We start from the raw sequence: 72,089 nt of genomic DNA, 5'->3' as shown, positions 1-72,089 counted from the left end.
TGAAGAACTAACTAGTGCCACACAGAGCTTGCTAACGGGTCTCCTATCTAACTTCACTTATGCAGGTAAACAAGTTGAGTGGAATGTCACATGCGCCGAAATGCAGTATTACTTGAATGAGCAGCTGAGAGCTGTGCGAGACCAATTTGCTCACCAATGATACCTTACGGTTTTGATCACATTTTCTGGAGTGCTGTCTGAACTTTGGCCATGGCAACATCTGTGGAGGTTCTCGAGCTGGCAGTACCAGCTCTTGTAGTTTTACTTTCTTTTGGGGCTGTCAGAGTAATGTGGGATCCCATTTATTGAATACAGGATGGCTCGTGGAATATGTGTAACTGGGCCTGGGTAATTTACAGAGATGTGAGGGAGAAAAGGCTGCTAAAGGACTGTGCAGGTTTATAGTAACTACTTCTGAAGTGCCCAGGATGCATTGGCAGGAAATGGAACTGAATGGACTCAAAGGCCAATGCTATCACCACAGGTCCAATCAAGGAAAAGGCTCAGACCTGGTCAGGTAATGACTGCTGAAAGATGGGACTGCTGGGATGGAGAAGTGGAAGGACTAATGCTAAAGGGAGAGAGTCTATTCATGGCTAATGTCAGATAATAATAATAATAATAATAATAATAATAATAATAATAATAATAATAGTATAACTTGTAGAATATCTGCCCTCTCTACTAGAAAATATGCTGTCTTTAATTACCCAAGCCTTTACCTAAACACATGGCTAGAGTGAATATATGATTGCCATAGTAGCAACTCTGATCATGTTCTTATATTGTTGGTGTTGCTGCCGAAAGGGCACTAAAAGAACGCTACTCATGCACACAGACCATATGTTTCCTACTGTTATTGTAAGATAGCTTTGATTTGCCAATTAATAACAGAGACAAAGGATAACAAATTAGTAGGGAATTCTTTGTAATGATGCCAACTAATTATGCACAGTTAAAACTGTGTTAAACTCATTTGCTTTTAGTAAGCTCTATATAGACAACTAAAGGAAATGCATTCCCCAATTAAAGAACCTCATTAGTCATTGTTTTCATCTAGTTTACCAAAAATATGAGAAGAAGAAAAAATGTGGAGTGTGCTTGGTAATCACAAAAAAAGAGGGACTGTTAATTTAACATTGTTTTTTCAAGATAAAAATAAATAAATATGATATCATAGAATGTCCTGAACAGGACTATTCCACAACCATAGTTATTGCTGTATGAATTACAAGGGCTGCTAAAACCTATGATTGGTTTGCATAGAAATGCTATACACCATATGGTTATTTATGTGGTGACTTCTCATGCAGTAGAAGAAGAGGATCGTAGCCAAACGGTAAGTTCAGATCTTTATTTCAAACATTTTTACCAGCGGTCTCAAGTGCCTCCTCCCTCTAACCATCTGTTTCACTCTCTCAGTCTACATTATCCTCATCACACACATTGCACATTCCATTGGCACTGAAGACACTACACACCCCCCTCCACCAAACCTCAACAACCAACAGAGTGCTCCCAAACATTTCCCTAAAATTAAGAATGAAAACTAAGGAATCTGAAAAAGTCACTTTAAACACTGTTTAAGTTTGAACCCATAATCTAATCCCTGGACCCTACAGGAGGAATCCTCACTCTTCTATCAACACCTCTTGGAAATCCGACTCTCCCACTTTGCTCAGTGTCAATGCCAATATCCAGACGCACACTCTGAATGTCTTCACATGCTACCTCCTCATCATCAATCAGCCAACCGGGATGAGTGCCCAACTTCCTCTGTACATCCCTCCTAGCTCCTTGCCAATTCCATTTGATCAATCTGTCCATATTCCAGATTGAACCATCCTCAATCCTTACCGCATTCACGAATACCTCACTTATCCTGACAGGATCTGAAAATGTTGAAGCACCCTTATGCGGCACAACTCCTCTTTTCAATCTTACCCACTCTCCGAGGTCAAACCACAACCTGACTTCACTTACAACATCACTCCCTTTGACATCCACCGCCGTTTTTATTCTGAGAAAAGGTTTGTTAATTTAAACCTTACACAGTACAGTACAGCCATAACTAATTAAAAAATGATCGTACATATGCATTCAAAACCTTTTGTAACATGCATCAAAATCATAATCCCTAAAAATCAGATCGGGAGATTTGCGTATCTAAACATTTTTAAAAGTTACTTAAACTTCATACTGTTTCCTTCCATTATAAGATGCCACAAAAGTGCTAAACCCTGTTCGAAATCATAATATAAGTATGGTTCAAAATGGAACTTTCTGATAAGCCCCGAACCTTTACAATATATCTCCAAATGCTTAAGAGTTTCTTGAATTTTGGTATTTTTATAAATCCTAAAAATATTTTCTTCGGTTCTTTGTTCAAGCCTAGTATTTTCACATTTCAAGGTAGGTAGGTAGGTACGTAGGTAGGAAGTTACATTTAAAATTCATGTATACAGAGCGTATTTTGCTCCACAGAAATGTTTAAATATAATTTGATAAAAAGTTCCTGTTCATTTATCTTTGAATATTCAAGCTGCAAACTATATTGGCCCAATTGCTCAATGGTCACCCTCCAGTCTGAGTTGTATAATTTCCTTTTCGTTTTCTTTGGATTAGCAATAATCTCCTCCGTGTCTGAACCAATCATAAACAATATTTTCAACATTTCCTGTTCAAAAAGATGTATCGGCACCATCGATTTCTCTTCTTAATTGTATTTAGGTCGTCATACAGTGATGTGCTAGGTGGATCACCCATCTTTGCATACACACTATGTTTCTATAAAACCACTACCTCAAGACAGATTAAACCTAATTCATGTGTTATGACACAATTTGGTAATGTTAGAGGCAACCCTAGCATGTTTTTCCACAATGACGCTTGTAAGGTATTTAAAACATCACCAAGATCAAGTAAAATATTCTCACAGTCGTATGTTATTGCGGGAACTATTTTTGCTTGGTAAAATGTCAAAGCGGTTTAAGGAAAATTCTACTCAGACCGCAGCCAACTCTCCTTAATTGGGCCGACAAGGGATGCATTCTACCTTTCAGTTGAACTGTAATGGTCTGTTTTGACATATGTTTCGAAATAGTGAATCCCAGGTATCTTATTTATTGGATGTTTTCCAATTTGGAGTAACCCATTGTCCATTACAATAACTTTTTATTTTTTATTTGTGTAAATTATGATTTGGGATTGTTTACCATTCACTAAAAGGTTATTATATATTGCATAGTTTGTGAACAGCGTTACCTTCCGCTGCAGACCCATCAGTTTCATATCAAAGAATAGTCGGTTGTCTGCAAATGCCAACCAATAATTTTCTAGAGGTCCAAACATTACTGTGTTAACATTTACGTTATCCCATAATTAATTATTATCTGAGATGTGCAGACTGCCCTAAACAGAGCCAGAACGCATCCCTGCCCAAGAACAACAACATTCTGAATTGGTCTGGAAAATACACCATCTCTAGTCTGCTTTATTTTTATGTACGTTTTATGATCAAGTAAATGCAACAAATTAACTAGAGTTGCTGGAACTCCCCACGTCAACAGTTTAGACCTGAGTTTGTAGCAAATTACCTGATCAAAAGCGTTTGTCATATCCATCGTAGCAATTTAAACTGGATCAGTCCCAATTCTTTTCAAGCTGTTCCTTAAATAAGTCATAATAGTCCCATTTAGTGTAGTTCCTACATGTTTCCTGAATCCAGTTCAATATTTTGTCAAAATATTAATGCATCAATCCAAGCTTGCAATTCCTGTACTAAAAGGTAAGTAATAATCTTGCGTAGTGCATCAAGGATTGCCACTGGTCTATAATTAGCCAAGCCTATACGATCCCACTTCTTAATAATTGGAATGTATGAAAGGTGCCAACTCATGGGAAAAACATTATGCATAAATGTGGCTGTATAAGTTTAACAGTACTCTGGACCAGAGGTATGGGTATTTTTTAAATATTATAATTGCCAAAATGATCTGGGCCAGCGGATCTACATGGCTTACCTTTTCAAATAGCCTCTCCTATCATTTCCTGTGACAAAGGAATATGCTTGAATATTACAGTTTGAGTCGTTATTCCATCTAAACCAGGGTCATCTGTCAATTTTGCATAGACACAGATTCTGCAAGTATGCATAATTCCTCAGCTAATCTGTTTTTGGTAGTTGAGTTGGTGATTTATCAACATGTAGAAGTGTTTGTGTTTTGTAGAGCATTTGATGTCTTCTTATATTAAATACACGGTTTTCCTGTTAATTACATTTCTGTAATATTCACTTATCTTTCTCATAGCCTCAAGTTATTCTTCTAAGTCAAGTTCTCGATTTCTAGAAAGGTTTCTGAACATTATTTTCTTATTCCTTTTGGCACATGCAATCTCATCATCATGTACATGAGTAATTTGCATAGGCGCCATACTTTGGCCTTTTCTGGAGATTCCTTGAAGACATTGTGAAACTGTTACCTTTCTGGGAGGATAGCTCAGGATAGCTCATCTTGGAAGTAGAACGACACAGGTTCAATCCCCAGGTCTGCACTTAGAAACATCTGGGTATTCAGTGCGTTATAAATAACCAATTACAATTACAATGCTTCCCACTTTAAACAGATCCCAATTGTCATCTATATAATTTGTTCTAAATAATTTACCTTCTCAGTAAACTTTATCATTGTTCGATGGTTCCATCTAACTGAAATATTGCCCCTGTGAGGAACTACTCAAGCCAAGTCGGGGAGAGACTCCTGTGTAATAATAAACAATGTTATGTTACACTTCAGAATTGAGTGTTCACTCGTTCCTATATTCTCAATAGTTAAGTACGAGCAGTATGACAGATGGTTAGTAGAAACATAAGCATGATCTGTCCATGATGAATAACTACCCTTTTTCCAAGTTGTAACCTTGGTGTCCTTGGTGAGATCACTGGGTAACAAGATCTGAAAATTCCATCCCTCCAAACATTCTCTCCAATGCTGTGCCCCTTGACACACCTGCTAGCGAGACAACCTCAGTCTTAGAATTTACAAAACATGTCCCCCACAGATCTACTGAACATTCTGAGTTGAAAGCACCAGACACAATCATTTTATTACCATGACATTTCCCTAGCCAATCATCCAAAACCTGTCATACTGCAGAATGAATGTCCTCCAGCAAATGCCTCATTGGATTCCAATATATATTCAGCAATAAGACTTCAAGCATAGTTACTACACACTTCGACCCACTGCTAAAATACTGTATTTCTTTGTTTCAATTATTTGTGCGTGCAGCTTGAGATTCAAATCAGTAGTGATTGCTATGCCCCCATACGGACGACCAATATTACCTCTACGTGCAGGTTTGATAAAGGTTTCATAACCATCTATGTATAGTTAGGGCATTGCCATTGTTTCTTGTAAAAACAATAGCTCCTGACTTGAAAAAAGTAAGTTAACATTTGCAGTTTTCAAAATATTTTAAAACCCACAGCTATTACATGATGGAAAGTTTAAAGTGCCTGTGCTAAAGTTTTGCAGATGGAACCTTCGAAATCATATTATTGGCAGTCACCTCTAATAGCCATGACGAGTTATATTGCACATCACTGGGGCTTGAATAATCACTTGTGTCTGAACACATTCTAATTAACTCCACAAAATCACTTAAAGTTCCTGTTGGTAACATTGATCGCTGTTTACCCTCCACACTTGAACCATTAGTGGACAAAAAGAGGACTATGGGGGTCATTACGACCTTGGAGGTAACCATTCCGCAACTTGCGGCATGGTTACCCCTTACCGGGTACCGGGTTCCTTAAATGAGGAATTACCAGGCCATTCCAACCTTGGAGGACCCGATAATTCCTCATTCGAGGAACCCTGACCCGGTACATCCCCATTCCAATTCGAGCCCCCATAGGGCTCAATGGGAATGGGGAGGGAGCTAACAACGGGCCCATTAATAACAGGTCCATTGTTAGCTCCCTGGTCTGCTAGCGGGACCCGCTAAGGGCACCTGGTTTTACCAGACACCCTTTGCGGGTCCCGCAAGCAGACTCGTAATCGGGTGGTAAAGGTTTGACGGCTCCGGCACCATTACCGGCACTGTTAACCCTGTACCGCCAACCTGGTAATGACCCTCTATATCTTCTTGACTTTTAAAAGTCCTTATGTCATACCCACAGAACTTAAGGTATCCACTTGATCGAAAACAATTAGAACCACTGAGAATAAAAGCGATCCACAAGCTTGTCCATTCCCTGGTTTCTTATCGTGTTCCAATCACTGTCCCCTGAGTGTAATAATCTAAGGGCCAGAAAGTCCATACAAATATTTAGTAGCCTTGCTTGATTCATCTGAAGGGTGCCGTTGACTGCGGCTACATTTTTTAATTCTATCACTCGCATATCAGAATTCTTATCCACACCCATTACGTTTTGGCCCTCTATTTGCTGTACAGATTTCGAAGAATCATGAAGGGCAGTGACCGATATCAAGGGTTCATCCCCTGATTTCTCTGAGTTTATAAACCTAGTTCGGTATCCAGTTACAGTGGACTCTGTATACTTTGTTGTTTTTGATGGAAGAACAGCATCGTCAACGCTGTTAAGTTGGATAGAATCCTCAATACAGTCCTCCTCCCTTTGTTGTACCAGTATAGTTGTTATTTTCTTCTGTTTGGCTCCCTTATTATTCTTCCTTTTTGTGCAACATTTTCTTTGTACTAGATTATATATTTGGAGATGTTGAGCAGTGTTATTTTCCAACAATGAAGGCAGGGAGCGATAGATTTATCCATACTTGAATTTTTTCTTCGGCTGTGTTAAATTCTTTTTCTTTCAGGACCGTTTCTCCTCATCATGTCCAATATTCATAGGTACAATAGCAGTGGCATTAGTTACCTTAAGATGTTCAAAAGAGCCCAGGAGTGATACTTAACCTAATATCAAGTGAAATCAATAAAGGAGACATTGCTGGCTCTGCGTGTATTTCCTCATTCGAAAGATCGAGAGCCTATATTTCCACTCAGGTTTCCTTCTGTTGAAACCTTAGTTGATTTATTTTGCCTTGATTACATTGATTTCCAATATATAACGATTGATGTCTGCTGTGCTGTACAACTCTGTTATACTATCATAGAGTCTCATAGTGACTCAAGTACATGAAGTAAAGCCGACATTGAAGAGACTCCAAAGTTGGAAGTATAGGAGAGTGTCTCCCTTGGAGGAAATGTTTTGGGGTAACAAAACCTACATGGCACGGTTGCCGTTGGACTTGAGTTTGTTCTTTTCCAGTAGCCGTAGGTACACACAGAGTGGCTAAATATTGTTGCCCTCTCTCCTTAGGATTCCCCCCCAGTTTTTTCCATGGGGGCTGTAAGCAATCTTTCGTCACATAATTCCTGGAATACGATTGGATCTACATGGGTCAGATTTATTTCCATCTTGTTTCATCTCCATAGTTACCATAATTTCCGAATGTACAACCAGAACAACATTGTTTTCTTTTGTTTGACAGAACTGTAATTTTGACCTGCTTTGTCTTGTTCACCTGTGGTATGCCATTTGTAACATTAATGAAGAGTGGGCTGCTGTAGGTAGTCTGTGGAGGAGGAGATTGGGCCACAGCTGCAAACTCACTAAGCCCCGTATTCATCATAGGCCCCGAGCTACACAAAATATAGTAAAAAGGCACCAGCAAGGATATTGAAACCTACCATACTAGAGGAGGATTGACCACGTTAGAATCTTGTGGTTTGAGATAACTGTTTGGAGCACATACGTCAAGCAGTGTGAATCCAAATGACACACTAAGTTGGTGCTTAAATTGTGCCACAGCCTACTCACTTTTCTTGTCGTAATCCGCAACCGCTTGTCTGCTCCTCTGTGAGTGAGGTATCCCTCCTTTGCATCTGCACCTTAACAACAGAACAACAAAACAGTCCTGAGTCCTCCACAGACTCCTGCAGATTCTACATTCCTCTGTCGCTCTCCACATAGCATGCTCCCCGCTGTTCAACAGCTTTTGAGAGGACCAGTGTTGCTAACAATGTTTCCCCTCACAGTATGACCTGCAGTAGAAATTGTCTGCTCCTGCAGAATCTGCGCACCTCTATCACACTCCAAGCTCCTTCAACTTTTTTACCCAAGACGGGATTCAACACTGTGTTGGGTTCTCTCCCTCTCGTAATCATGAAAGGTGACTTTTCAGTACCCTTCACCAATTTTCTTAGGCTCCACAGCCTGTCTGCCACAGCCACGTCTACTGTCTACTGTCAAATTGTTTGTGATGGCTTGTTCTATCATCTGGGCATACTGCATCATCTCCCCACTCTTGAATTGTACCCCATTGTCACTGATGATCCTCTTTGGACACCACTCTCTCCCAAAAATGTGTTCAAAGAATGTAATCATTTCACCATTTCACCAGTGTCCACCTTCCGCACAACCTTGCTTCCACACATTTGGAACAATAATTAACCATTAGAATGAGAAACCTTGACTCCACCTTTAACACATTGTATGGTCCTCTAATCTCTACACCGAGCTGTTCCCATGCTTCATTGCATTGCATTATAACCATCTCTGACTTCTTAACCTTACAACTCTTATCAGAATTTTCACTTTACCAACAATTACTCACAAACCTCTCTACTCTCAGGTCCATTCTGGGGCACCAATATTTATCTCTGAGGTTCTGTTAGTGGCCGTAGACCTAGGATGGCCCTGATGCACCCTCTCAATGAGTTAACCCCTAATATTCTGTTGCAGAATCAGCTTCTTTCACCTGACCAACAAACCACTTTCCACTGAGCGCTCATCTTGCACTCCCAAAATGTAAAGCTTCCTCTTTTGACTCACCCATCCTCTTTTAACTAATTTTATCATTTCTCTCTTGAAACGTCATCCAACAAGACAGCCACAACTCCCTCCTCACTGTAGTCTGTTGTTCCTAGTTTATTCAAAGTTAACCTCGATAAAAAATCAGCCACCCTATTATTCACTACAGGAACATACTTAACTTCAAGGTCATAATCTTAGAGTTTGATGCTTAACTTCTGCAACCTTGGAATTGCCCTACACAACCCATTAACTGACTGCAACTCTACCAACGGCTTGTGATCAGTACAGATTGTGATTTATTTCCCCACTCATAAGGAAAAGGTTTATGCCCAAAACACAGGTGAACAATTACCTCTCGGTTAATGAATACCTAGTCTCAATGCTCATCACAGCCCATGAAGCGTGGCATACCACCTTCTCATGCCCATCGACTACCTGTGACAGAACGGCTTCCAAACAAATTCCACTTGGATACACAGTAATCTTTGTATGCCTCTCAGCTTTCAATCCTCCATGGTCCAGATCACCACAAACGTCTCCTTTTATTAATTTCATGGTCCTCATGCACTCTGCATGCCAACGAAATTTACTATCTTTTTTTAACAACCTACATGGCTTCCATCAGAAATTCTTCACAAACTTACTGTTATGTTCAGCCAAACCCAAAAATGATCTCACGTCATCCATATGTGTGGCATCTGGCACATCCTTTATGGCTCTCATCACATCTAGCTTGGGCCTGTAACCCTTTCCACTCACCAAACGCCCCAAGTATTCAACCGGCTGTTCAATGAATTTACACATGCTCCTCTCAACTTTCAAACACTTCACTTTTAACCTGTTTAAAACTACCCTCTACCTAAAATAATGCTACACCACAACTCTCCCAAAAATTATATCATCGTGGGAGACTAATGTCCGATGTAAACACTTCAGAATCTGCGTCATGGCCCTCTGGAACACAGCCTTGGCCGATGACAAACTGAAGGACACGCTCGATAACGTGACATCCTGAAGGATGTTCAAAGTGCCATTAAATCCCTGCAGCCTTCGGTCAGTCGTATCTGGTTGTATGCACCGGAGAGTTCCAACGTCGAAAATGCACCATGTATACAATTTAACATTTTGGAAATTATCAGCTACAGCAAATTGTTCACTTGTATATGTTGTTCAACTTCTACAAGTCAACACAGATCCTCAACATTCCATTCTTCATCCAAGCAGCTACTATAGGGTTGATCCAGTAAGAGGACTAATTTCTCTCTATCACTTCTTCTTTCTCCAATCTGCCCAATTCTTCTTTGACCTTGTACATTAATGCAAATGGTAGTGGCCTAGATTTCTTCTGAACTACTGAGATGGCATCTGGTTTCAAAATAATCCTGTGAGAATAACATGTAAGTTAACATAAACCAGGTTGGAACACCTCCACAAACTCTGCAACCTCTCCAGGGCCACACTTATCATGATCCTCAGATGCGCCTTTCACAGACTAGGTCTGCATTGCATTGTTCCAAGCTTTTTTGTAGGTTTGACTGGTCTCTCCAAACCAGCACTTTCACACCATTCTTGGTGATGTAGATCATTACTTCTGCCAATCTTCCCTTAAACGTGCCAAGCACTGGATCCAACCAACAATGTCAATCCTCCATCCTTCAATGCTCCCAGGGTTCCTTATGCCAGTTTCATGTAGTCTTGCTTTGAGGCCCAGGCTTTTTAATTCATCCCATTTGCCTTTCATGATGATGGTGTAAGGAGAGCAGCTGTCTACCATAACCTTTATCTTCCAATTCAGCATTGGGCATTTCAAACTTTAACTGCATTTCTTTATTTTGGATTCCTGAACCATCACCACTCTTTCCTCCTGTGAGCCTGACTCTTATTGTACTATTGACACCCATGTCTTGCTCTTGCAAACTATTGTGAAGTGCCCCTCATCTTGCAAGAGGCACATACCTGTCCTATTGCCGGACAATTTCTGCAGTGTGTGTAGTGGCCTATTCTGTCCCACCTAAAACAAGTATCCTTGTCTCTCCCATCACTCATGTAAGCCACCTTCTTCAAATATTTCTTTTGATCCCTTGAATCACAGTCTCCGGATCTTTGTTGCTTCTCTTCATCTTGTTCTTCATCTTTATATACCTGTGACCTCAGTTCCTTCTTCTTATTTACAGCGCTAACACAAATCTGCCTGGCATCCTCCCCTTCTTTGATGCCATCCGACTGAACTTGTTGAGCTTCCTTCTTCATGAGTTTCATTTATTTTGAACATAGCTGTGTGTGCTTGATTATCATTGCTAGGATATGGCTTCCTGCAATGTGGATCCATTCTTGTAATACAGAAACTTTCATATAGATTATTATTTTGTCTCTAATCAGTTCTTCCTTAGTTATGCCAACTCCAAACCAACATGTCAAAGCCAAATTCATGAGAGATAACACATACTGTTCAATGCCACGCTTAGATAGATATTAACCTCGTAATAAAAACAGTTATAATAATTATAATGGATTCCTCCTCCTTCTGGACTCTTGTGTGAAAATGAAACCAGTTAATTCTGACTTAAGTCTTTGGAACATAGTATTTGTCCAACTGTCTGATGGTCTTCTCGTGTGCATCCAAATCAGCAGCCTCAATGTCAATCAGTGCAGGCAGTTTCCTGTATTTCCCTTGCCCCTCCAGTCCAAGGGCATGAAGAAGAAGGGATCTCCTCTTGTCTGCAGTCACTGAGTCCTGCTCTACAGTTTTCACATAATTTCTCCAGTAGTCCTTCCTCTCTGACCATGCGACGGGTGGTTTCTCGGGATTGAGAGGTGACACTACAGTTGGTGGAATGTAATGCCTTGCATAGTGAGGTGTCCTGGTCGATCACTGGCTCAGCAGTAAAAGATCACCTTAATTCTGTATAGGCCACAGGGAAAATGCTACGTGACAGTGCTACTGCAACAAAGAATGAGAGGCCAAAATAATATGTCAATACATCAATATCCAATAACCTCCAGTACAGGGTCAAAGAAGATTGCCCGTAACAATCGCTGTGTAAACATCCACTGGTTCGAAATGGCTGCACATACTCTAATGCCACAAGGTTCTTTACTCAGTGTTCACCGGCCCTTCCTAGTGCCTGCACATTCAGGCAAGCCAATGTTGCCTTTCCTCTAATCAGCAAAGGGCGTTGCTCAGCTGTGTGTGCAAGCCACCAAGGCTCTCCTCCAAACCTCCTGCCTACCAGTAATATAGGGCAATCACCAGGCAGCCCCACAACCACAATGAGAGACGGGTGCAATTCCTGGGCGAGTACAAGCTCATGCGGCAGGAGCTTCACTTTGGGGGAATGACACAGTGCCAGTAGTTTAGTTTAGTGTATTATTTATATCACACAGCTAACCCTGAGGTAACTGGATGCTGACCACTGGTGAGTCCCTCGTTGCAAATTGGGGAGTCTTCTGATGCCGTGGAAGAAACGGATCGTAGCCACAAGGCAAGTTCAGTTCTTTAATTCAAGCATTAACACCTCCGTCTCAAGGGCCTCCTACCTCTAAGCGTCCACTTCACTCTCTCCCTCAACAATCTACATTCTCCTCGCCACATCCATTCCACGTTCCATTGCCACTTAAGACATTACAATTTGTATGTGAAAAGAGACCCTGTTCAGAACAATCCACGGCCCATGCTATGATAGTGAAACATCAGAAGGAAACGAGGTTCATCCTCAATACAATCGTGGCAGGTTTGTCACACGTACAAGCAGGTAATGTGGCTCAGCAAACAAGTTCTCAATGTTAAATGATGCTCCTCTAGGAAACATACTGTTCAAACTAACCTAATGCATATCATCTTTATGAGGTTCCTTGTCTAAAGCCCCGGAAAAATCCACTGAATCTGTAAGTGGGGTGCCATTTTTCAGGGCAGTCGTAAACAAATAAACTGTGTCACCGGCTGCTTTTGAGAACCGAGCTTGGATGTTGTTTCGGCAGTGACGGTACAAAGGGGATTCTGGATGTGCACACTTGTGAAGCACTTGTGGAACACTTGCGTATGGGCGCGATATAAATAAACGATCATATCATATCATTATGGATGTACACATTCAGACGTCACATTTTTGCCCCACGTGAACATCCCGAAATCCTTCTGTAGGACTGGGGTTTGGAATACAAATAGTGCAATGTGCAATGAAGGGTGGTCTACTTAGAGAAGATGCCTAATGAACTGCGGCTGCACTGCAAACGTTTCAAATAATTTCCACTTTTTTTCTAATAACCCGATGCATTTAGCCTTTTAAGGCCCCTGATGCTAAATTTGACTCCCAGCATTTATGGTGAGCTGGAAACCCATACACTCGTCAGTGGCGTGTGCAATCATGAGAGACATGCTCTTCTTTTATTGGAGAAGTGCACTGCTCCTTAGAAATGTCAGTTTTGCAAATGAGAATTTCTCAGAATCTGGCACATGGAAAAAAAAATAACATCTGTTGCATTTTCATCAAATACCGGATTCTTTGAGAGGGTGTCCACACGTCACTCGCTGCACCGCATTTCAATGATCATATCCTGCAAGATCATTATAAATCTGTGCACGCGCAATGCATATACAGTAATTTGCATTGAAGCTAATCTAATTGTCAATGGGAAAAAGGTATGTGAGAATTCACAAAATGTATTTGAGCTTACTCAAATGAACAGGTGTCCATGTTGTTGCTCATAGTTTTAGCAAGGAGCAGCGCTGCATGCTATTGGATTACTTTACAAACAAGCATTGGCAATGCCAACAGTTTGGCAGGCTTCGGAAAGACATGTGCCAGACACTACCGTAGTGCTATCAACTTGCTTTTGATTGTAGCAGGTGCAAAATGATGCGAGTACATGGGGATATAATAGCAGTGCTTGGCAAAGCCTTATACGTATACAGTAGGCAAATCTGTTGACTTTGACAATGCTTGTTTTCTGACAGGACTTCAGCCACGGGCATGGAAGGTGCTTATAAATAGGATGGCTGAAGGCAGACCTGCTTAGGACATTTTTATTACACCAGTAGCAGGTTTACAATTTCAATGAAGTCATTAACTCTCTTTGAGAAAACACTAACAGGCACTTAGATTGGAACGCTTGGCAGTAATGCTTGGTTAAAGTGAACTCAGGGAGGAGGTGCATGAAGAGGTGTTTTGAACACAGAGGGGCACGAACTGGGTGGGAATGGCCACAAAAATTAGAATGGGCATGGGAAGTCAATGGGTGGGCTACTATCCAAAAACACTTACAAGCTTTGCATCTCTCGTAATATGCAAGTCCTCCCTATATATACTCTAATGCTATAGATTTGGCTTACACGTGGTGCTAACACGTCACCTAATAGCCCAAACTAACACACTTTTCTGTAGGGTATATAGCTGGAGTACCTCTATTTCATTTGTTGGCTAGTCCTTGCAGAGATATATATGTTTTTCTCATTAGACATATCTGATGCTTTTAATACCAGTGTTTGATTGCATTAAACAATCTGTTGTGCAAGAATCACCTGTTAGATTACTCTACTTTCAGTCTTTGTAAACAATCGACTATGCGGCTATACCTCTATCATATACAAAGCTTTTTTTTCAATCTGAAAATCGCTTTGTGAATCCGCCGGCCCTTCTCTTGCATTGCTGTTTCTGGTCAATAATCTATGATAGTCTATATTGGTCCTTGCATTAAATAGAGGTTATTTTTTGCTTTTTCGTTGACCCCTGTGTATGTCTACTGCTCGCGTATGTAATATAACATATGTATTTAACTGCTTTGAAAAGCGTTAGAATGTATGTTAAATAACAATAAAAAGAGGTGGCATAGTACAGCAATGAACGCCTTACTGTTTGTCACGTTGGCTTTTTTTATCAGGTAACCTAAAATACAATATCATAAACGAATTGATAATCAGATAGCCAATACAAAGGAGTTCACGTTTTCCAAATCCAGACATGGCGATCCAGACATGGCGACGCAGTCTGTGTAGACATTGGTCTGGCGTTGCTCCCTGAGTTCATGCAAAAGTGGTTCTGTTGCTCCAGGCCTTTAAATATTCCACTGCAAACCTACCACATCTCATTATAAGCACGCGCGTTGCCAATTTCTTTTTTTTTTTTTACAAAGCATGCATATAAGTGGCTCATTTATGAGCAAGGGCACATTGTCCATTATGTTCGCCACCTGAAAGTGTACATTATTAGATTGTTTCGTAGATAAATGCTTGAAATTAGCCCACCCCAACCTCCCAACTACCCTTAAACCAGGAAAATGGTTTTACAATTATCTTTTTTGCGACTAAAAGTGTGCATTGTACATAAAGCATTTTGATGTATTTTCAGCTAAGCAAATTGTTCTCTAAAGGCTTTATGTATTACAGTCATTAATCTTTCTATTTAAATGCAAATGTTCTCTTTTAACTCTTAGCTAAAGACCCTGTTGTATGTGAGTAATACAACATAACTTTAAGGTTTATTCGTGAGAAAGAGGATTTGTTTATTTTTGTTTCATTTGACATATCCTTAACAACCTGAGGTCCTTTTTAATCAAACATCTTTTGTCACACGTTTAAACAAATGCTATTCTAATAAAATGATGTCATGCAAACTGGTTAGCAGAACGCTACTGCGATACATTTTATTGGTGCGTTTAATTCTATTAGTGTCCCTTACATTCACAGCTGTAAATGGTCGTATGCATCCAGATGGAATTAGCATACACGTGACTTCCCGTTTGTCCATTTAACATTGCCCATATGAATGGTGTGTGCTGTTGTAGATTACTCCTCTAGAAATATTTCGCAGGTGCAAGGTTGGATCTGGAAAAGGTTTCAACGTTGGTGACTGAGATGGCTGCAAAGCAGTTCGAGGGACATGGCCACCTTGATATCAATACCATGAGATAACAAATGAAGCACACATTCCAGTCCCAAACAGACGCTGCCTGCCTGCAGGCTATCAGCTTTGCCTAGAACAAAGCAAGTTATGGAGTAATTAGCAAAATCATAGAATGAGAGCAAGGGGAGGTAATGTGTAACTTCTGGGCGAAATATGCTGCATCAGAAAAACGTTACTCGAGGTAGATAACACATACTCCTAATGAATCAAACATTGCATTCATCATATTGAAAGACAACAGCAATACAAGAACTAGCGAGGGGAACTGGTGAGAGCAGAGACGACGGACAAGCTCGGGATTGCCACAGAACACAACAGCCAATAAGGCGAAACATGTTAAATATATACGTTGGTCGCAGATTGGCAGATAGCTAGCACTGACACACCCAACTACAAATTGAATACAGTGCCGGATTAATCCTTGTGGAGACCCCTAGGCTGTCGTAATTGAGGGGGCCCCCCTCGCAAATTATCTCCTAATACTTTCTTTCAAGATCCAACAAATCTTATTTTGATCCGTTGTCGTGGGCCTCCTAAAAAAGTGAGGCCCATAGGCCAGTGCCTACTTTGCCTATTTGGTAATATGGGGCTGGTTGAATAAGATGATTTGCCTTCACAGAATGCATGCAATTAACTTTGGCAAATCTTCCTTCACCAACACATACAAGAGGGACGTGCAGACCCAATACACGCCTGTTTCTTCATCATCAATTATTACAAGAGGAGACGCAACGATAACGTCCCCCAAGGATCCAACAAGAAAAATGTGGCCTTGTCTTTCAAGAATGCGAAGGAGAAAGACACACACATCGGAATACTTTAGATCAGGTGAAACCCAGATGCCATTTTAGGGAAAGAAAAAGTTGGTTTAGACATCAACACAATAATTGTCGAAAGGAATGGCATGCATATAGGACTCACAAAGAGAACGCATATCGCCCCACCAATTCAATCAAGAAAGCACACTTAATAGTGAAAAGCTTGAGGTAGAAAGTATGCATTGGCACAGATTATTATTATTAGGACATTTATTGAGGGCGGACCTAGCTTCAAGAAGCAATGGAGCACTTTACAATCATACGGGGAACAACATGGTGAGAGGAGGAGAGCAACAAGGGAGTGGGGAGCTAACTGGGCGAGGGAGAAGGGGGGCAATTTGCCAGCAAAGGGTCTACATCAACCAGTCAAGGAAATAGAGGGGATCAGATCACTCAATCTCAGGGTGGGTAGGGAGTGGCAGGTGTGTGTGGAACAAGGTATTAGTGAGGAGCCATTCCTTGAGGAGAAGGGTGTTGAGCTCCTCAGGAACTGTTGCTTGGGGACTCCAGGTTGACAGCCTTGCATATGATGCAGCAGGATGTGAAGATGACATAGGCTTGAATTTGGAGCTAGCGCATTTCGGACAGGGTCAAGGTGATGTGGTCAAGTTACCGAGTGCGTTTCATGTGAGGACGTGCAAAACAAGATTTAAGTCTAATAGTGTGTCAACTGAAAGATACGTGGGAAATATGGCGAGCTATCCCTTTAGAATGTGTGAACGTAAGTGCACCTTAAACATCAATGCATAATATGGAGAAGACATATAAAACGTGCAACATATTGGGCACTAAATGAAGTTAGAAATGGTTAAAATGAGTCCAAATGTATGTTAGCTGCAACGTCACAGCATGTCTTTGAACATGTTGTTGTTGCTGCACAAACATGTTTTTGCTGATGCGCCTTCTGAACCCTATGGATAAAAGGCAAAGGGCCTCATTCCGAGTTTGGAGGTAAATTCCGTTCATTACCGGAATGGTGCAAATAGCGTGTCCGAACTGGCAATAGACTGCTAAAAGCACCCTATTATGAGTTCGCGGGCACAAGCTTTGCGCCATGCCGGTAATGAACCTAGCGCCATGCTGCAAAAATGGCTGAAAAACCCTCTACCAACATGAATCGCACCGTAGCGAACACTACCGCCTTAGAGTAACGCGGCATTAGCGGTGACTGTAAATAGCGGTCACCGTTATTTACAGTCACTGTTAAATTGCGGAACCGGAAACAGCGTCATCGCACAGGAACTGGAAGCACGACGGCTATCTTTAAAAACACAATCCATTGCCATCCTCACCAGACAGGACCCCTGGCAAACTTTCAACACAGTGGAAACATTCCATCATCAAGGAGGAATGCCCAAAGCACCAAAAAAGGGAACTGCCCGCCTCAGGAAGGAGCGCTTCAGCCCTGATGAGCTCCAAATGATGGTGGATACCCTCCACAGGCATGCCAACACCGTTTTCGGCAGTGAGATGCGGAGGGTGGCGGTAATAAAAAAAAAATGAGATCTGGGCTATGGTAGCGCAGAAGGTGAGAGCCGTGGGCAACATCCCCCGCACCACTAAGGACTGCAGAAAAAGGTGGGACGACCTGCGGCTGAGGGTGCGGAGCATCCTCTCAGCTAATAGAAGCCAGGCCCTGGAGATAGGAGGAGGGCCAGGTTCGTCCATGAAATTACATGCTGTGGGAGGAGACATGTGCGGCCTTGATAGGCCCCGAAGCCATCAAAGGGGTTGGCTATATAGAGTTCGGGACAACGTCATCCGTTGATGGAGGTGAGTGTCCAAAGTCAATACTGCCAACGCAAATGTAATGAAAGTCACTGCTAAGGGCTGGGCAAGGTGTCACAGCATGGTCGGCCACCCCCCCCTTTAAATCATGCCGAAACAAGTGAGACCGAGGCTAGTGCCAGGTGCGAGGCCGTAACCTATATGACACATACCACACAAAGAGGCCCATTCTGTGAAGCACACAGGGCAGTTGATGTAAACAGTGTGCATGTGAGCCAGCACAGTACCTGGCCAACATGAGTGACACAGACATATGCATGCATTTACCACCCAAGCATAGAATAATGTGCCGTTCACCACCCAAATGCTGATAACCCACTGGTATCTGATTGTGATATTGTAGGCATGTCCAAATGCTGGCTCTCAAATCATCACTCATGCCCTCCCTCTCTTCCACCCCCACAGGCAGCGAGCATGACAGCGAGGACCAGGCAAGCAACCGGCCCAGCACCTCCAGGGGCCAAGTCAGGGCCCGCCGTCTACCTGCAAGCAGGAAAACACCTGGAGGCACACCACCGACTCCAGCAAGGCCCGTGGAGGGTGCACAACACCCACCCCCACCCCTACCCCACCCTGCACTGGCAGCAGACACATGCCCTACGCCGCGCTCTGAGGAGTATAGTGTGGCTAGGGATATTGCAGCCACAGCCCCCCTCGTTGTTGCCGACAGCCCCTTATCCATATGCGGAGCAACTGAGGAGGACACATATGAGATTGTCCATACCCCTGATGTCCAAACCAACCCCCATGTCTCATATATTGACTCTGGTCAGAGTGACACACCTGGGTTTACGGGGCAAGGAGGAACACAGGGACATGCCAGTCCTGTGGCCAGTTCCCTTAGTGAAGCACCGGAAAGACATGTGAGCCCGATTCCCAGCGGGCCAACAGATCAGCCATTGATGCAGAGCGGGCTAAGCAGCTCACAGGCCTCATCAATGTCTTCATGCAAGACAATCGGCAGGCCAGGGAGGAGTGGCGGAATGAACTATGGGCACTGGGTGAGGTCATTACAGACAGCACAAACCGGCTCTGTGAGGTCCTTGGCCGGATAGCCGATGCTCTGGAGGCTGCACCTCCTGCACAACAGCCCCAGCAGGAGATCAACACCTTCTTTATGCTCCTCCACCCAGACCAGCCCGCTCCGTCGGTCCCAACGTATGATGCGCCACCAGGACATGCCTCCCCCTGGCTCTGGGAGTGCACAGTGACAATGCTGCCATCCACTTGTGGCCTATGTGGTCCTTATGGGACTAGTGTGGGGTTGTTGTGGTGGGAGGGGGGTGAGGGTGTGTTTGGGAGTTGTGGTGGGAGGGGGAGGGGGTGAGGGGGTGTTTGGGAGTTGTGGTGGGAGGGGGAGGGAGGTGAGGGTGTGTTTGGGAATTGTGGTGGGAGGGGGAGGAGGGAAGGTGGTGGAGGGTTTGTTTTTCACGTTTGAACCTTCAATTTCAATACACCGGTTGTTCATCTAAAAAAACCAGAGTGGACATTCATCATTGCGCATGTGTCATTCAATATTGCACAGTGCATAGTGTACATGTATCCCCACACCCAGTGCCGGATGTCCTCACATCCTCACACCCTCTGCTGACTTGTGTGTCAGAAATATTGTCCAATCAATGCTTGCTGCATGGCACGTCCCTCCTGTGCATCTTCACCATGATGCTGTCCTGCCCCTTCTTCCTCCTCGTCCCCTTCATCATCATCAGGTGGTAGCAGTTCCATGTCAGGGGGCAGGGGCACGTTCTGACGGATGCACATATTGTGCAGCATTACACATGCCATGTGGATCTTGGACATCTTCTCATGGCTGTAGATGAGTGCCCCACCCGAACGGCTGAGGCAACAAAATCGTGCCTTCAACACGCCAAAGGTCTGCTTAATCACCACACGGGTATGGGAACGATTGTAGTCCTCCTCGTGCCTGTCTGTGGGTTTCAGACAGGGGTCATGAGCCACGGCATCAAGGGATAGCCACCATCACCTGCATGAGAGGGGAATGAAGGTAAGTGTTTGTACATTCATGGTGGACAACTGAACTAGTCTTACATGACAGCAGGTGATTTCTGCCCATACGCACATGTCCCTGGATGCATTGACCCCATTTCTGGCCCCGCTATGTGTCCTGTGCAATGGTATGATGGAGGGGGTAGCATCTTCAAGATGGTTTATGGTGTGCACTCACATCTTGTAGCACGTGCATCGTATATGCATGCAGCAGTCTTGGGGTAAAATCATTGATGTGCTGTGTTCTGTGAGATTTGATAGTAGGGAGTGTTGGCTGAAGTCAGTAGCATATTCGTCTTTCTGCACTGATCAGTACCATGGTGACTTGCAGCACTCCTATGGGTGTGCGGAACCAGTGACATGCTGTGGTGTCCCTGTTGGGCTCACCTCAATGCACTCCCAGGGATGACTGTCCTGTGTGGTGATATGCTGGAGGCAGCGACATAGTGCATATGCATTGCATAGTGCTGGAAGCCCTTACGATGTGTGAGGGCCACCGATGAGTGGTGCATGTGTTGTTGAATGTGGCCAGGTTACCTGTTAGTCATGTAGTGTTAGGTGTCGGCCTTACTTCATCACTGTGGGATTTGGTAGTCATGTGCCATTTCACTTGCTTTGGGGCACAGTGTTTGGTGAGGTGCACATCGTGCACTGGCTTCAACATTTCCACCCAGGTGGAGTATGCATCTCACCTTCTTCCCACCCAGGTGGAGTATGCATCCCCCCCTTCCCACCCAGGTGGAGTATGCAGCCACCCACCTCACAACCCTGATGCACTGCCATGGCCCTGTCAGGCAACTCACCAAGCAACCAGGCACGTCGTCCAGCATGTCGCTCCATATAGCATGGTAGCATGGAGTCCCGCAGTACCAAAGAGTCATGAGTTGATCCCGGATATCGGGCACAGCAATGTGTGATGATCTTGCAGGCGTTACATACCATCTGCAGGTTGATGGAGTGGTATTGCTTGCGGTTGCGATCCGCCCCCTCCATGGCATGCGGGACCACCAACTCCACATGGGTGTAGTCGAGTGCACCTACACAATTTGGCATGCCTGCCAGTGTATGGAAGGCAACTTTTGTATCGAATATCTTCTGGGGAGTCCGTGGTAGGGATATGTAGTCCATTGTGTGCTTGAGGAGGGCATCCAGCACTTGGGTCAGTATCTGGGAAAATAAGGGTTGTGATATGCCATGCATGTGCCCCACTGTGTGCTGGTAGGTGCCTGTGGCAAGGAAGTGCAGGACAGACACTACCTTCAGTAGAGGGAGAATGGCGATGCATATTTCTATGAGGCTCACTATGTCATTGTGTATCAGGTCCACTACGGTGGTGATGGTGTCGCGGTTAAGCCGGTACAGGGTGTGGAGCTCCTCTACACGAGGTGGCTCTGATGCGAGGGATTGGGGGCTGCCGGCGTCGTAACGATGGCTGCACTGGTAGGGCATGCTGGGCCTGTCTCACCCTCCTTCTCCTCCTGTGTCTCCTCTGAGGTGGGGCCTGTTGTTGTTGCTGTTGCTGTTGTTGTTGTTGTTGTTGTTGTTGTTGTTGTTGTTGTTGAGGCCTTGCAAGCAGGGCCTCCTGCTCAAGTAATGCTAACACTATTGTTATCATCTTGGTGTGGGAGGGGGTGTGGTGTGTGGGTGTGCTCCTTTTGTACTGGCCCTGACTCCATTGCCTCCACCTGTGCTGATTGTGTGCACCTGTGGCACTTGTAGACACTGCTCAGGGTTCTTAACACCTTGTCAGAGATGCCAGTATTTTCTCCATGCCGGTAAGGTCTTTTTCGGCCTTCAGGAGACCGTTATTTGCATGTCCGCATTACTTGGGATCAGCTCCGTGTTACGGCATGCTGCTAAAGTCAGCTTGGTGTGTCACCCTGAACGATCTTTACGGCATGGTACTTTACGGTGCTGTAAATAGTGGTCTGGTTGGTCAGAATAGCCCGTAGCGGTAAGCGATGCCGGTAATCCTTTACCGGCATCGTTTTTTCCTTACCTCCAACCTCGGAATGACCCCCAAAGTCTAAATGTCGCACCAGGTTTCCATAGCAAAATCTCAGCATTGCCTTTCAAGAGAAACTTCAAGATCTAACATATTCAGAATAAAGCATAGAAATGAAGAAATAGTTTACGCAATGCACCACATTGAGAACGTCTTCTACCTGCCTGTGTAAATTCCTTTAGTATAGCGCATTTAGCAAACTAGACAAGGGGCCTCATTACACGGACGGCGGTAAGGGTTAACGGTCACCGTTAATGGCAACGGTGACCGTTAACCCTTACCGCCGTACTACGAGGTCCCTTTGCGGGTTGGAGGATTTAACGCCTGCTTCTTGCAGGTGTTAAAATCCAACCCGCTAAGGGACCTCGGAGCTAATTACGGCACCGCAAAATTGCGGTGGCGTAATTAGCGCCTTCCCCATTTCCATAGAGCCCTATGGGGCAGAAATGGGAATGGGGAAGGGCAATGGCGGAAAGGGGATTTACCGCCCCTCCAACCTTGGAATGGGGCGGTAAATCCCCTTTCCGCCAAGGCGGTGCCTGTATTTTACTGGCATGAGCCATGGCGCTAATAGCGCCATGGCTCACCGCCTTCCGTGTAATGAGGCCCAATGACACTTCTTTTGAAATGGACCTCTTAGATAGTGCTAAACGTTTGGCCTCTAAGTTCAGAGGCATTTGGTTTGTTTGATGCAGTGCAGTACTCTCCCTTGATGACAAGTCGACAGATCTGAAAAATAATATGATATGATAGGTTATATATTACATGCTTAATATCCAAAGATTTCTAAGCACGGACCAGGGTATCGAACCTGTGGTGCTCTGTGTCGTCTTGCTTCCATAGAGGCTGAAACTTGAAGAGCAGCATGACAGTTTCTTCTTAGATAATACGGAACTAAGAATCCTATCATCTTGCGCAATTTCAGTTTACAGATCATGAGAGGAATGGGCTTGATTGGAAGCGAAAGGTGCAGCAATGGGAAGTTCCTGTCCTCAACAGTGCACAGCCCGCTGGTAAGCCTGTGGATCTGTGCATTGTTTTGTTATTAGTAAGCTTGCATTTCTCACATGTTTGCAAGGGTTTCCTGCTTCCCTCAACTGTTTCCCATCCCCTTCCTATTCCTCCTCACCCCCTGCCCACTCACCTGAACCGGATTGGTCCGGGACACTAGGCACACAGGAAAGGAAGATCTGTGTAAATGGATTTACTTTAGTGCGTGCAAGCAAAAGCTCCATTAGGCATTTAAAATCTCTCCTGATTGGGCAGCAACTTTTGCTGGTAAGCGTTTGGATTTGTGCATTTTTGTCTTAGTAAGTTTGTGTTATTCAAGTGTTTGCAAGTGTTTTCTGCTTCCCTCACCTGTTTCCCAGCCCCCTCCCATTCCTCCTCACTCAATGCCCACCCACCTGAACCAGATTGGTCTGGGACTCAGGGCGCAAGAGACCAGACGATCTTTGTAAATGGACTTAGTTTAATGCGTGAGAGCAAAGCTCCATCAGACATTTAAAAACTCTCCTGATTGAGCAGCTGGTAAGCGTTTGATGTGTGAATTTTTGTCTCAGTAAGCTTGCAATTCTTGTCTGTTTGAAAGGGTTTCCTGCTTCCCTCACCTTTTTTACCAGCCCCCTCTCATTCCTCCTCACTGCTCCTCAGTTCGGAGTCTCCCCATCCCCTTGGCTTCCAGATAGACCCTGTGACCAGAAACGCTGCAGATACTACCTGCATAGAAAGACCACTGTCCTATTCTGTGCACTTAATTTCACAGTGTGCATCGAGTGTGGTGAGTGTGCTCAATTGTTGTAACTTTTATTTTGTGAAGACCCCCATCCTCTACATGTTGTGCTCTGTATGAGTTACCGGCACAATAAAAATAAAGAAATACAAATACCTCCATGGCCTCCATGGCACTCCATGTGTGGCAAATACCCTCTTCCCCCAGCCCATCCAGCCCACATGCTTTTCTCCCACCCTGCCCTCCCCTCTGCCTATTGGCTTCCATATAGACCAGTGACCAGAAGTGTCTTCATTAAGAAATCTGACAGGGCAGCCGCTGCCCGTGTAGCATCGTCGGCTAAGGGCCCCAAGGCAAAGGGCAGCACCCAAAGAGGCAGTGCCATACCATGTTTCCCAGGTTAACCTGGGAAGCCGACCAGCCATCAACCATCAGCAACCAACAAGGTAAGTATGGTCTGAGTGGGGAGTACAGCAACTACTGCATTTCAAAAGCCCAACCACTACCACTCACTACCCCACACCTAGTTGTTTCTGCATTTACTGTTGTGGGCAAATTGTAGTCATTTCTCTCTTTTTCCACGTGTCCCCATCCTGGGTGTTTCAGCATTTGCTGTTGTGCCCCAATTTTGGGCATTTCTCCATCTGTCCAAGTATACAAATCCTAGTTGTTTCTTCATTTGCTATTGTACCCCCATTTTAAGCATTTCTCCCTTTATCCAGATGCCCCAAACCTAGTTTTTTTCTGTATTTACTGTTGTGGCCCAATTGTAGGTGTGTATCCATGTATCCAGGTGCCCCAAGCATGGTTGTTTCCGTATTTGCTGTTGTGCCCCCATTTTCAGTGTTTCTCCATGTGTCTGCGTACCCCAGACCTGGTTGTTTCTGCATTTACTGTTGTGTCCCAATTGTACGTGATTCTCCCTTTGTGTTTGGATACCTGGACAGATGGTGAAAGGCCTACAATTGGAGCACAACAGCAAATGCTGAAACACCCAGGATCGAGACATGTCTCGATCCTGGGTATTTCAGCATTTGCTGTTGTGCCCCAATTGTGGACGCTTCACCATCTGTCCAGGTATCCAAATCATAGGTCTTCCAACCTTAACTCGGCTAAATCCCTGCCACTCGTGTTACCCTACATGACTATCTAACCGTTTATACTCAATGCTGTTGTCTAGGATTTGTGTTCTCACTCCCATTAGCTGGGTGTCCCGGACCTGGCTCTCTTGCACTTGCTACTGGTATGTAACTGTGCTAGTCAGACACAGCACAAACAACAACGCCTGGCCAGATGCTGGACGTTCGGGTTCACTAAACACCAGCCACCATAACTAGGATGTACTCATATGTCTGTTAGTACAGAACTCGATGCAACCGCACCCTGAGAAGGGGCCACCAACAAGAAATTAGAGACCCAGCAAGACACAAGGATGAAAATAATGCTGATGCTGGACCGGGCTCATGAGTACCAGCCATCATTTTCGGGGAAGTAGTGGTAGGACATATGGAACTGTGCTGGATAAAGCAGAATTGCAATAAGCAATTGAAGTCCCAACAAGATAGAGAGATGACCATAGCCTAATAGCCAGAACCCCTATTGGAGATACTGACACCAGACTGGCAAAGGAAGGTCATCTGGAACAGAGTCTGCCTCCAAACCACACAGACACTCAAACACTCCAATATGCTGACTCGCTCTTCTACACTAACAAACAATAGAATGCAGCTATACCCCTGAATCAATTTGGCCTACCTTTACACATACAACTCGATGATCACCTCAACAGTCTTTAGAGAGCTGCTATACCCTACAAAAATAGACTTAGCTGCACACATAATCTTATTCGCAAACTCCATTGCTGCTAGAATGCAGCTTCCCAAGTCCAATTGGCTTTGCTGCACACATTTTACTGATGTCACACAACCACTGCATGTTTGAACTGATTGTCTCTTCTCTGGCCTGGTGGACAGATGTATAAAAGGCCAACCTATATTGTGACAGGGCCAACCCTGGGAGCTGTAGCCAAACCAGTTCAAGGTAGCAGTGACAAGTATTTTAGGCTCAAGAAGTGGTTGTAACGCTCACCTGATTCCCACGGAGGCGCAGGTCTGGCTTCGAGTGCTGGTGCTTCTTCAATGGTGAAGCGCAGGACCCTGAAGATGGACAGGAAGGGCCCCTCTACTCTGGCTTCTCTGGCTCGCAGGAATATTCCCCTGTGCGTGAAAAGGGAGTATTACCTACTGACTGAGTTATGCTCAAGCCTCCCAGTCTCCTCCAGCCCTCCACGATACCCTTCCACGATTCCCCATGAAGTCTCACCTTAGGGTCAAGAAGGATGAGCTCTCCATCCTGCTTCTGATGCAGGGGCGCGTTGAAACCCAGTTACTTCACTGGATTGAGGATTGATGGGAGTTCAGGTAAGCTTGACTATTCAGGTAAGGCGCTGTAAAAGTTCTGCTGCAAGTTCTAAAGTCCAAACTTAATAATAATGTTCATTGTCTTGTTGCAGCAAGCGCTAATGCTTATGTCTTTTTCCCCTTGGGGGCCGGGGTTAGGAATGCCGGAGATATGGCGCCGACCCGAAGTGAAACGTGCAGTTCCAGTAAATGACAGGTAAGTTCTGGATGAGCGCTCGGGTAATGTCTTTGCATTCGCTCATTCCATGTCTTTGTCTTTTTTCCCCATAGGGGCCGGGGTCCGGAAAATGCCTGGAAGCGGCAAGACCCGAAATGAAATGGGAATGACCCAACAGGTAAGTCTTAGAAGGAAACTGAGCTTTTCCTATTCCTTTCCTTCTCTCACCTTGTTCTTGTCTTTTTCTCTCTAGGCTCTGGGAAGTGGCTGTGGATCCGGATGATCGCTGCTGAAGATGGAGGCGTCCAGGATAGGTGAGTGAAATGCAGCGCTGCAGCGATCGTAGCGAAATGCTTTTAAAAATGATGTCTTCCTTTTCAGGATCGTCGGTGTGATGTTTCCGTGGTGCTGATTTAGCAGGTAAGGTCTTTTGTCTCCCTTTGCAGGTGACCCAGGATACTGACAGGCGTGGCTGAGGTCCAGATGCAGGAGCTGACACGGTGAGCGTCCAGCTGCGAGGAGCAGAACAACGCGAAGCGTGAGTTGCTGATCGGGTGTGGTTTAAATAGCTTTGGATGAAGTTCCCAGTGTGTATCCTTCCACCGATCAGGTATGTATCCTTCCCCGACCACACCCGGGTGGAAAGTAGTCCCACAGGTAAAGTAGTTCCATTCAGGCCTCAAGAGGGCCTGGATGTAGCAGCATGGTCTGCATCAGGTAAGTGCACATTAAAACACTTGAACACATGTCTAGCTTTATGAGCCTGGCACCTAAGGCGCCAGGACAGGGGTCCAACAAGAGCCTGGCGCCTAAGGCGCCAGGACTGCGTCCAAAGGGCCCCAGCTTGGGCACGCTGGCACTCCCCTGGGGGAAATGATGCCTGCCTCTGGGGTTGCTGGGTCGGACCTGGCTCCTTGGAGGTAGGCATCATGACAGTACCCCCCCTCAAGGCCCCTCCCAAGGTTCTTTCCTCCGGGGGTTTTGGCTTGTTCGGAAATCTCCGGTGAAACCTTTGTACTAATCGAGGTGCGTGGACATGGTTACTAGGCTCCCACGATTTCTCCTGAGGTCCATATCCCTTCCAGTCAACAAGATAGAAGAGTTTCGACTTTACCACCTTGGAGTCTAAAATGTCTTTAACTTCGAATTCTAATTCCCCTTCAATTTGAACTGGATCTGGAGGCTTGGACAATCGGGTTCCTGGTTGTACTGGCTTCAAAAGTGACGCATGAAAAACTGGATGAATACGCATGTTGGACGGTAGATCCAGTTTAAAGGCCACTGGGTTGATTATAGCCTTGATGGGGTAAGGTCCTATGAATCTGGGATTGAAGGTTTGCGGGCCCTTGAGGGGTAAATGTTTAGTTGCTAGCCATACCTGGTCTCCTACTTGATAAGGAGGAGTTTTACTTCGGTGCAAATCAGCGTTTTCTTTATACTTTTTCTTGGCTTGCTGTAAATGACTTGCAGCTTCTTTGAAGGCTCGGGTTATTGTGGAATGCAGATGATTTACTGCGGGCATTTCCAGGGTCAGAGGTGGATCTAGGTCAGAGGTCCAAGGATGGTGACCATACAAAGTATAAAAAGGGGTTTGTCCGGTTCCAGAATGCACTGAGTTGTTGTATGCATATTCTGCGATCCAAAGAATGTCTTTCCAATTCAACTCAGATTGGTGTAACATGCACCGAAGATATTGCTCGAGAGTCTGATTGGTTCTCTCGGTTTGTCCGTCGGTCTGGGGGTGGTGGCTGGTGGATAACAGCACATCTATTTGTGCTAATCGGCAACACATCTTCCAAAAATGGGAGATAAATTGACTTCCACGATCCGAGACCAATACGGAAGGGAAACCATGTATGCGAACTATATTCCCCAGGAATTCCTTGGCCAAGGTGGAAGCTGAAGGCAAACCTTTTAAAGGGATAAAGTGGGCCATTTTGGAGAATAGGTCCACAATTACAAGGATTGTGTTGTAACCAGCACAAGGAGGCAGGTTGGTTATAAAGTCCATTGACAGGGTGTGCCATGGTGCCGGTGGAATATCCAAGGGTTGAAGTAGGCCGGCTGGCCTTTTCTTTTGATCTTTGTTTTGGGCGCAAATTCCGCAAGACAGAACAAAAGACTTTGGCCCTCATTACGACCCTTGCGGAACTCGGAAAACGATGGCGGAAATGCAATACCGCCATCGAATAGCGCTCGGTGCGACTATGACCCGTCACCGCAAAGTACGAAGCCATTAGCGACACCGTAGTGAACGCCAACGCTAACTGCACCAAGCACGCGCGCGCGCGCCATGCCAAACCGTAAATACCACCATGGCGCAAGGGTACGCTAATTCCGACCCTAGCGGACATGTACCTAACGCCATCAAGCATGGCGGAATGTACCATTCCGCCATGGTGAGAAGTACGGCATCGCGAATCAACCGTAAACGGCCCCACTGAGTGCCTGTACACCGCTCCCTGGCCACAAAGTACAACTCCCCGTAGGTGCAATGAAGTCACAATGCAACCATTGAAATGTACAAGTCACCCATGCATGCCAACGAACAAAAGAATCACAAGAGGGGCCAATGGGAGCTGCAGGGCACAGATGGCACGAATACAGAAGCCATCCCAATGGACATGACCACAGTCCCCCACCAAGAAACGCACGCAAACACAGGCACCTGTGACCAGCAATATTCCGAGAATCACATCATTCCACCAGTCCACCTGGCTGACCGGCATCTGTTACACAAAACCCAATCCCCCGCCCCTGAGCATGACAACATTCAAACTGTCATATTGGCAGCCCCCATCCCTGACCTCACGGGCTTCGTAGGCAAACGCGCCCAGTACAGTACCACGCAACTAAACTCCGAAGCTGGAACCCAATGCAGATCTCCTCACAATACATCGCCCCCCAAATAGGCATATGCCACATCACTTGCAAAGAAGAACGCTACACGGGCCAAATCAGAATAGAAATTTAATGCACATCAAAATCACCAAGCCCATACAGCCATCAGGCCATGAACTCCAAAACACTTATCACCATTGTGGGCTGCATCCGCAAGAAATGACCAGCCACTACTTGTGTGACGCCCTGTTCCCTCATGGTACACAGAGCCACATTCACGTACGAAAAGGCAACATGGAAGCGCACAGAACCGCAGGGCCGTCCCAATGGGGAGGCACTAGTCCAGCTGAAAGGCCGAAATGTTGCTCCGAGCCACCAGTACTGCGTAAGGGCATGTGGCCCATTGGCGATCGTCCCATAAGATCGTAATGCTGCTCCACTGATTAACACGAAGCAGCAGGTGTCGGGAGTAAAACCCATCTGCAGGAGTGGCATACAGATGGCAGTGGCAAAAGGGGAGGAGATACCTGTCAACCAAAAGAAAAGAAAAAGAACAGAATGGCCATCAGAACTACATCCGAACAACTCACTTCAATGATCACACTAAATCCACAGCCATATGCATGCTAGCCCACTCCAAAGGATCATCACCACCCCAAAACCACTTGCGACTCATAACCATCTATATCGAGGTGCAAACACCATCACAAACGAGTGTACCTGTGCATGCGTCTGTCAAAACAGAATCCATCAGATGGGAATGTTAACGTGCATGGACACAAGTGTCTGAGGGCGCGTCGAGACAGGGAGGGCTCAACAAGGCCAGATAGACGATGGTCCCACTATGGCAGCCCTGCATCACATAGCGTAGGGGAGGCGGATAGATCCCAAGAAGCCCTGTACATGGCAAACTCTGTATCAAATCACCTGCCCATGCATCCATTCATCATTCCCTCATCCCGGGATTAAAACGCCTGAATATTTACTCACATAACATTAGAAATATCCATTGAGTCTGTGCGTTATGCAGCCTGCAAAATCCACAGTGCCCCAGCCCGTAATTCCAGTGTAGTGAAGTAACATGTATTTGGGAACGTCCGGCCTCATCGCCCACGTCGCTATTGCGCATCCCAAACTATTCATATCAATCATTGCATCCTCGCCATGGCCCCTGTCTCAAGGACATTGAACAATAGTACGTTATATTTGCAGTCAGACCTGTGGGCATTTCCTCGCCGCTAGCTGAAAACCGAAAGCGCCGCCCTTCGAATTCCTCATTTGCAACATCACGTCGAAGAGGCATCTGTGGCCGTTTGAAATCACTAATTATTCCATCGAGTGCGGCTGTGTGTGAAAATGGCAACTGCCTTCACCCACAAATGGGACGCCCCGCCCGTCGTTGCAACTCGGTACAGTGATGCATGAGGGCCCACCGTTACTCGAGTACTACGTTCCACTGACCCTTCACAAGTCTGTTCGCGACTGCACAGATAGTATGTGAAACAATGGGACCACAGCAGAATGAACATATCAACCAATCTTACACGGCCATCGGGTACAAATACATGATTGCAATAGCAAGATGCCATTCCCCGAATTGCAGCGTTGTGCGCGGGACGTGCTCGGCCAAAGGGGAGAGCAGTTTGCACAGGTGGAATGAATCACCACAGGTGGAGGCCATACAGCCTGAAAACACATAAATTGCACAGCCAGTCTCCTCCCACAACCACACCGAAATGCTACCGGCAGGACTCGCGATGTTGGCCCTGGGGGACCTGATAGCACTGCAAGTACTCCAACTCCAAGAAGAAGACGAACACCAACTACAACCGGCCGCACGGAGGAGACGCAGGAGGAGGAGGAGGAGGCCAAGGCAGGGCCAGCAAGGGCCGCCAGCACAGCCACTACCACCACGCAGGCAGCCCGCAATCCCACGCCTCCGAGCACATCCGTTCAACCTCACTGATGAGCAGATCCACACCCTCTACCGCCTGGACCGGGACACCATAGCCGCCATTGTGGACATGACACAGGCTGACCTTGTCAGCATGATAGATAGCCCAACCGCCATCCCACCCCTACTGAAGGTGGTGTCTGTACTCCACTTCCTGGCCACAGGCACCTACCAGCACACAGTCGGACAGTTGCATGGCATTTCTCAGCCACTGTTCTCACGGACACTATTGCAAGTGCTCGATGCCCTCCTGCAGCACGCAGACGACTACATCTCTCTACCACGCTCGGAGCAGGAAATTACCAACACAAAAGTGGGATTCCATGCACTTGCCGGCATACCGGGTTGCATTGGTGCCATCGACTGCACCCATGTGGAATTGGTCGTCCCACATGCCATGGAGGCCCAGTACCGCAACCGAAAACAATTTCATTCTCTGAATGTACAAATGGTGTGTGACTCCAACAGGATCATTACACATTGTTGTGCCAGATTCCCTGGATCAACCCATGATTCTATGGTCTTGAGGAACTCTACAATACCACGCTACATGGAGCGACACGCAGGGAACAGATCCTGGCTACTCGGTGAGTCTCATTACATGCATGATAATGTGGGGTATGTGATTCGGCAATGACCTGGCAGGAAGGGGGGGGGTGCGTACGTAGCAATGGCATTCCACATCATACGTTTCTCGTCCACATACAGGTGATGCTGGATATCCACTGAAGAGATGGCTCCTCACACCAGTCCGGAACCCACGGGACCAGCATGAGGAGGACTACAACCATGCCCACTCACGTACCCGTGTAGTCATTGAACAGGCATTCGGCCTACTGAAGGGTCGTTTCCGCTGCCTCAGCAGGTCTGGCGGGGCACTCCTGTACCGCCATGAGAAGGTTGCAAAGATGGTGATGGCATGTGTCATGCTCCACAACATGTGCGTACGTAGAAATGTGCCCATGCCCCCTGACGCAGAACTGCAAGCACCTGATGATGGTCATGATGAGGGTGGGGATGTGGCAGCACCTCATGGAGTCTGCGAGGCACCGGAGGGCCGTGACATTCGTCAGCATCTCATTGATGTATGCTTCTAGCACTCACGCCTGGTGGCTGATACATGGACACGGGACTCGTGGCACTGTGTGTGTCTGGGACATGCACAATATGGACTGTACGCCTATGATGGCCTAGTACACAAAGATCAATGTCCACACATCTCATTGGTTGATCGTGCACTGTTTATGGCATATGTGATATCATGTTGTACACCCTATCGACCCACCACCCAAGTGAGCCCAACACACCCCCTCCACCCTCCTACCTCCCCCCCGAACACCAGTGTCCAAAGATGCTCATTGTCAGTGGGCAGTCGCTATTGCAAGCCCCCTCTGCGGGTATCAGGGGCACCCCTGCCTGTGGAGCGCAGGTTCCTCCCAGATCTACGTTGGGGGCTGCCCTGGACGGAACTTGCAACGGATGATGTCTCTGCCTGCTCACGTCCATGCATGTCCCTAAGGGTTTGCGAGAGCTCAGTGAGCACACAGCGCACTGCGGCAAGTTCGGCACATACGTCCTTGGACGTCGCATGCAGTTCCCCCCTCAGGCTCTCGGTGCATCTCTCCATTTGGACTCCCAGGCTCTCGGTGCTGCTCTCCATTTGTGCCCTTAGTGTCTCTGTACCTCTCTCCATTTCTGCCCTAAGTGTCTCAGTTGATGTTTCTATGTCTGCCTTAGTGCCCCCACATTCATCGGCATGGTCCTTGAGGAGCGTGGCCAGTTGCTGCTGTTGCACGATTAACTGGTCGAGGGACTGTTGCCTCTGCTGGGCCATGGCCATTTGCGGGGGTGTCACAGAGGGGCTGTTGTCCTCATGTTGCCTTGCCACAGGGCTTGTGGGGGATGGCCAGTCGTCGTCTTGTGGGTGCCCCTGCGTGGTATCCTCATGTTGTACGGGATGGGACAGACAGGGGGATTGGGACAGGTCATGGATGGATCTGACTTCGACATCCCCGTCTTCTGTGTCGGAGCATGCTGCCATCAATGGGGTGTCACCTATGGTGCTGCTGCCACCAGAGGCAGTGCCTTCTGTGGCATCCGTTGGGGGGACCTGTGGTGGTGGTGTTGTGGGCATGCTGGCTGCTGGGGTGCCTGTTGATGTTCCCTCCTCTGTGCTGCCACCTGATTTGTGCTGCTGCCGTGTCTTGATGCGTGCAGCTGAGGTGGAGGGTCTTTGGCCGTTGGTCTTGGCCCTCTTTGCAGGTGTGCTGGTAGGGGTGTCCTGAAGCTCGTCGTTTGGATCGGACCCTGTGGTGGAGTAAAGGAGGGCGAGGGTTATTGATGGGTCTGTGGGAATTGGAATGGCATTGTATCACATGCATTGGGGTGGTACCTGAGGGTGATTTGGGTCGGGGCCTTGGAGGTGCTTTCATTTGTGTGTGGAGTGAGGGTGCAGTTGTTTGGCAGCCTGCAGTTAGGGTGTGCCTGCTGCACGTGTAGTGCGTGTTTTAGGGGTTTTTAATTATTTATGTATTTATTGTGGGTTTTAACGTGCGCTATCAGGCCGATGTGTGTGGACGTTCTCCTGGACATGTGTTTCTGTTGCACTATGTGGACGCATGGTACTTCACATGGATGGACTTTGTGGATTTGGCATTGTTTTATTTGGCCCACCTACCTGAATCTTCGGATGTCTGCACTCCTTTCTCCATCCCTCCGACTCCCTCTATGCTCTCCATTCCGATGGTGGAGGCACAGATTTCTTCCCAGGGGGTCAACTTGATGGGTGATTCAGGACCTCCCCCGGTGGCTGTGGCAATGTTGCGGTTGGCAGAGAGTATGCTGCGGACGCGTATCCGCAGGTCGTCCCATCGCTTGCGGCATTGCTGTGGGGTGCGGGGTGCGGTCCCCACCGCACTTACCCGCTGTGCCACCAGAGCCCATATGGCCTTCTTGTTTGCAAGTGCCGTCCTGGTCATTTGCGTGCAGAAGACGACGGCAGCATTCTCCTGGAGGGTCTCTGTTAGCACGGTGAGTTCCTCACGGGAGAAGTGGACCTGCCGCTTGCGGTCGCACGCTTTCTTCGCTACTTTTCCCATTTTTCTTGGTTTCGCTAGGGTGGATGACGGGTTGGGGTGTGTTTCAGGGTAGTGATTTTAGTGGTTGTGTGGTTTTAGTGGTTTTATAGGTGTACGGCGGGATGTTTCCCGTTCCGGGCCCATGTTTTAACTTCCGTTTCCGTATATTTCCGGTCACCGTACTTTACGGTAGGCGCACATTGCGGTGTCCGCTGTGATGGGTGGCGGTATTGCACCTAGGGCGCCGTACGGCGGCGGTGTGGGCCGTTTTGGGGTCATTTCCGCCATCGCGGACTTTGCACTTCCGCCATGCCGTGGTGCTCGTGCCCGATGGGTCGGAATGGGCCGCACTTTGCTCCTTCGTGCGATGGCGGAAACGCTATTTACGCTGTGGCGGTCCGGTCAGTCACTTTCCGCAAGGGTCGTAATGAGTCTTTTCTCCAAGAAGGCCACCAGAAGTGGCGTTTGATTTTTTCCTCCGTTTTAGCGATACCAGGGTGTCCTTCCATTAAAGATTCATGATGATGGGCAATAACAAGTTCTTGCAATTCTTTACTTGGCAGAAACAACCGCTCCTGGAAGTAGGGTAAGTCATCCTTAACGGTGTAATGAGGACCCTTTTGACTCCATTCCAGTAAGGTTGAAGAGTCTAGAAGTTGTTTCACTTGCGTTTGGATGTCCTCAATAGTTTGCAATGAAGTTAAGCCTAAGATTCTTTGCTCAGGTATGATGGGCACAGGTTCTAAGCTCGAATTAGGTTTTTCCATGCCAATCCGGGATAAGGCGTCCGCTTTTCCATTCTTGCAGCCAGGGCGATAGGTAATTACAAAATCAAATTCCGCGAAGAATAGAGCCCATCGGAGTTGTCGTGAAGATTGAGCTTTGGCAGTCTTTAAATACTGTAAGTTTCTGTGGTCCGTAATTACGGTGATGGTGTGTCTTGCCCCGAGAAGGTAGTGACGCCAAGCCTTGAAAGCAGATGTCATGGCCAGTAACTCTTTATCGGTAATTGCGTAGTTGATTTCAGGAGGAGAACATTTTCTGGACCAAAAGGCAACTGGGTGTAGTTGGTTAGTTTTTGGGTCTCTTTGCGACAGAACAGCTCCCATGGCCGAACTGGATGCGTCGGTTTCCACAATGTACGGGAGATCTGGGTGCGGGTGCTTCAATACAGGTGCAGAGGTGAATTTGGTTTTCAGGTCCTGAAAGGCTTGTTCGGCCTCAAGAGTCCATTCGAAGCATTTGTTTTTCTTTAGGAGAGCTGTGATGGGTTGGACTGTTCGGGAAAATTCCGGGATGAATCTTCGATAGAAATTGGCAAAGCCGAGCATGCTCTGAACTCCCTTCACCGAACTAGGAGATGGCCATTTGAGGATGGCGTCCACCTTTCGCGAGTCCATTCGGACTCCTTGAGGTGTCAGGATGAATCCGAGAAACTCAACTTCAGTGGTATGAAAAACGCATTTTTCGAGTTTTGCAAATAGTCTGTGCTGGCGCAATTTCTCAAGAACTGCCCTAACATGTTTTCTGTGATCCGATTCTGAAGAAGAGTACACCAGGATGTCGTCAATGTAAACACTGACACAGACATCGATAAGTTCCCGAAGAACATCATTCATAAAGTACTGAAAGGCGGCAGGTGCATTGCACAAACCGAAGGGCATCACCTGATATTCGAAGAGCCCAAACTTGGTGCGTAATGCAGTCTTCCATTCGTCGCCTTCTTTTATACGCACCAGGTGATAAGCTCCTCGGAGATATAACTTGGTGTACACACAAGCGTCTTTCACCTGGTCGATAAGCTCAGGAATCAAGGGCAGAGGATAACGATTCTTAATCGTTATTTGATTTAGGGCGCGATAGTCTATACACGTTCTAAGGTCGCCCTCTTTTTTCGGCACGAAGAACAGAGCTGAAGAGACAGGAGACTTGGACTGGCGAATAAAACCATTGGCTAGGTACTGATCTAAATACTGACGCAAATGCAGGTTCTCAAGGTTCCGTAAGAGCATAAATCCTACTACAAGGTAGTTGAGCATTGGGTACCAGATCGATTTGGCAATCATAAGACCGATGGGGAGGTAACGTGTTAGCCTGTTCTTTCTGAAAAACGTCTTGGAATTCTTGGTATTCTGACGGTAACTGTACAGGGGTGGAAGTTGCTGAGGCTAGACCAATAGCTGGATTTCTTGGATAACAAGTTGGTTCACAATCAGGAAAACTTATCTTCTTTGCTCGCCAGTCAATTCTGGGATTATGTGTTTCTAACCAAGGAATTCCAAGAATTACTTGAAATTGTGGGGCCTTGATCACATCAAACACGATTGCTTCCCGATGACCGTCCTGACCCACCAGTGTCACTTCAACAGTGGAATGCGTTACAGGCCCTGAGGCTATTTCGGTTCCATCTACTGTAGTAATGACATCTTGGGTTACTTTCGGGCGGAGAGGAAGCTTAATCCTGGAAGCCAATTCACGGTCTATGTAATTTCCAATAGCTCCACTGTCGATGTATGCTTTTATAGCATGCAACTGCTGAGGCTGTTTTGGGTCCACGAGCACCATTGGCATGACAAAATGCGTGGTCAAAGAGTTAGCTTTCAAGCTCGGCAAGCGGACCCCTACGCTTGTCGGGCTAGGTCGTTTCCAGAATCAGGTGTCAATAGTTCGTTATCAGTAGCTCCAACCACCTTCTTAGGTGGTTTAACTGGACAATTTCGAAGAAAGTGACCGAAGTCCCGCAATACAGACAAAGTTGCATTTGCCGCCTTCTCTCTCATTCTTTCTGCGTTAATGGTCCTTTAACACCACCGATTTGCATAGGTTCGGATACGTCGGTACTCTTGGAGTTAGCGTGGGTTTTGATCGATATTCGGGTTTCGTGCTTGAACCGATCTGCTTTTCTGTTTTGAAGTCTGTGATCAAGTTGAACCACCAAGTCAATGTAGTCTGCGCAGACCTAGGGTGGGTTTACTATCTGAGCTAGAACATCCTTAAGCTCTCCGCGCAGGCCTCGATGAAACAATGTGATCCTTTTGTTTTCTGGCCATCCAGTTTCCACAACCAGTCTGTTAAAGGTGGCAATGTAGGGCAGAAGATCCTGATTACCTTGTCGTAAGGATAGCAGTTCATTATCAAGGGCCTGTCCTTGAGAGTGTCGAGCGAACAATCTTTCCATGCTGGCCTGGAAGCCCTGACAATTCTGGAGAATGGGATCATCCTGATTTACCAATGGAATAGACCAATCGGCAGCACTGCCACTGAGGTAAGATAGTATAAAGGCTACCTTGGTCTGGTCATTAGGGTAGGCTCCGGGTCTGCATAGAAAGTGTAAACGACATTGGTTCATAAAGACGGCATATTTCTTGGGATCCCCCGCAAAACGTTCAGGCGGGGCCAAAGGCATGTGTCCAGGTAGATTGATTTGTACCGGGTTATTCAAACCCATTGATGTGGAAATGTCTCCGGAATTAGGTAAGGGAGTGTGCCCTGCCTGGGCCTGTAATAACCTTTTGGCTAGGTCATCTGTTCTTTCCTTGGATAGGATCAGTTCTCTTTTGAGAGCGTTAGTCTCCTGGCGGGCTGAGTGCACCTCTGCCCGCAATTCCCCCAAAAGCTGGGCCAGCTGGTCAGTCTCGAAAGTCTCCATAGCGCCCGGGTGGGAAATTGTGGGTAGGCTTCGCATTCTGTAACGCTCACCTGATTCCCACGGAGGCACAGGTCTGGCTTCGAGTGCTGGTGCTTCTTCAATGGTGAAGCGCAGGACCCTGAAGATGGACAGGAAGGGGCCCTCTACTCTGGCTTCTCTGGCTCACAGGAATATTCCCCTGTGCGTGAAAAGGGAGTATTACCTACTGATTGAGTTGTGCTCAAGCCTCCCACTCTCCTCCAGCCCTCCACGATACCCTTCCACGATTCCCCGTGAAGTCTCACCTTAGGGTCAAGAAGGATGAGCTCTCCATCCTGCTTCTGATGCAGGGGCGCGTTGAAACCCAGTTACTTCACTGGATTGAGGATTGATGGGAGTTCAGGTAAGCTTGACTATTCAGGTAAGGCGCTGTAAAAGTTCTGCTGCAAGTTCTAAAGTCCAAGCTTAATAATAATGTTCATTGTCTTGTTGCAGCAAGCGCTAATGCTTATGTCTTTTTCCCCTTAGGGGCCGGGGTTCGGAATGCCGGAGATATGGCGCCGACCCGAAGTGAAACGTGCAGTTCCAGTAAATGACAGGTAAGTTCTGGATGAGCGCTCGGGTAATGTCTTTGCATTCGCTCATTCAATGTCTTTGTCTTTTTTCCCCATAGGGGCCGGGGTCCGGAAAATGCCTGGAAGCGGCAAGACCCGAAATGAAATGGGAATGACCCAACAGGTAAGTCTTAGAAGGAAACTGAGCTTTTCCTATTCCTTTCCTTCTCTCACCTTGTTCTTGTCTTTTTCTCTCTAGGCTCTGGGAAGTGGCTGTGAATCCGGATGATCGCTGCTAAAGATGGAGGCGTCCAGGATAGGTGAGTGAAATGCAGCGCTGCAGCGATCGTAGCGAAATGCTTTTAAAAATGATATCTTCCTTTTCAGGATCGTCGGTGTGATGTTTCCGTGGTGCTGATTTAGCAGGTAAGATCTTTTGTCTCCCTTTGCAGGTGACCCAGGATACTGACAGGCGTGGCTGAGGTCCAGATGCAGGAGCTGACACGGTGAGCGTCCAGCTGCGAGGAGCAGAACAACGAGAAGCGTGAGTTGCTGATCGGGTATGGTTTAAATAGCTTTGGAAGTGAAGTTCCCAGTGTGTATCCTTCCACCGATCAGGTATGTATCCTTCCCCGACCACACCCGGGTGGAAAGTAGTCCCACAGGTAAAGTAGTTCCATTCAGGCCTCAAGAGGGCCTGGATGTAGCAGCATGGTCTGCATCAGGTAAGTGCACATTAAAACACTTGAACACATGTCTAGCTTTATGAGCCTGGCGCCTAAGGCGCCAGGACAGGGGTCCAACATGAGCCTGGCGCCTAAGGCGCCAGGACTGCGTCCAAAGGGCCCCAGCTTGGGCCCGCTGGCACTCCCCTGGGGGAAATGATGCCTGCCTCTGGGGTTGCTGGGTCGGACCTGGCTCCTTGGAGGTAGGCATCATGACAGTGGTGAGCTTGTAAGGGTTACACAATGAGTACACACAGTACAGCAGTCAAAGATTACACTTAGACAATCAGGTACAACAATACGTATTTAGTTATGGCGAAAACACACCGTGAAAAATGACCACTAACAGGTAATGTTATCACACAATACAAAAAAGTAGATACATTTATAAAGTTACTGATTCAGGGCAAAATACAGATAAAAACCCTGAAAAATAAAAGGTACAGATGAGTATTAGCACTACAAATCCTCAGAGAATCAACCCTAACTCCAGACATCCAACCATGAGTTGTCTGGGGCCCTTTTCCCAAAAGATCAGTAACAGTCCTTTGAAGCTGGAAAACATGAATGTAAGGTATCTGTGGTCCAGTGAACAGTTTGAAGTGTTATGGGACAAGTTGATCTAACTGATGAATGTGTCCCCAACTTTTGCAGTGAAACAATGTTTTAAAAATAGTCTTTCTCTAAAATACAATTTACATTTTTACTAATATAACCACACATCTCTTAATTAGAGCCTTTTTACACACAGAGATTGAATTGTCACCCTATATGGCTTTTGACGGGAAATCTCTTCTTTTCCATACTTTGGTTTTAAGGCACAAGTTTAAATGACAGTATAAGTAAATGCCGGCTTCTGACATAGGCGAGCGGCGGTACTGCGCCCATTTTTAACATATTTTGCCAAGCAAGCATCTTTAAATATGGATTTACTTCTGATAAAATATGTTTTTGCTGACATTGTGCTTCATTGAATTGTTTGAATAATGTGATGTTTTACACCAAACAAGGATGTTGGATCTTTTGTGATGTTGGGAACCATGATTTTTGTACTTTCCACAGCCAAGGACAAACGGATTTTTAAAACAGTTATGGGTTTTCCTTTGCAGTGCAGTACTGATTTTTCAAGTGGTTTCATTTTCCTCTGTGGACAGCCAAATTATAGGTTTTGGCAGTGGTCTCTTGTGTTACCACCGACATAGGCAAAATGGATTGGTGGCCTATTTTTCAGGTTTTCCTGCACACTCTCAGAGATTTTTAGCGCAAAGATCTTTTTGCCGGCCATCGTGTTGTTTCTGATGCAAGCAGCGCACAGTAATGTTGTAGGGCATAGACTAGTGGGTTAGAACATCCCACAGACTCCCCTGGTGGCCAGAATTCCTCTGATAGAATGAGCTCTGAGACCTGCAGGTACATCATTACCAGCTAGATCGCAATATACTGAAATGCAGCGAATGATCCAAATGAACATGGTCTGTTTGGTCACAGCCCTGCCAGCACGGGCACCAGCGTAATCAACAAAAAGCTGGTGATCTTTCCTAGCCTCTCTATTATGAGAGCTATAGAACTTAAGGGCCCATAATGGATCAAGTAGATTTAATCGTTTCCCCGCCTTGTAAGGGTGAGATGCAGGAAAGAGCGAAGGAAGATGGATCTTCTGAGAGAGATGGAAATCCGACACCACCTTCGGTAGGAGGAGGGTTCTCAATCTCAACATCAACTTCTCTTTGGAGAAACAAATAGGCATTTAAAAAAGACAACGCCTGGAGCTCTCTCACCCATCTCACCGAAGTGATGGAGACAAGAAAAATCACTTTAAGAGTGAGCAATCTAAAGGAACGCGAATAAAGGAGCTCAGACGGAGTGCCCATAAGAAATGTTAAAACTAAATTCAAATCCTGTGCCAAAACCACAAACTGGCAGCGAGGAAACTGGTTACGCAAACCCACCAAGAACTGCATAACAGTGGCGATTGTGAAATATAGCCCTGTTCTGGGAACCTCTTGAACACTGAAATAGCGACACATTAAACCTTCACATTGCCAATCTGCAGGTCTGCCTGGCCCAAGGAAAGCAGAAACTCCAACACCGGGGAAAAAGGACAGGATAAAGGATCCATGTTCCTCCCCTGGCACCAAATCCAAAATGTATGTCACCTGCAGGCATGCATGGATTTAGTACGAGGCCTCAGAGCTTGAAGGGACACATCGAGGACTTTGAGAAGTCCCACTCCTTGTATAGAAGGGTAAAATCACAACAACTAGACACAGAAAGTACAACTGGCTTGGGAACAAAGCTTGGTGCTCCCTTTTTTGAGAAGAATAAGAGATTTATTTTGTTTACAAAAAGGAAATGGTGACAGAGTATTTTAAGAGCACTACCACAGATCTCTTTGTCTTCATCAAAGCAAACACAATATAAATGTGAAAAACCTCATTCGTGATACATTCAATATACAGCGTTAATCCCCTACCCTCATTGGTTGCCACCTATTTACATGCTAATTTTCACATATAGAGCCCTTTTTCATTGGCCATATCATCTTCCCCTCCATCTTCTTCACACATGGTCTACGGCCTCTTCACCTTGAGTTGCTGTGAAATGATTGGTTAAACTTTGAAATACACCATCCTGTCTTGAAACCTAACCACATGATATGCACCTACCTCTCAAAATAAGCTCAGAGGACAACTTCGAGGTCAGCCCGGTCCTTGCAAATAAAGCAACTCTTTTCTCATCCCAGAGACGCAGGTGCCCCCACAATGCCTCCCTGCTGCAAGACTATAAATGTTGGCATCACCTTTTGCACTCCCTGGTACAAACCACAGATCTTGTTTTCTGCTCCCCACCTTTATCAGCTACTCCTCCCAAGGTTTAGGCCTATAATCCCTACATGTCCCACTAATACATCCAAATCATGAAGGATTTAGAAGTCTTAATCCTGGGCATCTGGTAGTTCAAATGGAATGACCATTATTCTGAGGGGCGCTGGTGTCCTAAATCTCAGCTTGTATTTTGGCATCTCAGGACCTCTGTCCTTGATCCTATTAGTGTGGCCTTCTTACTCCCATTTGGCTTCTCGCATTTCTGCTTATTGTACAAAGGGCTAACTGGATACATTTATATGTGTGTGCGTGTGCGTGTTCCCTGCCATGCCTGGGAATTGGAATGTAATAATCAAGCCAGAGAGGGGCCTTGTTGTTATGTGTTTCCAACATGACCTGCGTGGATTCAGGTCTACTCTCGGATACAGTGTTAATTCAGGTTATGCGATGAATTTAACATGGCACTGTCTCAAAGAAGATGGTTTGTTCCCCTTAAATATCTACATAAACTTCCACAATACATGTATCTACCACCAGTCACCTCTAACCATAGGATTTCTGTTTCCCCCCGTACGCCACCCTCTACACATTCCCCACGTGTTAGTTTATTTTCTGCAATCAACATTTTTTGGGAGGAGCTGGGATCTGAACATGCATCTCAGCCGTATCTTAGCCTCTCTGTAGCCAAACATGAAGTTCCAGGCTGATGAGGTTCAGGTGGAGGACACGGCCCTCTGATTGGTAGAGCAAGTCTATTCTCTTCAGGAGGTGCCACGGAGGGCAGATGGACATGCCCGGAAACTCAGGATCTGGAGCATTCAGGATCAACATGGTTTCAAACAGGCACAACTTCCTGAGAATCAGCAGAATAACAGGGATCAGTGGGAACACATAAAGGAGCTTGAAAGTCAACTCAATCATCAGTTCATCTTCCATAGCTCTCTGACGAGGAAATTCACTAGAGCAGAACAACTCACACTTCCTGTTAGCACTGGAAGTGAAGAGGTCCACCCGAGGAGTGCCCCAAAGGGAGAAGATCTCCTCCAGAATCTCCAGACAGAGTTCCAAATGATGGGATGCCGAAGTGTGTCTGCTCAAGGCATCCACTGTGACATTTTCTCATCTGGCCAAAAGAGCCACCGTCGGAGATAGACTATTCTCCAGTGCCCAGAACCGCAATCACATTGCTTCATAGTAGAGTGGCAAGGAGTCTACACCACCTCATTAGTTGAGGTAGTGCATGGCCACTGTGTTGTCCATCAGAATCAGCCTAGTCTTGCATTTCCAAGAGGGGAGAAAAGCGACTGGGGCAAGCCTGATCACACTCAACTCTAGCAAGTTGATGTGTTCCCGAGAGTCAGTGGGAGACCACAGTCTGCTCACTTTTAGGTCTGACAGGTGAGCGCCCCAGCCAGTCAGAGATGTGTCCATGACTACCGTTGCCTAGAGCTAATTTTGGCTGAACAACGCAGGTCTCGCTAAGTTTTCTTGCGTGTCCTACCACACAGGCATCTGTGCCACCTGGTTTGAGACCTCTAGAAGGTCTGCATCCCTGGAACTGTAACATTGTCAATGTAGAAGCCACTGAAGCAATCTCATGTGCAGACTCGCTTCCGGCATCACAAGGATCCAGAAGGCCAAGAGGCCCAGAAGGTGTTTTAAACCTGAGATTGGAGGATATTGACTATCGGAAAGATGTTTACCACTCGATCCTCATGCTGGAAAGCCATGACCAGGTAAGTGTTCAAGACTGCCCTGATGAATCGGATATACTGCAATGACAAAACCCAAGACTTTTTGAAGTTCAGGGAAAAGTCGAAGCTGTGCAAAAGAGTGCATGTCTGTAGTAGATGCTCAAACATTAGATCTGCGGAGCTAGCTCTGAAGAGCCAGTTGTCCATGTAGAGAAAGATATGAATGCCTTCCCACATGAGAGGAGCTGCTACTATTGCCAGTAGCTTGGAGAAAAACCTGGGAGCCGAGGAAAGACTGAATGGCAGGACCTTGAACTGATAATTGTGTTGGCCCACTATAAATCTCAGGTAATTCCTGTGCTTTTGATGAATAATCATAAGGAAGTAGGCATCCTAAAGGTCCAGGGAAACCAACCAGTCATGCAGATTGAGAGCTTGCAAAATCTGGGCTAGAGCAACTATATTGAACTTGTCCTTGCGTGAGAACAGGTACAACAGACACAAATCCTGAATGGGGCGCAAGCCTCTGTCCTACTTTGGCACTGGAAAATGGGTGGAGTTCCCCCACCTTGTTCTCAGCATGGAACTAGCTCCATCATGATTTTCGCCAGAAGCTGATGGACCTCCTCCAGGAGGACAGGTCTGGAGACAAGGGGGAAGCCTGAGGACTGTGTTTCTCGGTGGGCTGGAGAAGTGGGAGACAATAACCCTGTTGGGTCACCTGTAAAGCCCAAGCATTGAACGTGGTCTTTGAACATTCTGTGCTGAACAAGGAAAGCCCCCCCACCACCAGAGATTAAACACTGAGCTTTGGTTCTCTGGAGTGTGGCGGGGACAAAGGCTGCAGCAAAGCCATCCCACTGGGCACTTCTACAGTTACCTCTCAGAATCGTCTGCCCTTTTCGTGAAGCAGATTAACCATAGCCTCTCGGGCAAAGGTGGTGAAGGGGCCACATCCTATGAACTGAGATGATGGTTGTGTGGAGGGCTGTTGCATGTCAATCCTCAAGGACATAGCTATTGCCTTTGTGTGGAGAGCTGTAGCACGGCATGCCCCAATGACTTAGCTGTCGCCTTTGATGACTGAACCCTATGGAGGGTGTTGTCAGCCTTAATTGCCAAAAAGGTTATCATAGATGTCGTACATCTTTGGCATAAAAACATCCATCCTATCGATACCAATGTCAAATAAGCTGCTGGTGCCGGTGACACAGCTGTGTTCCTCAAAGGTGGTGCCTGTTGGCACTGTGTGACCTCAGCTTCTTTTTGGACCAGGCCTGAGCCATTAGGCGTGCAAGAGTGGTCACTTGAGGGTACCCTGCTGGGTTTAACAGATGTTGAGGGAGCCTGTGTTGCTGTAGCCGAAACTGACAGCACCATCGCCTGTGTCACAGACACCAAGGCCGGAGTCATCTGTCCCTTGGTGAAAATGTCCAACATCTTCAAGCGGATACTCTACTATTACTCCAGCATGGAGGAATAGGTTGGAACAGGTATCAGGCGAAGCCCTGGGCGGTGGCTCTTCTTTTTGGAAGAGGAAGATGAATGTCGGTGCTAGGTCTCATCGGGAGAGTGGGACCTTTTCCAATCCTTCTTCTTCCTCTTCTTCTCATTCTTCTTTTCCTTGGGCAGAGCCACCTGTTCTTCAGATCTCTGATCTATACCATGTGGCCTCGACCAATATTGCTGGGCCTCTGGCAGTACCTGCTTTCATATAAAGAGATCCAGTGTGGAAACGAGATGGACATCTGTCAGCCGCAGTCCGCACATGGTTTTAATCCCAAGGCCTTTGATGCAGCAGGCATGGCTTCGGAGAAACAAGTTAAGCTTGTCAATCGTGTTCCAAATCAGTCATGAGATTGTGCAGGAAATGAGGCCATGGAGTGCGGCACCGCTATATATACCTGGCATTGTATCGAGCCAACACAGAACTTCACTGGATAGGTATATCATAGATTAAATGCTTTGTAAATCAGGCTCTGTCTGCTTTAAGTAGCTTGTCACTGTGACAAATCAGATTCCGCCATTGCAGAAATACAAGGATAAGTAGGGGCAAAATATCAGGCTTCACACTTCTATAAACCAAAACGCAATAATATCATGAAGATAAAACAGGGGTAATCAAGATATATATCTTCTTTGCCTTTTGTGGTAACACAGGGTATGAAGGTGAACCAGTAGTGACCCAACCAACACAGTGTCAAAATAAACGGAATGTCCAATCAATGTTCTATAAACATATAAATACTTTAATAAGACATGCAATCTATACATAGAATGAGTTGGGATTTGGCCGCTGAGAGAGGTCAGCGAGTGATGATCCAGCGGTTTGAGTCGGTGGGTGATGGTCATTGAAGTGGTTCTCGAGGGTTTGTCAATGTGCAGTCAAGGATGAGGCGTTTTTTGGGCTAGCCGGGCAGAGCTGTGGTTGTAACCCCTGATTAGAGTCAACGAGTGACCTTCTAAAGATTTGGTTCAGGTTACGGCATTGAGCAGATGTTATGACCTAACAAGTGACTTGCTTTGCTAGGACATGATGTAGTGTAGGGCTGGGGAGAACAAGGAGCTTCAGCTGATGTGGTTGTTTGTGTCCTGCCATTTGGCAGTATCGGCCCGTCTAACACAAATATACATTCCCGTCCACAACAGAGCCGACTCACATGAGCTGACACAATTTTAATATCAATTGGGATGTGGTGGCCATGATCAAGTATTGCCATGCACTGTGCCCAAACTCGGGCATAGCTTATTCTTAGACATTTCCCTGCTGCCAGCATGGCGTGCAATGATTATCGTAGTTTTGTTACAGGGTGCTGTACGATGTATTGACCCACTCTGCTATACTATGCGGCCTCACTCTGCTATCTATGGTGCAAGAAACAGCTAAATGGTGGCAAAACCCTTGTGCGTGCCAAATCCTCCAAAACCGTGTTTTTCAACACACAAAAAGATGGCTGCACAGTCTGCCACCCATGGTGCATGTGTGGTGGAACAGAGCACACAATGCAGAAAAAGTGCCAGTGGGCTCCATGACAAGTAAACATGGAGTACAGAGGGAGAAGCAGTGATTGACTTAGGCTGGCTGGGCCTATAAGAGGTTGAAAAACAGGTTTCCACCCAAGGGGAAGGCATTCCTCTCAGCAGATGCTCACTGACACATGATAATTGTGGGGTAGACCAGACTTTTGTCTGCTCCCAAGGACTGAACAATGGCAGATTATCAATGCCAGGAAACGGACGTGTGAAAAGGTTGTAAACTAGGCTTGCAGAAGGAAATCCCAAAGGTGGGGGCTACTCCTTGCCTCCAGAGACAGACAAAAGGCTGACCATTTGCTGCTAAGAATATGTAATGAACATATAACTCGCTATCAGAAGTGGTGAAAAATATAAAAAGGGCAGACTTGTTAATCTAATTTTTGGCCCTAGATTTCAAAACGTGGTGGAACTGTGTGGCATATTCTGAACAGGAATGGCAGTATAGGTGGTTTTATGGGAACTGTATTTATGGTAGAATTGTTAAACTTTGCACACACATTCCTACGGTAAACATGCATATTTGTGGAAATTTGGAGAAAATTTGGAAAATGTGTTCATGGTGAAATGGACAAAATACTGCAAAAAGGTGAAACAAGGTCTCACAGCTGTGGGATTTTGATGAAAAGATACTCCATGAAATATGTAATCCTTGTATGTGATTTTCATAAAGGTTACACATGTATAAATATGTATTTAGGACAAAATTCAATTTTGATACTAGTGGCTAGGAGAGGTTTCTAAGTTTTGTAAAAATCAAATCATAAACTTGACATCATCGGTCTTTGAGCCAATCACTGGGCTGCAAGGTGGAGATGAGGCTCTGATTCAATTGCAGTTCAAAGGGGCAAGTTTAGTTAAGCCGGCCCATACACCCATTATTGTGATGTCATTGGAAAGGATAAATAGAGACAGCTGACAACACATAGACACTCTCTCCTCTGATTCCCTTGCCATCCTGCTGATCTGAAATATCCAGAAACAAGAGGGCAGATCCCGTGCATTTCCGATGACCAGCCTAGCTGATCCTGTCCCACGCCTGATGTGTTGTCCTTCCTTGATAGACCCGATCCATTGACCAGAATCTTGACGGGCCTAACATCTTAAATCCCAATGGATTGTGAGTATTAATAGGACGCTAGAAAACTATTGTATACCTTACATTATCTTGTCCCACCCTAATCTCTGAACTATCCTTAATTTCATAATCAGTAACAGTGTCAAAATCTTAGTGCTATCATATTCTCTCTATTTGCTAAAGCGTCATTTTCATTTGTGTAACGCTCATCCAAAAATCCCGCTTTGAGTGTTTATACTGGTTCTGCCGGGGAATGCGCTGGGGATGTGTTACTGAAGTCATGAATCAGTCTCAGAGCTTACTTCATCCCGACCTGGTTGTCTAGTCGGCATGCTATAGCCTTGAGTAAAAGCATAAGCCATATTTTCTGATTTTGAACTGAAGTTTTTGTCTCGTGTCTTTATTTCTGAAAAACACCTCTCACTACAATCTCCATAACTCCCTCAGTTTTAAAGATAGAAACGCAATTTCAATCCCCACCGATACCTAAAATCCTTAGCTATCTCCACAACCGAAAACAGATAATTGACCCATTTTTATCAGAAATCGCATAGTAAAAGTTTGCAGCAAATTTACATATTGCAAAAGTTTTACAAGTGTGAATTGTCTTTAAATTATTTCCCACTTTGCCTTTGAGATTCCAAATGTTTTCTTTTGATTAAATCATTGCTTTTGCTTGCTTGCATCTGTTCAAAGTGGCTCCCGTAGAAATGTATAATAATTTAAGCATTTTTGGACCCATTTAGTGTTTTTGCTCAGCCAGTTTCAAAGCCATTCTCACAGTTGAAAAGTCAAATCCGTTTGTCTCTTTTGTTTAAGGGGGGAAGGTGGGAGTGATATTCTGTTTGGTCTGTAGTATTCCTGAGTACCTGCTCTCTCTTCATATCTATATAATTTGCCTATTGGTGGGTTGAGGTATGTTGCAGGGGGAACTTCTAACCACAGTGCTATCTGTTCCAAATCAACCCAAATGTTTTCTTTTCTGTGCTGCGTTCTTTTTGTATTCATTACTTGATTTCCAGTGCATTAAAGATATTATTCATTGTTCTTGTCATCCATTGGTGATTGTTGTTACCTATTAAAAATATATTGTGATTTTAAATTCTAAATATATACATATTTACCATTCCAAACTAGCCTGATTTCTGGTTCAGTGTGACCGGGGGGCGGGGGGGTATTTTGAGAAGGGTGTGATATGAGTGGTATATCATTCAGAATATTGAACTTATAGACAAAAATAAATAAGGGTTTAATTTGCGCACTACATGCTGTGCGAGACTTGGGTGTGTGCCTGATTGAAATCCCTTTACAGCTTGGTGGCTCGTGTCGCGGATCCTGAATTCGACCTACCACTTGTGACAGTCTAACACAGCATACTAGCCGGCAGGGTACATACACCTTGTTGGGTTGGCATACTGTGCAACACTGTACAAGCACCCCTCAAAAGAAGAACTCAAAAGAATTGGGCCTGTTTGCAAAAGTAAATTAACCCTGAGATAAGTCAGAAGGCTGCGGAGCGATGGAACTTCAGTCGGGAGTCTTCTGTTCCAGCAGGGGTGGTCACAGCAACTGGACCCCTGCAGATGGCTGACGTGCAGGCACCAAACAGCCGGGCACATGGCCAGCAGGCAGGCAGGCAGCAGCAGATGGCAGGTGGGAGCAGGCTCAGGGCTCTGGGGGGCAGGAAAATGGCCTTCTGAGCAGGAGTGTGGTGTTCCGTGTGTTGTTGTGTGGCCTGCTTGATTCGGAGTGATTTGGCACGTGAAACAACAGCATATTAGTGTGTAATTTGAGGAAAGGCCCTTAGCGCGTATGCGCATCTGTGACGCAACATGCAAGGGCGTTTCCCTCCACACGGTTGCATGTTGATTGTACACGTGCAAAAACTGCACATCTGTGTGTCACTGCGTGTAATTGGAGGAAAGGCCCTCAGCGCGTATGCGCATAAGTGACAATGCACGTGTGGGCTGGGTTAAAAGGTACGCGTAGGATGCCAATTTCTTGTACATGCTTTTTGTGGAGAGCGAGAGGGTGATTCTTGTACTTCTTGTCGGTTCACATGCAATTACTTCACAACGGTTCCAGTAGTATACTCAGACTGTGTTCAATTCTTCTTTTGGCGAGGGTGTTGCCAACGCACACCTACGCGTATTTTTCACCTTCTTTTTCCAGGCAGATGGTGAGTCACGCACATATTTTTCAACTGTGGTTGCCCCCGTGTGTCACGTACCCATTCAGAGGTCATTGTAGCCTGCGTGTACCACACGTATGCTTATTTTTGTGTTTCTGGGTGCCACAGCGTAGTGCGGGTTCTTTATTCCATGCACGTGGGCTACCAGGGGTCACGTGCATGTCACATTTTGTGTTTGGGGTGCCTGAGCGTTGCGTGATGCGTCATCTTCCCCCAGAGGTCACAGACAGCCTTGCTAGAGCACTAGGGTACATATTCCATCTAGTACCCTGCCCCTTTCACCACAATTGCCCAGGACAATTGTTTACTGCACCTCCCATTCGCACAAGAAAATCAGTGTCATGGTTGGGAGGTGACCAAGTGGTAAGGGAGGCAAAGGTGGCTGACCCCCAAGAGGTGGCTGTGGTAGGAGACGTGACCAGGATGTGCAGGGTGGCCCAAGAGGTCTGTGTGTGGACGACCAATCAGGGACACCTATGCCCCCCCCAACGGGTGAGGGAGATGCAGCTGACACCATCCCAGCTCAGGCCTTGTTAACCCGGCCCATATTGTCAACCGAACCGGCACAGGATGACTCCCAGGCTGACTTTCGTGTCACCAAGTCAAAGCCACATGTGGCGGTGAAAGTTGCTGTCACCAGGCCACGTGGATCTGGGGCAGCAATGTCATCTGCTGCCCCATGTAGCCAGTGTGAGGAGGCTGCATGGGCAGCTGCAGCTCAGTCCACCCCAGCTCCGAGTCACCCAGCCGCGACAGTGTTGGTCCAAGTCCATCACACCGAGGTTGGTCCTGCCAACATCACCCAGCAGCCAATGCCTGCAGTGAGACCTTTGGTCATCGTGCCTTTAGCTACTCACAGTGCCCAGTCCACCTGCGCTTCAGCCCCTACCAACCACAGTGGCTTAAGCCACTCAGGGTCCGCACCACCTCTCAAGAAGAAGAAGGGTGCTCTTGCGGTACAGGCTGGGACCCCAGACACGGCTCCCACCTCCGGCACGTCAAGGAAGCATAGTTTCAATGATGTGGAACTAGACGCACTTGTGGGCTACGTGTTGGCCCATGGCCGCGAAATGCTGGAGACTGCAGGGTGCAAGACTACGACTGCTCAATGTAATGCCCACTGGCAGTGCATCGCGGTCCAGATTAGTTCCCTTGGATTTGTGAGGCGCACAGCTGATGATTGCTCTAAGCGGTGGAATTATCTCAAGCTGGCTTCCAATCATGCCTCTACTCTGGTGACTGGCAGTGGGTATCCACCAGAGGAGGAAGTACTCACAGAACAAGAGTCTATCGCTGGAGGCTTCATCACAGAGGATCAGATCCAAGGCGTGGGAGACCTACCAGATCTTGAGGCAATGTTCGGTGAGTGGCCATGCATGTGTGTGCTAACCATGTGTATGTTGCTTTGGTGATGTGTTCTGATTGAGTGTCAGGTGAGGCTGTGTAGTCATGACTGCTATGGGTCACCCATGTGGTGCCTCCAAACCATCCCCCGGCATTGGATTTGGGTTTTACAGTATCCCTTCTGACCGCAGTTGACAATTTGCACCTGATTACTGCACTTGCCCTTCAACTGCCATCATGCCACAAAACTGTTTTCCTGTTCATTCTACCTGATTGATGAAATCCTTTGCATGTTTGCCACACATTTGTGTGCCGTTCTGCCCCAAATGTAACATACTTCAGACATAGTTTACACTCCACAATGGCCCACATTTCTACACATGCCCTGCACACCATCACTTCGGGGCCCTGTATGAATGTTCAACATGACAATTGTGTTCTGTCATGTCCAAGTGACCAACCATTGATGTATCCATGTGCCTCCCATCACTGCATTAGTGAACACTGGCTTTGTTGCAGCGTGTGGCACATGCATGTTTTGTCACACTCTTTTGCATGTTCTGTTTCATGATGTCCATCTCACATGGATGGGTGACAGTACTGATTTGCTACCATCTGTGTGTCCTTGTCAAATCTACCATGGCTATGCTATGTGCCATCTGTGTGCTGACATGTGTCATGTATGTGGATTGTCCATGCCACTCACAGGCTAATGTGTGATGCCGGTGCTATGCAGCATGCAGCACGTGTTGCTTTCCCACCTTGGAGTCCTCAGTGGCTGCTTTTAGGCTCCCCTTCCACTTCATTGCCAGTGCATGCATGCCAGAGTTATTGTCATGTGTGACATGTGTCATTTATTTATTAGATGTGTACCTCGTGATGCCTATGTGTGTGGGGTATGCTGCTAATGCCTGTCTTCATTACTTTTCTTTTATGATTTTGCAGGTGATGAGGCACTAGATGCTATTGAGGAGGATAAGATGGTGCAGAGGCAGGAGTACTCACAGCCACAACCAGCACCAGTGGAGGATGTGAGGTGGTGGTGGTTGAAAATCCATTACTCCTACAGACCATCCTGTCATTGGGTGTCACTGGGTACTCCTCCGCAGACCTCTACAGCTCAGGTGCTGAATCTGACATTGAGACAAATGTCCAATAGCAGGTGAGTGTTTCTGGCAGGGATGCTGTTCTGTCCAACCCACCTGCACTGGGGGTAGACCCCGCTATGGGTCATTCAGTGTTGGAAAGTCCGCCTGTGGTGGTTACGGATGCAGGGTCACACTCCACTATATTTGCTCCTGTTCCTGGGCCAGCAAATCAAAGGAGAAATGCAGTTCTGCAGCCTAAGGCAGTGCCAGCACTGCAAGGTGCACATCACCTTGCCCCAAACAGGTGTGGTGCCCACCAACGCGGTGTCCGTGCACCACCAGGCAATACTGTGTGGGACAACTCCATATATACTATTGCAGCACAACAGGGGGCATCCTGTGAGATGATGACTCAGGCCATGGATAGGGTGGCCACTTCCATTCTCCCCTCTGAGAGTCAATTTGCCGCTCACACAGGGAGGACATGTTGGCGTCCAACAGGGACCGACGGGCTGGACTGGAGACTCTGCGCACAGCCATTTCTGCAGAGTCACAGGCCCACAGGGATGCCCTGAGGTTAGAACACACGTCCCTCAGAGATACTCTGGGTACACTTGAGGTGTCCCAGAGTACAAGGTCAGAACAGCAGCTGGAGAAGCTAACACACACACTCTCAGCTGAACTCCAGGCAACCAGTGAGGAGATCCAGGCATCACGCGAGGCCTTGCAGGCAGAAATCCATACTACCCATGAGGTGCTGCATGGGGATCTCCGTACCATCATCCTGCAGAACCAAACCTTTCAGACCTGCATGCTTGCTGCCATGGAGGAGCATGCCAGGGCTTTGCGTGGTCTGCCTCCCATATCACACGCACCTTCTGATGTATCACCAGAGGGTGATGACAGTGACGGCAGTTCTCCCACTGTAGGGTAGCCGTGCAGGGCATGAGCCCATGGAGGGTTTTTTTTTCTCAACGTCCACGCATATTGTACCGCCTCCCTCCTGGGTGCCCCTCCACCCACCTGGTCGACACATGGCCAATTTTTATTATTATTTTTTTTTTTAATGTTCTTTGGTTATTTCAAATTTCATTCCGAATTGCAAAATAAAATTAGTATTTAATTAATTTATTATGCTTTTTTATTCTCTTTTTTCTATTTATTATTTTCAATGTATTTATATGTGTAGTTTGTTATTTAAATTTTCATACATTTATTTAAGTTAAATTGTATTCTGATTTTTCATTTATTATTTCATTTATTTGATTTGCTTTACATTTTCTTTTTCTTTTCCTTTATTTAATTTGCTTTTACTTTTTTGTTGATAACCATTTTCTTTCAGATTGTGAATTCATGTTACAGTGTGTTGCTTTGTGTGGCTCCCTAAGACATCCACTGTGTATTCCAGCTGGGCACATGCAGGCTTGTCATGTCTTTGGGTTAGAAACTTGTGTTCCTGACACACACGCCCCCCTGCTTCCCTTTCCATGGGCTCGCAAAGGGTGTGACCAAGTGACAATAACTTACACAGAGGCATTGGGCTCCTATAAATTGTGTGGGCAGTCTGTAGTCCAAACTGTGTATCCATCCTTAGTGGGGATTGGAGTTCATTTCTCCACTGCATGGTGGATTTGCATATGGTTTTACATACAGGACTTTTTGCATATATGCATGTAACTTCTTCATGCCTTAACAAGCCTGTCTCCATTGCAGATGCAGTTCATGTTGTATGCAGTACACTGCCACATTTGGCTACCAGCAACACACTGCAGTTGGAATGGTTCGATGTGCTGCCTTTGTCAGGATGTGACACTTGCACTACTTTCATTTTTTACTGTCATATGTTGCCACTGTTGGATCCTGTACTGATGTTTTGTCTTGCTGGTAAGTATTTGTTCATGTGTGCTGTTTTTTTTCATTAGTGAGAGGAAATTGTCTCTGGCCTGTTTCCATTTGGGACGGTGCACTTTGTGACATTCGTGTCATGTGTTGTGCATTCATTTGGTTTCTTTCACATTGCATGCCATGCTACGGTGTGTTGGGTAGCCGAGGGGTTAGGGAGGGGTTGGGTGGCATGCCACTTTTTGGATGTCGTATTTTGCAAGGGGGTAGTCCTTCATGCTGCATGAATGTGTGCATTTTACTAACACAGCATTGGGCGCGTTTAAGTAGCTAGGTATGTACAAAATGTAGCACTTCCAGGTGAACAATCTCAGGGTGATATGGTTGTGACAGTTGACTGTCCCTTTTGTCATCATCAATAATTGTCAGCTGGTATGTGCTAGGACTGTGTGCGCTCCGCAGGAGTGGGATTTTAGGTGAAGAAATTTGCCACAAGCTGGGTCCGGGCTGCCTCTCCATGTGCCCTTTCACCTCCCATGCGCAGCGGCCGTGCATGTGGTTGGGCATGTGGGGGCACCACCATGTCCACCGGGACACGCCAGGGGGTTGCAACGTTGTGCAGGACACATGCTGCCACTTTGATCCTGCACACTACTTTGGGCGCATATAGCAGCTGCCCACGAGAGCGGTCAAGGGAGCGAAAGCGTGACTTCAGCACTTTGAATGTGCACTCCACTATGCCCCGGGTTGCAATATGGGCTGTGTTGTATCTTACCTCAGGTGGTGTGGTGGGTTTCCATATTCGTGTCATCATGTAGGTGCTCATAGGGTAGGCACTGTCCCCTGGGGAGGTGATAATGGTTGTCATTAGTGGAATTTACCCATTTCTCAGTGCCTGATATGCATGCATGTGCAGAGGCATTTATACTCACCAATTAGCCATGTGTCGCCATGCCTCCCATCTTCCAGGTCCCGGTTTAGGGGTGACATTCGGAATATGAAACTATCATGGCTAAACGGCGGATAGTTGGCATATACTGAGATGATGATTCCCTTGGTGTCATGATGCCTAACCCCGGGCATCCGGATCAAGCCCATCAGCCCCGGGAGCAGGCATCCAGGTATTTAATTAAACCCCAGCAGCCCCGGCTGGGGGCTGTCTGGGTTCAGTCCTGGCGCCTTACGCGCCAGGCTCATAATAGAAATCAGTCCTGGCGCCATAGGCGCCAGGCTCATAGACTTTACTTACCTCATGCAGACCATGCTGCAAATGAATCCAAGCCAACGTGAGGCCTGGATGGGACTATTTTTCTACAGGGACTATTTTTTACTCGGGTGTGGTTCTAGGGACTTCTTACCTGGAACTACTTTGGAGGCTATTTAAACCACGCCCGAACAGCAGCACATTCTTCGCGTTATTCTGCATCCAGCAGCGTAACGCTCACCGTGCCTGCAGTCAGCATCCAGTCTTCAACCACGCCCGTCTCGAATCCAGAGCTCCTAGCAATAGAAGAAAGAAGAAGGAAAGGTTAGAAAACAGATATTATTTCAATCCTTACCTGAATTCCGGATCCATCACATCTTCGAACTTGAAAAGGACATTATTCTACACGCGTCGCATCGCCAGCTGCAGCGCCGTGCCATACTCACCAGTCCTCACAGCATTTTTCGATCCGGCGCAGCCTCCATCATTTTCTCCACGGAATTCCACCATCTAGGGGACAAAAGAAACAGTTGAGCCGAGAGAGCCAACAAATACAACATCTCCACCATAGACTTACCTGATTAACAACCGGAGGCATTATTCTGTAACAAACCGCAACTTCTTATGCCGCACGTGTAAGGAGAGAGAAACCAGCAATTTAAACACACGCATCTTTTGCCGGACAGTGTTGAGTAATACAGACTTGTACAATCTTCCCTTGGACCCAGCTGCAAAACAAGAAAGGAATGTACAAGAGTGAACATCGGACATATTGAACTCTTTGAACTTTATACTTACGGGTTCTCACCTGGAACCTCGGAGTCAATATTCATCCGGAACTCTTCCAACGCTCTCAAACCAGTGAAGTAACTGGTATCTACGTGCCCCTGCATTCCACGCAGGATGGAAAGCTCATCATTTACAAACATAAGGTGAGCTTACAGAAAGTGAATATCGGTGGTGATTAGTGGGGAAAACAGTGGGGTGCCATTACTAAAATCCACAGGTGGCTAAATCCCTTTCTCCACTTGTAGGAGAATATTTCTAGGGGTCAAGCAGACGAGATTAGGCGGTCCAGTCCAGTCTGTCATCTCTGCACTACGCTTCACGTTGGAGAAGGTCGCAGCTGTCCGGGTCCGATCGACACCCCTGTGGGAGCCAGGTGAGCGTAACAGAACGCAGAGCCTATCTACACATCCCACCTGGGCGTTATGGAAACCTCCGAAACAGACCAACTAGCCCAATTATTAGGGGAACTTAGGGCGGAAGTGCACTCTGCGCGCCAAGAGACTAATGCCCTCAGGAGAGAACTGATTATGTCAAAGGAACGCACAGATGATCTTGCTAGACAACGGCTGCAAAATCAAGCTGGGCAAACACCCTTACCTGGACTCGGGGGAAACCCAGCTCCTGTTTCATCGAGCAATCCTGTGCAAGTAATCCTACCAGGGGCTTTTCCTTTAGCTCCACCCGAACGCTTTGCTGGGGACCCAAAAGGTCTGCAGTGTTTATGAATCAATGCCGCTTGCACTTTTTATGCAGACCTGGAGCTTTTCCAAATGACCAAGCCAAAGTAGCCTTTGTACTATCATATCTTAGTGGCAGCACAGCTGACTGGTCAATTCCACTAGTCAACCAGGATGATCCTCTTCTTCGGGATTTTCAGGGTTATCAAAGAAGCATGGAAATACTATTTGCCAGACATTCACAGGGACAGGCCCTGGATAACGATTTTTTATCCCTTCGACAGGGTAATCAGGATCTGCTAACCTATATCGCAACCTTCAATAGGTTGGTGGTGGAAACCGGATGGCCTGAGGAGAAACGAATTACATTATTTCATCGTGGGCTTCGGGGAGAACTCAAAGATGTTTTGGCTCAAGTTGTGAACCCACCTCAGGATTGCGCAGAATATATAGACTTAGTGGTCCAGTAAGACCACTGACTTCAGAATAGAAAGGCTGATCGAGCTAAGTTTGAGAGTCAGGTATGGGTTAAACCCAATGTTACCCCCAAAGGAACAGATGCATCAGAACCTATGCAGATCGGGGGGGGATTAAAGGACCCTTAACTCAAAAGGAAAGAGAAAAGAGACGGCAGATGCAATTGTGTCTGTACTGTGGAACCGCAGGACATTTTCTACGGGATTGCCCTATAAAACCACCCAAGAAAGTAGTAGGAGTTGCTGACAAAAGTCAAATAGAGCCTGATTCGGGAAACGACCATGCCCGACAAGTGTAGAGGTCTGCTTGCCGAGCTTATAGAAGGACACTCAGACCTCCCATCTAATTATACCAATGGTCCCAATTGATCCAAGGCAGCCATCACGTATGCACGCAGTAAGGGCATACATTGATAGCGGGGCCGTAGGAAACTACATGGACCGCGAATTGGCCTCAAGGATGAATCTACCCCTTTGCAAAAAGACCGCTTCAGATGTCATCACCACAGTCGATGGAACTGAAATTGCCTCTGGGCCTGTAACTCATTCCACTACTGAGCTGACACTGTTGGGTCAAGATGGGCATCGAGAAACTATTGTGTTTGATTTAATCAAGGCCCCGCAATTCCAAATAATTCTGGGAATGCCATGGTTGGAAACACATAATCCTTGTATTGATTGGCGAGAGAAGAGAGTGACCTTTCCAGATTGTGCACACACCTGTTACCTGGAAAAAACCTTGAACAAAAGCCTGGCCACCGTTACTAATCCAGTTGTGCAGGTACCTCAGGAATATCAAGAATTTCAGGATGTTTTTCAAAAAGAACAGGCAAATACCTTACCACCTCACAGATCATACGATTGTCAAATTGACCTAGTACCTGGTGCACAACCTCCATGCAGTAGAATCTACACCCTTACGGAACCCAAAAATCTTCACCTACGCCAATATCTGGACCAATACCTTGCTAATGGCTTCATTCGTCCATCCAAATCTCCTGCATCCTCAGCTCTATTCTTTGTGCCTAAAAAGGAAGGTGACATTAGAACGTGCATAGACTACAATGCATTAAATCAGGTTACGGTAAAAAACGATACCCATTGCCTCTGATCCCTGAATTACTAGACGAAGTAAAGGATGCTTGTATCTACACTAAGTTAGACCTCTGAGGGGCGTATCATCTGGTACATGTAAAGAAAGGCGATCAATGGAAGACTGCCTTTCGCACCAAGTACAGGTTATTCGAATACCAGGTGATGCCCTTCGGGTTGTGCAATGCACCAGCAGCCTTCCAGTATTTTATGAACGATGTCCTTCGTGAACTCATTGACGTCTGTGTTGTCGTATACATAGACGATATTCTAGTGTACTCCTCCTCAGAATCAGACCATGTGAAGCATGTTCGTGCAGTCCTAGAGAAAATACGCTAGCACAAGTTATACGCAAAATTGGAGAAATGTGTTTTTCATTCTACAGAAGTTGAATTCCTGGGATTTATCCTGACTCCAAAAGGAGTTCGAATGGACTCTTGAAAAGGTGGACGCAATCCTCAAGTGGCCATCACCCAGTTCTGTTAAAGGGGTACAAAGCATGCTTGGATTTGCTAATTTCTATCGCAGATTTATTCCTGAATTCTCACATATTGTGCACCCCATCACAGTACGTTTGCGAAAAAACAAATGTTTTTTGTGTACTAAAGAGGCTGAAAGAGCCTTCCAAGAGCTAAAATCGAAATTCACGTCTGCACCTGTCTTAAAGCATCCACGCCCTGAGCTTCCATACATAGTTGAAACCGATGCATCCAGTTTAGCCATGGGAGCTGTCCTGTTCCAGAAGGATCCCGAAACTGGTCAACTTCATCCAGTAGCATTCTGGTCAAGAAAGTTCTCAGCACCCGAATTAAACTATGCGGTTACTGATAAGGAGTTATTAGCCATCAAGTCCACCTTCAAGGCTTGGCGGCATTATCTTCTCGGTGCCAGGCATACCATCACTGTAATCACCGATCACAGGAATCTGCAGTATTTGAAAACAGCCAAGGCCCAATAATCGCGTCAACTTCGGTGGGCATTATTCTTTGCCGAATTCGATTTCGTGATCCCTTATCGACCAGGTTATACAAACGGCAAGGCAGATGCCCTATCCCGAATAGGGATGGGAGAAGTATATTCGAACCCGGAACCAGTGCCTATAATTTTAGAACAAAGAATTCTTGGCATAACTACTCTACAGACTCTAGAAGACATTCATTTAAATATCCAACAACTTTTCGATCCAGCAGCCCTGCAGGACTGGGTAAAAAAAGGCCAAGATTATTCAGTCATCAATGACCTGCCTTACTATCAAGGACGTCTATTTATACCACACAAGGAACTACAAGAACTAGTCATCTCCAATTATCATGACGCCCCTATGGAAGGACACCCAGGTATCGCAAAAACTGAAGCTAAAATTAAAAGACAATTCTGGTGGCCCACCTGGCGAAAGGACGTAAAGTCATTTGTGATGTCTTGTGGTATCTGCGCCCAGAACAAAAGTCAGAAGAAAAAAACAGCTGGCCTTTTACAACCTTTGGATATTCCACCTACACCATGGCACACCTTGTCTTTAGACTTCATCACAGATCTACCTCCGTGTAATGGATATAACACCATTCTAGTTATTGTGGATCTTTTTTCGAAAATGGCCCACTTTATTCCTTTAAAAGGATTACCTTCCGCTTCAATTTTGGCCAAGGAATTTCTCGAAAACATTGTTCGAATCCATGGATTTCCTTCCGTATTGGTCTCTGACCGAGGTAGTCAATTCATTTCGCAATTTTGGAAGAAATGCTGTCAATTGGCGCACATCGACGTAAGGCTATCAAACAGTCACCACCCCGAAACTGATGGTCAGATGGAGAGGACCAACCAGACTCTTAAACAATACCTACGTTGTATGCTACACCAAACCGAAAGCAATTGGAAATATATTTTATGGATTTCCGAATACGCATACAATAACTCCGTACATTCAGGAACCGGACAAAGCCTCTTTTATACCATATATCGACATCATCCTCAAACCTCAGAACTCGATTCGCCTCAACACTTAGAAATGCCAACAGTGACTCATCTGCACTCTACTATTGCACACGCCTTTAAGGAAGCAATAGAACACTTGAAACAAGCAAAGGAGAAATACAAGAAAAATGCTGATCGACATAGAGGTGAAACTCCACAATACCAGATTGGAGACCAAGTTTGGCTGGCTACAAAACGCATACCTCTAAAGGGAACTCGAACTTTCAATCCTAGATATTTGGGGCCTTACACCATTAAGGCCATTATCAACCCAGTGGCCGTCAAATTGGAATTACCCTCTAATTTGCAGATTCATCCTGTCTTTCATGGTTCACTTCTAAAACCAGTTCAACCTGGGACAAGATTAACCAAACCACCTGACCCCATCCTAATAGATGGAGAACCTGAATTCGAGATAAAGAATATCCTGGACTCTAAGATGGTTAAATCAAGACTTTTTTATTTAATCGATTGGAAGGGTTACGGACCACAAGAAAGGTCATGGGAACCTAGTGACCACGTTCATGCACCTCGGTTGGTGAAGAAATTCCATCGGAACTTCTCAGACAAACCTGGACCAAGGGGAAGAGCAACTTTAGGAGGGGTCTTGGGGGGGAGTGCTGTCATGATGGCTTCCCCGGGCATCCGGATCAAGCCCATCAGCCCCGGGAGCAGATATCCAGGTATTTAATATAACCCCAGCAGCCCCGGCTGGGGGCTGTCTGGGTTCAGTCCTTGGGTGCCAGGTTCATAATAGAAACCAGGCTCATAGACTTTACTTATCTCATGCAGACCATGCTGCAAATGAATCCAAGCCAACGTGAGGCCTGGATGGGACTATTTTTCTGCCGGGACTATTTTTTACTCGGGTGTGGTTCTAGGGACTCCTTACCTGAAACTACTTTGGAGGCTATTTAAACCACGCCCGAACAGCAGCACATGCTTCGCGTTATTCTGCATCCAGCAGCGTAATGCTCACCGTGCCTGCAGTCAGCATCCAGTCTTCAGCAACGCCCGTCTCGAATCCAGAGCTCCTAGCAATAGAAGAAAGAAGAAGGAAAGGTTACAAAACAGATATTATTTCAATCCTTATCTGAATTCCGGATCCATCAGGTCTTCGAACTTGAAAAGGACATTATTCTACACACGTCGTATCGCCAGCTGCAGCACCGCGCCATACTCACCAGTCCTCACAGCATTTTTCGATCTGGCGCAGCCTCCATCATTTTCTCCGCCGAATTCCACCATCTTGGGGACAAAAGAAACATAAGGTGAGCCGAGAGAGCCAACAAATACAACCTCTCCACCATAGACTTACCTGATTAACAACTGGAGGCATTATTCTGTAACAAACCGCAACTTCTTACGCCGTACCTGTAAGGAGAGAGAAACCAGCAATTTAAACGCACGCATCTTTTGCCGGACAGTGTTGGGTAATACAGACTCTTACCTGAATACCATCAGCTGCCACAAGACAATCTTCCCTTGGACCCAGATGCAACACAAGAAAGGAATGTACAAGAGTAAACATCGGACATATTGAACTTTATACTTACGGGTTCTCGCCTGGAACCTCGGAGTCAATATTCATCCGGAACTCTTCCAAGGCCCTCAAACCAGTGAAGTAACTGGTATATACGTGCCCCTGCATTCCACGCAGGATGGAAAGCTCATCATTTACAAACATAAGGTGAGTTTACAGAAAGTGAATATCGGTGGTGATTAGTGGGGAGAACAGTGGGGTGCCATTACTAAAATCCATGGGTGGCTAAATCCCTTTCTCCACTTGTAGGAGAATATTTCTACGGGTCAAGCAGACGAGATTAGGTGGTCCAGTCAAGTCTGTCATCTCTGCACTACGCTTCATGTTGGAGGAGGTCGCAGCTGTCCGGGTCCGATCGACGTCCCTGTGGGAGCCAGGTGAGCATAACACTTGGCATCATATACAACCTGAACGTTGATGAAATGCCAGTGCTTGCGGTTTCAATAGATGTTCTCAGTGGCCCTGGGAGGATGTAGAGCCACATGGGTGCAATCAATGGCACCTAGCACTTTGGGGAAGTGTGCCACCCCATAAAAGTCGGGGACGACGGCCTGTCTTTCTGCAGGTATTCTGGGCATGTATATGTGCCTGCAGACTGAGGGGCGTGCAGTATGATCGCCAACACCTGGTATAGGCAGCATGACTGCGTGGCCTGTGAGACACCCCCAACTATGGCACTTGTCCGCTGAAATGACCCAGTAGCCAAGAAGTGCAGTACATTGAGCACCTTTTCCAGGGGGCTCAGTGCTTGGGAGCGCAGGGTGGGTGATGTGAGGTCATCCTCCCACTCCCTGACCAGTTCTAGGTTTATTAGTGGTGGAAATCTGTAGCTCCCATACACCTGGTCATCAGGCATCCCAAAAAGGCTGGTCCTGGGTAAAAAAATGCGGGGCCTGGCTATCCGTATCGTCCTGCGGTGTCCCCCGACCACGGCTCCTTGGAATGGTATATTCATCATAGCGTATTACCTTATTTGTTGTTTGCGCGCACTTTTATGCTGCGCGGGGCCACTTACGCCTGCTTCCTGCTGGCGTACGTGTTTCCGGATTAGTACGTCTTTTTTGGCGCATGGGTTTCCCCTGTTCGATTCCATGAATACGTGTTGTTAACGCGTGTGTGGGTGTTGCGAGCATTTACCTCCTGTACTTCCCTGTAACGCCCACATTTTCACACGTTGTTCCCCATTCCGTGTGTTACTCCCTGTGTTCTGCCCACATTTCTTGTGTGCGCTACACATTGTGCACTTTCCCTGTGCGCATTGCACACAGTGTTTGGTGACGTGTGCGCCCACGTATGCCACCCACGAATTTGGCGCACATCCCAGGGTTTACACGTGCAGCGCATTCCATGAATCGACGAACGGCTGTGTGTGTGGCTTTAGTACGCGTGCACTGTGTTTTTCACGCTTGCGCTCCCCTTTTCGTCGCACATTTATTCCATGAATTACCCTGAAGGTCTCACAGCTGTGGGATTTTGATGAACAGATACTCCATAAAATATTTAATCCTTGTATGGGATTTTTGTAGAGGTTACAAATGTATAAATATGTATTTAGGACAAAATTCGATGTTGATACTAGTGACTAGGCGAGGTTTCTAAGTATTGTAAAAATCATACCATAAACTTGACATCATCGGTCTTTGATCCAACCACTCAGATGCAAGGCAGAGATGAGGCTCTGATCCAATCCCAGTTCACAGGGGAAAGTTTTGTTAAGCCGGCTCATTCACCCATTTTTGTGATGTCATTGGAAAGGATAAATAGAGACAGCTGACAACACATAGACACTCTCTCTTCTGATTCCAGTGAAGCACTCTGATCCAGCATTCAACAACCAGCCTTTAACATCCTTCCAGATCCAGATGCCAATCACCAGGCCAAGCAGTAGCTGAACCATTTTCAGCAAGGCCTTAATCCTTAATAATTAATCCTTATAACCCAGTGGAGCACTGTGGTGTGGGGAAGCATCCTGAAACTATCTGGCTTGCTACAATAATGCTTGCCTGATGAACTTGCCATTCCGCTGATCTGAAATATACAGAAACAAGAAGGGCGACCGGCCTAGCTGGTCCTGTCCCGCGCCTGATGTGTTGTCCTTCCTTGATAGACCCGATCCATTGACCAGAATCTTGACGGGCCGAAAATCTTAAATCCCAGTGGATTGTGAGTATTAATAGGATGCTAGAGAACTATTGTATACCTTGCATTATCTTGTCCCACCCACATCTCTGAACTATCCTTAATTTCATAACCAGTAACAGTGTCAAAATCTTAGTGCTATCGTATTCTGTCTATTTGCTAAAGCATCATTTTCATAGTCATTTTTATTTGTGTAACTCTCATCCAAAAATCCCACTTCGAGTATTTGGACTGGTTCCGCCGGGGAAGGCGCTGGGGATCTGTTACTGAAGTCATGAATCAGTCTCAGGGCTTACTTTGTCCCGACCTGGTTGTCTAGTCTGCATGCTCTAACCTTGAGTCAAAGCATAAGCATATTTTCTGATTTTGAACTGAATTTTTTGTCCAAATTCTTGTCTTTAATTCTGAAAAACACCTCTCACTAAAACCTCCATAACTCCCTCAGTTTTAAAGATAGAAACAGTGTAGTTTAAGTTTGCCGCGAATTTACATATTGCAAAAGTTTTACAAGTGTGAATTGTCTTTAAATTATTTCCCACTTTGCCTTTGAGATTCCAAATGTTTTCTTTTGATTAAATCATTTGTTTTGCTTGCTTGCATCTGTTCAAAGCGGCTCCCGTAGAACTTGATAATAATTTAAGCATTTTTGGACACATTAACAGGCCGATTCATGGAATCAACGTGTGCCGAAAAAACGGCGCACGCGTGCGAAAACGTGCGATTCGCAGAGAAACAGCGAAAATCGCAGTGCAAGTGCGATTATCGCACAGAAAACATCGCACATCAATTCATGGAAGTCCGTGCACGCGCGAAATGTGGGATGTGCAGGTCATCGAACGCCGTGCGATAAGGCCACAGTGAATTCGCACATAGCACGGCGCACATAACAAAAGTAGGCGTAACACGGGGCGTCACACGCAAAATGGGGAACAACTCGTGAAAATGTGGGCGTCACGGGGGAAGTACAGGAGGCAAGTGCGCAGAACGCCCACACGCTCGCCTACAACACGTATTCATGGAATCGAATAGGGAAAAACAGCGCACGGCCAAAGACGCGCACAGGCCCATACATGTCCGCCACACGAAAGCAGGCGGTAGCGTCCCTGCGCAGGAAAAAAATGTGCTCCAAAGTCCTACATGCGCGAGAAGGCCCACACACGATCGGGCCTGGGGGAGCGTGTGCGTGTATTACAGGGGTGCGCGTGAAGTTCCACACGCGATTGGCCTGGGCGCGTGTATTTCAGGGGTGCGCGCGAATTTTTACACGCGATCCGGCCCGGGGGAGCGTGTGCGTGTATTTCAGAGGTGCGCGAGAAGTCCCACACGCGATTGGGCTGCGTGCGGGCATTTCAGTGGTGCACGAGAAGTTCCACACGCGATTGGGCTGCGTGCGGGCATTACAGGGGTGCACGTGAAGTTCCACACGCGATTGGCCTGGGCGCGTGTATTTCAGGGGTGCGCGAGAAGTTACTCACACGCGATTGGCCTAGGCGCGTGTATTTCAGGGGTGCGTGCGAAGTTTTACACGCGATCTGGCCTGGGGGAGCGTGTGCGTGTATTACAGGGGTGCGCGTGAAGTTTCACACGCGATTGGGCTGCGTGCGGGTATTTCAGAGGTGCGCGAGAAGTTCCACACGCGATCGGGCCTGGGGGAGCGTGTGCGTGTATTTCAGGGGTGCGCAAGAAGTTTCACACGCGATTGGCCTGGGTGCGTGTATTTCAGGGGCTCGCAGGTGTTTTCACACGCGATCGGGACTGGGGGAGCGGGGTACGTGTATTCCAGGGGCTCGCGGGTGTTTTCACATGCGATCGGGCCTGGGGGAGCAGGGTACCACTCACCGTCTGCCTTGCGTGTAGAAGAACGCGTAGCCAACACCCACCCGCTGTGAAGTAATAGCGTGTGAACCCCAACGCCTGCAAGACACACACACCCGATACGTCACAGACACGCATACGCACTAAGAGCCTTTGGTCCAATGGAATCGCGTATGCGTGCTGACGCGCTTACACGCTAAGGGCCTTTTCTCGATTCACACGCTGACGTGCAGAATTTTCACGTGCCAAATCACTCCGTATCAAGCTGGCCACGCGTAAGCACACGGAAGACCACGCTCCTGCCCAGAAGGCCGAACTACTGCCCCCCCAGAGCCCCGAGCACGCTCCCACCTGCCATCTGCTGCTGCCTGACTGCCTGCTGCCCACGTGCCCTGCCATTTTCTGCCTGCACATCAGCCAGGGGTGCTGTTGCTGTGACCACCCCTGCTGGAACCGAAGACTCCCGACTGGGATTCCATCGCTCCACAGCCCAGCCCCAGGACCCAGTTGCCCACCCACTCCTGCCTCTGGGGTTGTCATGTCGGGGCAAACACCATCTGAGACCACTGACAACTCCCGGCCAGAGAGGCAGAGGGCCACCGAAGTTGGTGTCCTGGTGGAGCAAGTTCTGGGGCAGTATGATGCCCTCTTCGGAAGTTCCCGCGCCGACAAGGAAGGACGGACTCGGATCTGGACTGACATAGTGACTGCCATCAACGTGGAGGGGGTGACAGTCCGCGACTTACAACATGTCAAGAAGCGCTGGGAGCCAGCGGATGCCAAGGGGCGCCGGGGCCACTTGTCGGAAGAACAGATGAGGGTCCTGGAACGCATATCCCCAGCGCTCCACGTCAAGGTCCTTGAGATGCAGACCCGTCTGGAGTCGAGCGGTAAGTGTACATGCATCCTGATTGTGAGCTGTGCGTGTGGTGATTTTTCAGTAGTGTGCAGGTTGCACATCTGTTTGTATGGGGTCGAGTATGGGTGGGGGTGTACAGGGCCGTGGGGCTAACACATGCAAGGGCTGGAATGTGTGAGACATGGATGGTGCTTGTGTGTGTAGGCTTGCATGCCAAATGCAGTTGTGTGGGCACACATGTTTGGATGAATGTGTATCTAAGTAGACATGTCCGTTATGTCACGCATGTATGTTGTTTTCGGCTGCATGTATCAGCACTGTGTACATGTGCATGTGTGTGTATTTGACAAGGGTGCAACAGTGATGCAACATGGATGCATGTGACAGCGGTATGTGGAAGCCTGATCGGCAGATGTGACATGGATGCCCATCTGAACACTGCGACACTTGGCAGAGGTGTACACATGGATGCAAGTGTGGTGGTGTGTGTACATGTGTGGTGCACTTCCTGTGATGTCTGGCTCACCTTTGCCTGCTCATGCTGTTGTATGTGTATGGATGGTGCTGGCAGTTGCGATATGGCTGTGGTATGGCTCATGTGTGCGAGTTGGAATGACATGTGTGTTGGGGATTGTGATGACATGTCTGAGGTTTGCCAATGCCACTCATGTACAACTGTAATGTGTGTATGTGTCCATTGTACAGTGCCCTGATGCCTGTGTTTTATTTCTCCCTGTCTGCAGCGTCAACTGATAAAGAGGGCGGAGAAGGTGCTGTGGAGCACAGCGGCGGGGATCCCACCGCCAGCCGGAGACGCAAGGCCCGGCTCCCCTCCCATGGTGTCATCTCGTCGGGGAGTGAGGAGTCCGGTGCCGCGTCCCAGGCCGCAGCTGCTGCGGGGAGGTCCAAGAGGCGGAGGTTGGAGTTGGACTCCTCGGCAGCAGAAGGGGCAGCTGGGACCCCACAGGGCCCAACGGGGGAAGATGGCACGGAGTCATCCAGGTTGGTGGGGGGTTTGGTGGAGGAGGAGGCCGTGCAAGCAACAGAGACGGGGTCTGGAGGTGGGGATCCCACTGGTGCTAGTGGTGCAGTGCAGGACCAGGGACAGGAGGCAGCACAGGCCGCCGCGGAGGTGCCTGTGTGCAATCCTGTCCCTGATCCTGTCCCTGCATCATCTTGCACCAGCAGGGATGTCTACGTCCAGACCCGTTTTCAAGCAGGGGATGAGCTCACAACAACTGGCCTTCCTCTGCCTGCGGACGTGGCTATCCGGGTCCGGGTTGAGCCTGTCCTGACTGGTGTGGCGTTGCGTCAACGGGCACGTCATCTCGAATGGCTCGTTGACCACGTCAGCCTGCTGGGACAGGTCACCCAGGCCAGATTCCTCCGTCTGATGGAGCTTGCTACGACCCCCTCCTCAACAGAACCCCCTATGCGCCAGTCGTCCTCCGTGCCATCTTCCCACCCATCAGTCACCTGGGTGCCCTGTGGAGCTGCCTCTGACGGTGCGGCCAGGCTGGTGGAGGAGGCATCCCTGCTACAGTCGGGAGTCGGACGTCCAGCAGGGGTGGCCACATCAACGACTGCACCCCAGCCGGCGGAGGATGTGCAGGCAGCAGGAGGCAGTGCACGGGCAGAGGCACAGCAGCAGCAGCAACGTGGTGGGAGCCATGAAGGCTCAGGGCCTTTAACATCAGAGGGGCAGGCATCGGCCGGAGGGCAGGAGGACCCAGGACAGAGAGTGTCTTCCGTGTGGCAGCGGTTGGGCCACGCCATAGAAGCGGAGCGGCAGCGGGCGGAAGAGGCACGGCTCACAATGGTCAGGGCGGAGAACTCCATGCGGAGGGCCCTGAGGCGGGCCGAGTGCCTCGAGGCAATCCGCAGGGGTTTGGAGGTGGACACGTCGACGGCCCTGCTGACCCTCAGGACCATGGAGGAGGACCGCCTCCGGGACATTGAGCAGGAGTTTGATGATGCCCTGGCCCGGGACATCCAAAAGTGAGCCGTCAAACTAGCCCGCTGCCCTTGTACATAGTTATGTAGGTAGTGTTAGGTTTCCTTTTTTTGGATTTATTGTGGACCTTTTGGACATTGGCCACATTTTTGTATATAGTTTATTTTATTAGTTAGTGTAGTTAGATAGGTTTCATTTATTTTGTTGGGATAATGGACCCTGGCTTGTTCGTCTGTACATAGTTCACTGTTGGATTTTATTTTTCTTTCACAATTTACCTATGGAGCAATGGCTTTCAATTATTATTTCCCATTGGATTTTCTTTTGTGGACAGTGACTTTGGACACCATTACTTTGGATTATGATTTTTGGTTTTGCTTTCTTTCACGGACATGCTTCTTTTCATTTTTGTACATTCCCATTTCTGTTTCTTTATTTTTGAATCTATTTATGTTTCCTTTAATACATATTTTTTTATCGAACTTCAATGTGTAGTATCATCTCATTGGTTTCATGCATATCATGATATGGGTTTTGAGATTCACTGACACCCATTGGGTGTATGTGAGGGACATGTGTTTGTTTCGAAACCTGCAATTGGTGTTCTGTCATGTAATTGCCATTTCTGAGTGGGTGGATGCAATACTCGGGTGGGTATTTTGCATTTGGAGGCTGACCATAGGGACCAGGGATCTAGATTGTGATAACATGTTGGCTGGGGAACATGAGTTGGACATGGGTGGGGGCCTGCTGGCAGGTGCCCCACAGTGCTGGGGGGTGGGGGTGGTGGGGAACATGAGTTGGACATGGGTGGAGGCCTGCTGGCAGGTGCCCCGCAATGCTGGGGGTGGGGGTGGTGGGGAACATGAGTTGGACATGGGTGGGGGCCTGCAAGGGGACATGAGTTGGTGATCATTAGTGCAAGGAGACATGTGCCTTTGCTGGGGGGCATGCCCATGTTGGGTGGGCTGCCTGCGGGACATGACCAGGGATGCAGGGTAGTCCCCTTTCGTGTGGGCTGCCTGCAGGGGCCGTGAAGGGTGTACAGGGAACACCTGGGAGGACCCACACTGCCAAATCACATGTAGGACTCCCCGGCACCCCTGAAATACACGTACCCTGCTGAAATCGCGTGTGGAACTTCTCGCGCACGCGTGTTCCCGACACCCGTAATACGCGTTCCCCGCTTTGCGTTTGCTGTTTGCCAGTCCGGTAAACTGGTACAGGGTTGGCGCACCCCTTTGTGATGGTTTTGCGATCTTGGTGGCTTTTCCTTGCGCGAGGGAGTTCTTGGGGGCGTAACTGGCGCTGCTGCAGGGTCGCTGCGCCACGTCTGCTTTTGGAGGTGGGAATCCATGAATACGCTGTGCGCGGAAATTGATTTTATCGCACGCGGCTGGCGCAGACATTCGCACGGGCACGCTGTGCGCCAGCCGCGTGCGACTCTTTTGAGGGGAATTACATGAATCGGCCTGTTAGTGTTTTTGCTCTGCCAGTTTCAAAGCCATCCTGACAGTTGAAAAGTCAAATCCGTTTTTCTCTTTTGTTTAAGGGGGGAAGTTGGGAGTGATATTCTGTTTGGTCTGTAGTATTCCTGAGTACCTTATCTCTCCTCACTTCTATTTAATTTGCCGATTGATGGGTTGAGGGGTGTTGCAGGGGGAACTTCTAACCACATTGCTATCTGTTCCAATCCATCCCAAAAGTATTCTTTTCTGTGCTGCATTCTTTTTGTGTTCATTACCTGATTCCCAGTGCATTAAAGATATTATTCATTGTTCTTGTCACCCATTGGTGATTGTTGCTACCTATTAAAAATATATTGTGATTTTAATTTCTAAATAATTTACTGTTCCAAACTAGCCTGATTCCTAGTTCAGTGTGAAGGGTGTGATATGAGTGGTATATCATTCAGAATATTGAACTTATAGACAAAAATAAATACGGGTTTCATTTGCGCACTACATGCTGGGCGAGACTTGGGTGTGTGCCTGATTGAAATCAACGTGCAGTGCACATCTTAAATGTTGTCCCTATTGCTGTCACTATGCCGGTCAAGTGGGCATATTGTCTCCTTTGAATCTGCTTTGTGCCACAGCAGCACATATTTATTTGAGGTCAACCCAAAAATGTATCAAACTGTTAGGATTAATAGGCATCCAATGCATAATACATCAAATGGGAATCCTACCAGTATTAAACAGAATGTATATGGTAGACAACTGAAGCCAATTGGATGTAAAATAATGTTCAATACCACCAGTAGGAAAGAACAAATTATTAAAGTGAAAGTGTATACAATACATACAGAATAGCTTCCAATTTCATAAAGTTTTCATAAAGTGCAACTGCTTTCTAAAGCCCCCATGACACAGACAACAACAACGACAAATATCAAGACTGACAAACAACAGATTAAAGTGCAAATGCAGTGCAACTGAAAATTCACTTGGAGGACATAATGTGAACAAACCAGGACTGGGTGATCAGTCCAAGCGCTGGAATTGAATTTAATAAAGTTCAGTTGTAACCATAGGGCTAAGAACTTTCAGTACAAGCCAGAACACCATTCGAATGAATTGACCAAAAATAACCAATTGGGGTGGTCGACTCGAGTTTCGGATGAACAGGTCCTTCTTTCTGTACCCAGTTTTCCTCAGGGTAACGTACCGTGCATCACACAGGGGCACAACATATGTCCTGCAAAATTGACCAATGGGAGACTACCGTTAGGGTCAATACAAATAGATTAGGACAAAACTGCCCATTATAGCAGCTCTGTCCGAGCACTCATCGACCAGAATCTATGTCAAAAATGAATGAGGGGACCACCCACCAAAGTAGAGTTTATTAGGTGAATATTTCAACTTGCTATTTACATATTATACAAATAAAAATCAAAAAAAGTAAACTCAACAGTTATGTTAAAAGAACAAAAGTTCAGACATGAAAAGCGGGCCATCAGTCCTTTGGGCTTTTCTTTAATATAGACAAATCATACACATGAGTCTAGAGTATTTCAAACTCA

Source organism: Ambystoma mexicanum, chromosome 2p (assembly GCF_040938575.1).
Source record: "Ambystoma mexicanum isolate Mex_15411 chromosome 2p, UKY_AmexF1_1, whole genome shotgun sequence".
Classification (NCBI taxonomy): Eukaryota; Metazoa; Chordata; class Amphibia; order Caudata; family Ambystomatidae; genus Ambystoma; species Ambystoma mexicanum.
Note: the sequence above shows the minus strand (reverse complement) of the source record.